We start from the raw sequence: 60,948 nt of genomic DNA, 5'->3' as shown, positions 1-60,948 counted from the left end.
TTGCAACTGACCTCCCGCCTTAATACTAGAACAGTATGCATCCATCTCCCATATCATGCCTTGAGGTAATAACACGGCTAAGATGGAACATGCTGAATGTCGATCTTCTAACCAAAAAAGATGCTATATGCAATACAATTCACATTCTGTGAAGTATCCTCCTCCATGTGAAGATCAATTATCTCACTTTTCCCTTGAAAAATAAACAAAAGAGATGTCAGCTTATTTCAAGTAAGTAAAACCTGAAGGAGTGGAACTGAAAATGACCTTCAAAACAAATTAAAGGAATTTGAAGAGATATTTACCTCACTGTATATAATTCCAGAAGAATGCAAAGTTAGAGTCTGCGCCGCCACGATATACTGTCACTCTCCACCAATCAGCACTTAATACCTAAACACGGCACGGCTGCTAAGTCAATACAAGTTGTATTACAATGAGAACCAGAAAGAACTACATGGAAAGTTAATACTATACCTGTCTTTGTGAGAATCAATGACAGCAAGAGGCCACTACAACAGAAAAACATACATATATTATACAGTATTAGAATATATTAATGAATACCTGAAGACAGGATGATACATACCGCAGTTTCAGATCCCAAAAAACTTTCCCATCATAGGATGCAGAAATTAAATGGAACGAGGATTTATTGTGCCACTTGCAAGCAGAAATCACAAGAACTGTGAGATGAGAACTGAAAACACAGGAGCAGATGTTCCTACAAAACAACAAAGAACATGTAAGATGCAAATTTATGAAGAGAGAGAGGAGAGAGAGAGAGAGAGAGAGAGAGGTGTAGAGAGAAAGAGAGAATCAGACCAGGTTTACGAGGATCCCAGATCCTAAGAATTGGGTCGGAAACACCAGCAGCAATGAGGGCAGACCTTCACTCCAACATCAATGCAATGAAGAACTTTCCACAGAACTGAGCAAGAAGGAGAATTTATCATTTAACTTGAAAGGATAACTCTAGCTCCATGTCTTGAATGGAAGCATGAAAAAAAAAAAAATCTTAACAGTTAAACCTTAATATGAGCTACTTGAACTCCATTCTCGAATGGAAGATAAAGAAGAAAACATGTGTTGTTGAAAAGGTGTATGTATCTCTATCCAATGATAAGGTTAAAAGGTAATTCTGACTTACATATCTGAAAGATCTTTGCCCGTCTCAACATCCCATCTCTAACAGAATGATCCCAAGATGCAGAATAGATGTTTCATGTTTGGCCAAACACAGATGTACACATTGTGTATGGGCCACAAGTGTTGACACAGCTTCTGCCTACTGAAATGAAATTTCATTTATATACAACAGAGATGACTAGGGAAAAAACATACAATAATTAAGCATCAACTTAAGGTCACAAAGACTTGAAAAAAAGATGTAAGAAGGAAATAAGCTCTCTAATTACAGAGCCAAAGATAAAAGGTTTAAAAAAGAGATGAAACTTAAAAAATCCTTACTAGCTCTTGAAATTGAAAATTTTAATTTATCAATTGTTACAGGGGCACTTGGCTTTCCCATAGAACAAGATGTTTAATTTCAGCTAGACATATCAATTGAAAAAGTGTCCATGTCTACACAGAATCCATGTTAAATTTCATTTTTTGTAAACATCATCAACTAATCCTCATGTAGCAGTAAGAGATTAAAGAAATTAATAAAAATGAAACTTTGAATTATCATTGGTTTTGTGCTACAACTTTAACCTGTTCTCAGTGAACCTTGCTAAAGGAGGATGTGCACATGGCCTTGAGAAACAACAAGGTAAAAACTTTTCAGAGACTTCAGAAATTCAAATGCACCCAAAGGGGAGTGAAAATGATGTATACCTCCAACTGAGATTATCAGCTTGATTATTCACTTTTTTTTCTTGATTGACACTTGATCACTTCGCATTGGACTTATTTGTCCGCATAAAGATTGTACAATCCAGGAGCCTGAACAAACCAAGCGTATGTAAACAAAGAGATGGAAGCAATCAGCTTAATGGCTATCAAAGCAACTACATCAATGGAAATACAATTCAGCAAAAACAGCCAGACCATGTCTCCTGAAGTCTTTGGAGCGATGCTCTGTAAAGATGCTTTAGCCCCCGCAAAATTTTGAATGCCTGTATCTTCTTAGGATGATTAAAACCTCCTCTGCATCAAACTTTTACAGGAAAGAGAATAATATAATCAGCCTGAGAACTGAATTTTCACTTAAAATCACTAGTTTCTTCCACTTACCTTCCACAATCTCGCAGTCCGATCTTTTGAAGAGTGGCAACAGTGACATCTGTCATACCTGCATTACAACACGTAAACTAACCAATATAGAAACAAAGATGAAGATAATTACATATGCACCTATAATACTGGACATGACCATAGACAGAATCAACAATAAAGCATGGACTAGGTAAGATGAAGAGGTATGTAATTTGGTCCTTTACAACTAAAACACCATTTTGAACATGGAAATTTTCTGGAATTTAGCTTAGCAGATCAAACATCTGTACAACATCTATACGATATGAATTACGAAGTGTGGGAATCTCAAAACTGCCCAACAAAATAAAATATATGACTAGGGAGAAAAGTCCAATTATTCCATAATACACTACGAAAATGTACATTTTACACCTCTCGACACCTTTGACAGGTTATATAAATTACTTTACTGTTCAACATCTGCCAAATACCTTTTGAGACTGGCAAAACATATTGAGGTTAAAAACATTAGGAAGAAAAAACAATAGCTGCTAACTTAGAATAAGATAAAAGGTCAAATATGAATAGCCATCATAAAGGTGCTTCAGGACTTAAAATAAATGATGTTTAAGTAGGCAGCAAGCATAGCTAAAAATCAAAAGCCCAATAGTGGTCATCTTTCAGGGTTAAAATAGCCAGACTATTAAACATAGGCATTAAGCATGTTAAAGATGGTCAATACTGTCATACCATCTGAATTAATGATTCTAATGGAAGATAATGCACCCTGTGTCCTTCCAGTATAGTGTACATGATCCAGTGTTTTCCATACCCTATAAAGAATTACAATTCAAAAATCAAATGGCTGAAATACCAGCAGGCATTGACTTCTTACAACTAAATAAGATACAATAAAGCATATTGAAGTGCGGATGTAGATAAAAGTTTTAGGCAAAAACTTCAAAAACATTTACCTTCCCAAACAATCATAAACCGGTCAAGATGAACCTGCAAAATGACAAATTTGTGCAGCTATCAGATACATATGTTTTATTGGTAAAATGAAGAAGCAAACAAAGGGAAATAATTAAAGTGTCTCAACAAAATCAATTTACGTGCCGTGAGATATAATAAAAACCATGGAACTACCTCTGTTCTCATAGAAAACTCCAATAAAACATTTGAAGTCAGACAACTCTGATAATTTGGGGTTCATTTTTTCAAGGAGGGCTCCATGAAACAAGACCAGAACAGGGTCCGTTTTGGTAGTTTGAACAGTAAAAATATAAATACCAAGCACAATGACTAAGACTATAACAAATTGTGATATTTTTGTAGTATTTCTCCTAAGAAATATGTTTAGCTAACACTAACATGGATTATATTGAGTTTGTAGAACCAAAATCATTAAATGAAAGAGATAAGAGTAAAAGCAAACATATTCATAGTTCCTCTAATTTCTATCCATCTATACAGTAACCCCAAAACTTTTTCAACTCTCAGCAAATATATTGCACAATGCACACATTCACATCATACCCAGGATTAGAGCCATCAACTGCACTAACCCAATCATCATGTAAAGAAGGCCCTTCCTCCTTCTGTGGAACACCGCCTTTATGTATTCAATTTCCAATATCTTCTCCTGTAGTTGGTCATAGATTCTAATTAATCATTCATCATAGAAAACACAGAAAGTCACATTCACTTCCTTCAAGTTTACTCTTCTTATCGACAAACCCTTCTAATTCCAAAAATAGAATACCTCCAGAAACTTTTGAAGATTTCAAAACCCTCAAGTTCTTGTAAGCTTTAATAAGAGTACTTAAAAAAATCGGTATTTAATAAGTAATTGACACAACAAACAAGTCAAAAAATTGAATAAAGAAGATCAAATTTAGTAGCACTTGAACATATTACGCCCCAGATTGCTTTGTTAGTCATAATTGTAACATGCTAAAACTTTAGCACTTTACAACATTAAAGGAGAATTGTTCGTTCAAATTTTAAAATGACACAGAAGTCCACACCCGTCTATTAATCATGTCAGACAATATGATTAATAACCATCTAAGCTCACTAAAAAAAATCTATTACCCAAACTAAAATTAAACATATATAATATCAAAAAGTACCGCAGAAATGCCCTTGGCCAGAAGAAACGGTCAAGCGACATGCGAAAGAGCTCGCCATGATCAAAAATCGAGGGCTGAGATTGCCACTCAGAATTCACTGAACAAGACATAAAAACAACAATTAGAAACTAAAAAAACTCGCTAAGTTTTTAAAGGATAGGAACACGAAAGTACCTGATTGAAGCAAGTTGTTACAACAGAGGAGAGGCCGAAGCGAGTGAGATTAGAAGGGATAGCAACGAAGTGGTAGGTACTTTCAGTGAGGTTTTAGCTTTGTTATGAAGCGAACTTGAACGCGCTCAAATTTTCTTCATTTGATCGTCTGTTGCCTGTTCAGCTCCATTGCTTTGCTAATTTTTTATTTTTTATTTTTTTCTTGTCGTGAATTGATGTGCAGAATAAGTACTAAAAACTGAGCTAGGGGTTTTACTACTAGGAAGGAGAAAAAATGTAGGGAAACTAGGGTTTTAGTTCGAAGCAAGGCCTGGCCCAGAAAATAGGCGTAATGGATCATCATTTTGGGCAGGCCTCAAAAATAAAAGATTTGAATATTAATAATAAAAAGTAATACTACACGTTACACATGATAACGTAGTTTACAACTAAACATACAAATAAAAATTTATAAAATAATATTTATCTTTTATTTTCGTTTAGTTATATATTCAATTAAAAATATAATATGTTCTACAGGTTATTTAAAACGCGATTTTCTTAACATATATCTATAAACATTATAAGACAAAAAATTATTTAATACATTAAAATTACTTTTTAAAAACTTTTCATACTAATATTATCTAAATAATAAATCTTTTGTATTTAGTATCTTTACCGTGTACCCATTAGCTAAAAACACTCTCTCTCAACTATACATTCTAAATTCAGTCTAATCCATTTAAGTTCATTATAATTCTGAATTGAATTACGGAAAGGGAGAATTTGAGAAGAGTTGAATATTTTCCCGAGAAAGTGTATGAGAGAGGAGAAACAGAAAAGTTGATTTCATATATGAACTTTATTTTTGTTAAGTAATCGTGGCGAGAGACCTAATTATAAAATAAATTACATTAATTGATAGTTGATAGAATCAGATACTCTAAACCCTGAGCGTTTATAACAGAGTCTACTGATCATTCTTTTACTCATTAGTAACAAGTTAACAACAACAGCATTTGATACACTATAATGGCCTGTTAGCACTTAGCAAGTTAGGAGCCTTAGGTTAGCACATCTGGGATGCTTTCTCTGTCAGCAAGAGTCGAATCACCTGGCAAAAGCTGCAATCAACTTTGCGACAGGTTTGGCTTTTCAACATGGGGGAGATGACCGCAATCTGGTTATTTCCGTATAATTGCATTCGGCAGCTCACTTTCCAGCCTCTACAGCATGTTTAAAGAAAAATCAGAAACTGTAACTAAATTATGTGTTTCAGCGTATCACACTCTAGCCAACGAAGACGTTTGATCAACTGCTCTAAACCAAGCTATAGCACAATCTAGAAAGGCAATGCATTATAGTTAAACTTTTAATGAGTATTTGTTGACTATGAGCCTCTACTTATCTTCACTTGGACATGAGATCAGTGAGAGGTCACATGACAAACCAGAATTGAAGTTTCCGCAAGTGATTATATATGCATATTCAACAAATAATATATTAGTATCGGTGCAAGTGAATAGAAGTGGGATCTTTTGTTTGGAAAATGAGCATGTTAGAACAGAATGATTGGGGTTTGTTGTATGGTTTTTTGTTCTGAAGAGTAATAGAAGTTAGAATAGAATGAGTAGGAAGCAAAAGCTTGAAACATACCATTGCGAGCTGTTTATCGACAATCAGATCTTGCTCTGATGCATGATAAGTACTTTCTGCCTTACCTGTAGAATCAAAAATAAAATACAGTAAAGACCCAAATACCACTCCGAAACATATTTTCTGTCAATATAATTTTGAGGCGGGTGTCTATCAAAATCCAAATTATACTGAAACATTGGCGGACTAGTGTTATAGAAATTTAGCCTCCATTGTCCAAATTGTCAAAAGAAAAAACTAGACCAGAATTTTTCATGGCTTCCAAAATGCATAACATCTCAGCTACTTGGATGTCCAACCTAAGAAGCTAAGAAGAGCACACCGCTGACCAATGATGATAAGTACCAAATGGAAGACACACTATCAAATACACAATGTCAAAAATAATCAACTGTCATGAATCCACATGTGAATTAAAGGGAATTGATGTTATATACTGCCTCTCGGGAGCGGGATTCCATCCTTGACATTTCAGTCTACATAGTTGGAAAAAAAAAATAGCATTTCCATACTGTTTAATTTGTGAAACTACGTTATAGCCTCCAATATCATGAAGTCAACAGTTGCATTTTCCACAAGGGAGGTGGCAATGTAGGCGACCTACCTAGAATTTCATACAAAGAGTAAAACATCTATTAGATTTCACCTCTGAAACCTTGCAGAAGACTTTCGATAACCAAAAAAAATCAAAAATCCGTAATCTTAAACCAAGTATCTATCCCAAGATTGGAGTTTAGTTTGATAAGAATTTGATTTGGTCTATCGTTCAACAGTGAACCAGACCCAATCTCAGGATTAGGCTCATCCAGTTTTTCAGCTTAAACTTCAAAGACTTAGAAGCTATCAGTCATTTAGTCACTAAGTTAAGAGTACTTATATCATAAAACAATTTATAATCATTATTATATGCATTATAAATACTTTACATGCAAGTTGATTTATGCATAAATGTGATAAATATTAATATAGTAAATTTATGTTATGAACCATAAAAAAGATCTTCTCAGTGAAAAATTTGAACAGAAACTATATATCATTGAAGCCCAAAGTTGAGCCCAAATTGACTCAAATACTTCAACAACCTAACATGAATGACCTTGAGCTTTCTTTTCAAGCTCAATCAAACTGAGCCAAGTTTAAAGCTAAGCAATCAGTTTGAGCCAACCTCAAAGTGTGCAAGTATTTGACTTAGCTCAACTTGTTGGCATTGAAATTCTCAGCACACCCTTAAAGAAAATCATCTGTCTTGACAAGAAAAATTGACTTACATAGTCCAATCTAACCCTTTAGATAATGGGATGATTGAAGGTTAATATATTAGCAAAAGGCGCAGTGGAATGCTCTTCAACAAAGAACCTGATTCATAAAGTTAATAAAACAGTAGGCGGCATAGTTAATAATAGTAATCTGGTAAATCACAAAAAAATGCTGGACATATGACAGAGCAACATATCTTCTGGTACAGAAGCATCCTTCTTGTCCTATAACTAGTGCCACCTTGGTTATGTAAAATGTGACAACAAAGTCTACCAAATTAAGATAGAACAGCAACATCCTGGTGTTAGTATAAATACAGTGTTTCCTAAAAGCATCCTGCATCACCATTATACATATTGATTCATGCAAGTGGACTATTAAATAAGGAAACGATAATGTAACAGTTTAATGGTTATTAGGAGGTACAATATTATTGTATTTGTTTAATTTTAAAGATCATGTTACTGTCAGGCCACTTGTATTAGGTGTTCCTTGCTTCAGTTTCTATAACCTCTTTCATTTTACTTTTTCTTATTCCTTTTTGAACATATGCTTTGCAATTAGGTGTTTTTTCTGACCCCCGCCGTTCTACATATAAACCAAAATGTCAAAGTTAATTGAATCACTAAATGTGGAGATTACCCAGCAGAGCCACTATCTTAGGTAATTTTGCAAGGTTACCCGTGCCTTCTGCATAAACACTGGGGTTAATCAAAACCATCTTTTCAACCTGTATTAGGAAATAACTTTTTACATAAACATTATTGACCAAGTACTCTGTACTTGAGGGTAAAAAGCGGAAGCAAAAGTGAGTACATAAGTTGGAATTAAAGCAGCAATTTTGAGAGATCAGAATGTCTAAAGTCTAAATCTTTTATGTACATAGGATGAAAATGAATTGAAAAGATGAAACGCTTACAGCTTCAGGATAGTTCACTGCAAAGTCAATTGCTACAGCAGCACCAAGACTGGGTCCAACTAGAACAATTGGCCTTTAATGTAGGACTTCCAGAGCTAAAATTTCATTAAGGAAAAATCAATCTCAATCTTAACAAAAGAAATCAAAACTGCCACCATTAATCATGAAAAGTTTAGTCTGGCATATTACATTGGCTAGTTGTTTTTGGCAAAATTAAAGCTGGGATAAAGAATCAACAAGATACCTGATAGAGGTGACAGCGCTTTGAAGCAGCATCACATGGTGGAAGCCTCTCTTGTTGGGGAAGAAAGGTAAAAATAAAGCACAAAGAAAAAAAAAATTAGCATCATTTCACACTTCCGACATAGACCTAAAAGATATTAACATAGTTGAATCCAGAAAAAGTCAAGACAGGTTGATGAACCTAAGTCAGAGAATCCATCCCAGACATCAAAAGCCCAAGCCTCAAACCAGCCTCCTCAAGCCAGGGGTATGCGCTTCTCCATTTAAACAAGAGCTGAGTGATACAACATATGAACCAGGTTCAGCTGGAAATAAGATGATTGTAATCATAGTATAGGTGTGTATATCACAAACCTGTCAAAAGAAGCAAGAGAATAACCGGACTGTTTCATTTTTATCCTTGGTTTCACGCAACTATATTAGCAACTTCCTGAAAATTCAGTCTGCTGTACACAAGCAGACATAAGTACCACATAGTAAGTAGACTAAGAGACTAATAATATACAGGGCAGCAAAATTAAAGACACACGTCAGAACCGAACTTCCATGTTTAAAGAACTGACCAAACTCACAAGATGTACAATCGTAATGGATTTTCTCATTCCTATTGTTTGTACTATCAAGGATCTTGAATGAACAATGTGTGACCTAAAATCCACCCTTGTTCATAGTACATCACACCACGTGTCATCTTCAAGTTTCTACACTTCAAGAAGGGCATCTCTAATTTCTTTCAACAAAAAATAGATTTAAAAAAGAATAAATACATTTCAAACGTTAAAAACTTAATTCCATCTCCCACATAAAGAAATTAATAAACAATAACATGCATTTCAAGCACAGTGAAATGCAGAAGCAAAAGAAGGAAAATTGAAGATTAGACTAGCAGTAAACCTACAGGGAGTCTTGAATCCTCTGAGCCAAACTTCTAGCAAAAGGTCTTTAATTTTCTCAACCTCTTTCGGGAAGAAACGACGGAAACCCACCAACACCCACGCAACCCCCACCGTCACTCACCACCACCTTCGTAAGACCAGCTTAAACTCCCAGATTTCTTTGCCATTGCAGTGGCATGATGAGCAGGAGGAGGAAAGCCCCACTGAGAGCCATCTAATTGTTCAAACAAGCTCTGAACAAAGAAAGACAGGAGAGAGTTGAGTTTGTGACTGTAGTTTAGTTTCTGACAATGTGACAATGTTCAAAGTTTAACGCTAATTATACATAAAAATGACAACTTGGTTAGTCTGTACTGTAATAATCTGTTTCCAATTTCTGAAATTGCATTTTTATGCTATTGGCACTTATTTCACTTATTTGGCATGCAAAACAGTTTCCCACAGTACAAATTAAAAGCTGGGGTGGTTTTCCCTGTCGTCATTTTACTTTATGGGAAGTTGATTGTTGGCTGATAGTTAACGCTCATTTCTTTAACAAATCACAACCGCGAGTTTGATTAGGCTAAGTGAAGGAGATAGGATTGAAGGATGATGAAGGGTCTTCTCTGTCTTTTCCTTTCGTACGTTCACAGAATCACAAGTTACAATCAGTACTAGGTCTATAATTTAATTAAACGTGGATGTGGGGTTATCGATAAACGTGGATGTGGGGTTCATCCACGTACATTATCTCCTATCAATTGAGGTTGTTTGTAGTTAAACAGTAAAATATTCTGCATGTTTGGTTTAATATTTTTATCCCTATTGGATCCTATCCTCCAAATATGGTAGTATATATTCTAAAAATATTATCTTTTTTTAATTACATTAACCATAAGGTTATTAATTTCACTAAATACCCCCTAAAAAAAGTTTAAAAATTAACAAAAACACCCATCAACCCAACTTGTCAGATTCCAGAAACCACCATCGTGTGATAGCCGAAATCTGTACCAAGCTAACTTCCGACCAGAAATGGCCAGAGTTCACCGCTGTGGCCTTTTGGCAGATCCGTGGTAGCCGAGATCTGGCCGTCAGCGACGGCCAAAGAAATGGCGCCGTTGACCGAAAAAGACGGCCACATCTTTGGTCGTCGTGACGGCCAAAGATGGCCCTCGTTTGGCCTTTTCGGCCGTCAACGGCATAACAAACTGTAGATGGCCTTTCGGCCAGATCCCCATGGATCTGGCCGGAAAAGGCCATAAGACGTGTTACGGCACAGATCCGACTAGTCTGTGCCGTAACGAAATTTTCGGCCAGATTCCGGCGGTGGTGGCTGGAATCTGACATTGCAGGTGGTGGGAGTGTTTTGTCATTTTATATGTTAGTGTCTTTAGTTAAATTAGTAAACATAGGGCTTTTTACAAATTTTTAAAATTTACCTCGTAATACTCCCCATCCATAACTCATACTATCCCTAAATCTATCCAAAATACTAAAACAAACGCACCCAATATTATTTTTAAAATTATTTCATACTTTTAATTTCTTTTAAACCTCTTAAATTTATTAATTTAATAAATACTTCAAATATTTTTTAGAAATTACAAAATCACTCCGATCATCCTGACAATGATGGGACTGTCCGTATTTAATAGGAGTTAGAAGTGTTTTTTAATTTTAATATTTATATAGGCATGTTTAGAAATAAACAAACATAGAGAATATTTTTATTATTTTTAAATTCTACATCGTAATACCCGCTCAATTTTACCTTTTTCAAAAGATTATTTTAAAAACTATATATAATGAACCAAAGGAGTCAGATTTTGTTACATTGTAATGCAATATCACACACATATAATTCTGAACAATAAAACATTTTATAGTCATTTTTATATAAGAATAATTATTATATAGTCAATGACAGATGCAGAGTTAGTGGGCTACCCTCAATTTTTTTTTCTTTTTGTGACAATTCGACTAAGAAATAGAATATGAATATTATATGCAATTAGTTTTTATTTTGGTCCATCCTAACAGAAATTTTTAGATCTGCTACTGTTAATTATAAAAATTATGATCCCAATTTAAGCCAATTATACATTATAATAAGTTATAATTTTTTTAAGTTCAGTTTTAAAGAAATTGTCTTTAATAGTAATAATTATCTATATCTACAAAAAATATTGCCTCCACATTCATATACGTACAAGTACAAAATAACTTATTAGCATTGACACTTTTTGTTGAAGTCAAAATATTTATAGGTTTTCAATCAATTTAGAGCTTGGATACAAAACTTTTTGTATTTCTGTGCATATTTTACCTCTATACCACTTACATTAAGGATAATTATGTCAAAAATAATTTTTGTAACTACACCTTTATTAAGTTATATCTTCTTATAATAATAAAATTAGTCTGATCCCACAGCATGGCTATAGAGAATTTTATTATATTCATTCAGATATTTGAGTCATTAATACATGTGATTTTATTTACGAGTTGTAGTATAAGTAAATGTACATCTACTTTAAAAAAATAATTAAAATGAAGGATATTTATGGAAGCATGCTTGTAATAAGTAAAAACTAAATAATTATAATTTTTAATGAGTGTTTGTGGAGCTTTATATAGTTTCAAAATGGGTTCTAATACAACTTACTTAAATTAAATCGATAATACCGAATAACCTTTTATTTATGCATATAAAAATTCTAAATCGAGAATAGAAGTTGGAAAGAGACAATCCCCTTTGAAAGAGATGTTTTCTCACATTAATAGATAATAGGTACTTGTGGGTAGGGGTGTTCAAAAAAACCAATCAGAACCGGAACCGAAGAGGACACGGAGTTTGGTTCTAGTTCCTTCGAAACAGATTGTCAATGGGTAGGTTCTAATTCAAAAAAACTAGAACCGATATTGTGCGGTTCCGGTTCTGGTTCTTGCAGGAACCAGAACTGAAGTCCGGAACAAAAACTGATATAAAATGAATTAAAGAGTGGAGAGTTATGTAATTTGCTGTCATATATAAAAACTTACAAAATTATAGGGAAAACAAATTTTCATCGTTTATCTTCATCTTTGTCGTTCTCTCTCAATTGAAAAACTTGAACAAGGCAACGGCTCACTCCATCTTTTTCTTTCACTAAGGTACAACGATATTTCTTCACTTGATTTTCTTCTGTCACTCGCCCTGTGTGTGTCATATATAAGATTTTATGCCTTGTTGTGTGTTGCATACTTGCCATTGATGCAGTTAGAAGAGTTTAAAGAGTTGAAGTTGTATGAATTATGAAAAAATAAATGAAGGGATTTAGATTTGTTTGTATGTGAAGTACTTTGAAAATATGAATCAGCATATAAAGTATTTGATAAATAACAAAAAATCAAATGCATTATTGATTAAGTGAAAAGATTCACATCCTTAATTGGGTTTGCCATTGAATTAATCTGTGGGCTACAGACTGGGATTGTAACTCAGGGGCCGAATCAATGTGAAATTTTGGATAGGTGGACTTTATCACGCCTTTTTGTACATTCATTGACAATTTGACATTATAATGTGTACATGTGTTACCCAGTCCATCCTATCCAATCTACTTCATGTTTGGCTTTTATTAGCTGCTCTATGAGTGATTGAATTTGTTGGCTGCTAAAGAAATTTTTATAGAATTGAAAGAGCACTTTATTGACAAAGACAAAAGAATGTGGACCAAGCCAATACTGCCTTTGCCGTGAAATCTAGAAATTATAATTGGCTACAGTTTTGTCTCTTGTGAATGCCCGGGAAGGTTTTGAAGGATGAAAGAATAGGGAAGAACTATGGTAAAGTTGTGCAAAGAAAATATGCAAGGAAGAAGTGAGAGATTGTTATAGAGAATAAAGCAAGAGAATATATAAGAGTTTTCACAATGCCCCCTCCTCCCTATGAGAAGGTAAAAGCATTTATTTACGAGAGAGAAGTATAATATATCAATAAAGTTACGGACACTAAAAATTTATACCGAAAATGTGTATCAGTCATGTGTACGGTGACTACACCAACAATAGACGCTTGATTTTTTTTTAAATATTTTTCTAGTGAATACCCATCCATGCATGGATGAACGTTATACAGGACTGCCGTCCATATTATATGGAAGGACGCTCCTATTTAAAGGACGCCCGTCAAAAATTAAAATACAATAAAAAAAATTAAACATTAGGGACGGCCATTCATCCGTTATGGACGGTCGTCCCTTTATTTGGACGGACGCCCGCAAATAAGGGACGCCCGTCCTAACCAAATATGAAAATAAAAACTTAAAAAAAAAATATTAAATTTGGACTAACGTCCATAATTTTAAAAAAAAAAAAAAAAAAAAAATTCAAACCTTTCTTCTTTAAAAAATATGAAAAGCGCGTTCAAGGAGAAGAAGAAAGAAGAAAGCAGAGCCCAAAATGCGCAGCTCCACGCTGCTGTTTCAGTGGCTGCAATGGCTACGCCATAGCAGTGTGTTACAGCAGACACGGCGGATTCTTCATAAGGTGAACAAAATGAGATTTTCAGACAAGAACCGAAGATAAAGGGATCGACTCACTGTCATAAAAGGAAATTATGTTTTGTTTTATTTTTATTTTCAACGAGTTTTTTTCAGAATTATAAAATAAATATAATATCAATAAAGTACTACTACCAAGCCTCAGGTTGGGAGTTAGCTCCGGATTTTGGTCCGGAAAGTGGGTAATGTTTTAGTGCTTCTCAAGTGTTGGTATGCCGTATATTGTAGAAACTACAACCGTCGATTCATATTATGTTTTAGAGGTATTTGTTAGATATTTTTGTGAAAAATTATTATTTTGTTAGAAAGTTTTTGGAAATATTTTTTTTATTAATATTTTTATGTATTTAATATTATTTATTTATGAGAAATATTTAAAGGGAAAAAAATTTTGAAAATGTTTTACCAATAAGTATTTTATAATACACAGTAAGTCAAAGTCTAAATGGACAGTTGGCATTTAAGGAGGATGTACACGTGAGTTGTTTTTTATCTTTGCTTGGTAACAAAAGTAGATGGGGGATATGCGGATTCCACGCGCTTTTGGTTACGCGTGGGGTTGTGCACACTTTAAATTTAAGTTACTTTTTGGAGGGGTTTTTTATATATATTTTGAGTTTTTTTGTCTTTTAACTGGATTTCTTTATATTTTTTTTAAATATTTTTGGGATTTTGATCTAAATAACTTTGTATTTTATTTGGTATTTTTTTACTTCACATAATAAAACAAGTACAGAGATAGAAATAGGAAGTTGTATATCCTACCTACTTTTTAAAGCAAGAAATATGTTTAAAAAATATATTTTCAAAAATATTAAATAATTCTAGTGAGCTTTTGTTTTAAAAAAAATTAATATAAAGTAAAAGAATGAAAAAAAAAATATTTAAAGTTGACACTACTTATTACTTTATTACAAAAGTTCTATAAGTAACTACTAGAGTTATGCAAAACCAAGTACTCAAAATGGTTTGGTGTTTTTCTAAATCAAACCAAAAATCCGATTCAAGCAATCAGTCGAACCGAAACTGAACCGTTTTGGTGGTTGAACTTATTTTGAACCAAACCGAAAATTCGGTCTGGTACAAGCAAATATCCAATTCTCTTTCATTCATTGTTTCTTTATTAGCCAGCTCTCTGCACACCCAAGTATTATTTCTCTTCTTTCATCAAATAGAGTTTTCAACTTTACAACTCTCTAAAGAAAATGGAACAAGGAGTTATTCATGATATAATCAATCGGTTATTAGAGGTTCAAGGCTAACCGGAAAACATGTCTAGTTATCATGCATGTTTTTAAATAACATCAATTATAATTAATCATTGACTTTTCTCTCATATTGTAATCTGAAACTGAACAATTGATTATAACTAAAGTTATTTAAAAACATGCATTAGCACATCCGAACCGAAAATCTGGTTTTCTCCCATATTGTAACCCAAAATTGAACTAGATTTCCAGGTAACTTGTTTTTTTCGATTTGGTCCGATTTCCAGTTCTGATTTGGGTATCGGGTATTTTTTAACACCCCTAGTAACTACTAACTACTACCTTACTACTTTTAATTTGACATATTATAGACTGTTTTGTTGAAAAAAAAAAAATGCTTCAACATATGTAATATCAATTAATTTTGATACTTTAGAAAGATTTAGGAGTCAAGTTCAAGATATCTTAGTTTATAATTTATTTTACATTCATATTTCCTCATGAAGCAATGTATGTAATTTACATAAAATTCTAACCCAATTAAAACTATTAGAAAATAGAGATCACTCTACCCTCCCATCTATATATATATATACACACATACATACACGCGGACGAATATATACACAAACATTGGATATCCTAAGGTTTTTAATTGCAAATTGACGATTAACAACTGATGTTGCCTTTGAGTTATATTTTTGTGAAGTTGTTGATAGATCGGTGATTTTTTATTCACATGTAAAAAATTTCAAAACTTCCACACTTGAGTGTGTGTGTGTATATATATATATATAGTATTTAGAATTATTCTGTAATATGTATTTGGTGGCAATGTTCATCATGGCCTTTCTATTTTTAATATCATATAAAAGTGAAATGAAAGGAAAAGAGAAAGGTAAAGTTAGAATTAAGTATAAGTTTGACAAAAAAGAAATAATTTGATTTTTATGACCTTTTCTTCTTCAGGGTGATTCTTTTTGTATTTTGATTTTTGGGTGACACCCTTCCCCCTTTTTATGGATATACCAAAAAAACCAGAGGCTCGCTCATTGGTATAATACTACAAAGGTGACATCAACTGCAAATTTCAGTTACTTTATATATATATAATATTCACAGAAACTAACACTAGATGACATGACACATTGAGAAAGAAAGCGAAGGAACTTTGGTGTTTGAGCCATAAAACTTTGACTCAAAAAGTCTTTTTGGAAAGTGACAAAAATAACGACCTGGGGAAGAGAATTTAGAAGGAAACCACATGCTTTTAAAGCCCCAAATCTTTTTCTACTCAGAAATGAATTCAGAAATGAAAGATATATGACAGATTGAAAGGGTTGAGGCTTTTTTCTCTTATTTGTGGCTCATATTAAATACAACAAAAAGACTTTGAGCCTAAATTTTGTTTCTTTAAATAAATGAGCTTTCATCACATTTATGACTTCATCATCATCATCAATGGAAACAGAATGAACAAAACCCCCTTTGACAAAAGCAATTTCCAAACACAAATTTGGAAGCAAATTGAACAAGGTATCCTGAAGCCAAAAGGGGTTCTAGTTCTTTTCTAGGAATCCTTAGGGTTCTGAAAAGACCAGTCATGTTTGGATGATTAGAAAAAAGTTGCTTCAATTTCACATCATTATCCCAATAATTTAATTGACCCTAAATTCTTTAATGAAAGGGAGATTTGTACTTTCACATAAAAGATGTACTCACTGCTTCATTTCTTTTTCAAACTCAACTTGAACTCTGCCCATATACATCATCATTCAAGTACATTTATCTTCCTGTTAAACCAAAAGAAAATTCTCCACACCATGTTCCAAATATTATTTATATGCAGATGCCATTTGTGAGCCCCACTTAGAAATTCCCACATAAATGAGAACAGAGACATCATGCTTTTAAGAAGAATGAATAATCTTTCCCACAATGGATCAGAATATCTCACCCCATCTAATAGTTGCTCCTCAAAAGAGGTAAGAACAAGAACTGATTCAAATACAGTAGTGTATTTTTGAACAGGGTAAACAGTTGATTACCCAAAGAAAACATCGAGGAGCTCGGACTAATTTTCGGAACTTTGTGATAGATATTGACATATCAAATCATGTAATAAAGTGAGGTATAAGTGTAAGATTTAAGCACAGTGATAATAGTTAAACAAATGGAAGAAAACTACATAAATTAAGGACAGTAGTTTGATGCTATTTTGGAAACTTGAAGCTCCTTGAACAAAATTGATACAACATAGACTTGCAACTGACCTCCCGCTTAATACATGAACAGTATGCATCCATCTCCATATCATGCCTTGAGGTAATAACACGGCTAAGATGGAACATGCTGAATGTCGATCTTCTTAACCAAAAAAGATGCTATATGCAATACCATTCACATTCTGTAGAAGTTATCCCTCCTCCATGTGAAGATCAATTATCTCACTTTTCCCTTGAAAACTAAAACAAAAGAGATGTCAACTTATTTCAAGCTAAGTAAACCTAGAAGGAGATGGAACTGAAATTGACCTTCAAAACAAATTTAAAGGAATTTGTTAAGAGATATTTTACCTCACTGTATATAAATTCCAGAAGAAATGCAAAGCTTAGAGTCTGCGCCGCCACTGACTATACTGTCACCTCTCCACCAATCAGCACTTAATACCTAAAACACGGCACGGCTGCTAAGTCAATACATGCTTGTATTAACATGAGAACCAGAAAGAACTACATGGAAAGTTAATACTATACCTTGTCTTTGTGAGAATCAATGACAGCAAGAGGCCACTACAACAGAAAAACATACATATATTATACAGTATTTAGAATATATTAATGAATACCTGAAGACAGGATGATACATACCGCAGTTCTCAGATCCCACAACATAACTTTCCCATCATAGGATGCAGAAATTAAATGGAACGAGGATTTATTGTGCCACTTGCAAGCAGAAATCCAAGAACTGTGAGATGAGAACTGAAACACAGGAGCAGATGTTCCTACAAAACAACAAAGAACATGTAAGATGCAAATTTATGAGAGAGAGAGAGAGAGAGAGAGAGAGAGAGAGAGAGAGTGTTAGAGAGAAAGAGAGAATCAGACCAGGTTTCCGAGGATCCCAGATCCTAAGAATTGGGTCGGAACCACCAGCAGCAATGAGGGCAGAACCTTCACCTCCAACATCAATGCAATGAAGAACTTTCCCACAGAACTGAGCAAGAAGGAGAATTTATCATTTAAACTTGAAAGGATAACTCTAGCTCCATGTCTTGAATGGAAGCATGAAAAAAAAAAAAATCTTAACAGTTAAACCTTAATATGAGCTACTTGAACTCCATTCTCGAATGGAAGATAAAGAAGAAAACATGTGTTGTTGAAAAGGTTGTATGTATTCTCTATCCAATGATAAGGTTAAAAGGTAATTCTGACTTACTATATCTGAAAGATCTTTGCCCGTCTCAACATCCCATCTCCTAACAGAATGATCCCAAGATGCAGAATAGATTGTTTCATGTTCTGGCCAAACCACAGATGATACACATTGTGTATGGCCCACAAGTGTTGACACAGCTTCTGCCTACATGAAATGAAATTTCATTTATATATCAACAGAGATGACTAGGGAAAAAACATACAATAATTAAGCATCAACTTAAGGTCACAAAGACTTGAAAAAAGCATGTAAGAAGAGAAATAAGCTCTCTAAATTACAGAGCCAAAAGATAAAAGGTTTAAAAAAGAGATGAAACTTAAAAAATCCTTACTAGCTCTTGAAATTGAAAATTTTAATTTATCAATTGTTACAGGGGCACTTGGCTTTCCCATAGAACAAGATGTTTAATTTCAGCTAGACATATCAATTGAAAAAGTGTCCATTGTCTTACACAGAATCCATGTTAAATTTCATTTTTTGTACAACATCATCAACTAATCCTCATGTAAGCAGTAAAAGATTAAAGAAATTAATAAAAATGAAACTTTGAATTTATCATTGGTTTTGTGCTACAACTTTAACCATGTTCTCAGTGAACCTTGCTAAAGGAGGATTGTGCACCATGAGCCTTGAGAAACAACAAGGTAAAAACTTTTCAGAGACTTCAGAAATTCAAATGCACCCAAAAGGGAGTGAAAATGATGTATACCTCCAACTGAGATTCATCAGCTTGATTATTCACTTTTCTTTTCTTGATTGACACTTGATCACCTTCCGCATTGGACTTATTTGTCCGCCATAAATTGATTGTACAATCCCAGGAGCCTGAACAAACCTAAGCGTATGTAAACAAAAGAGATGGAAGCAATCAGCTTAATGGCTATTCAACCATGCAACTTACATCAATGAAAATACAATTCAGCAAAAACAGCCAGACCATGTCTCCTGAAGTCTTTGGAGCGATGCTCTGTACAGATGCTTTATGCCCCCGCAAAATTTTGAATGCCTGTATCTTCTTAGGATGATTAATAACCTCCTCTGCATCAAACTTTGACAGGAAAGAGAATATAACAATCAGCCTGAGAACTGAATTTTCACTTAAAATCACTAGTTTCTTCCACTTACCTTCCACAATCTCGCAGTCCGATCTTTTGAAGCAGTGGCAACAGTGACATCTGTCATACCTGCATTTACAACCGTAAACTAACCAATATAGAAACAAAGATGAAGATAATTACATATGCACCTATAATACTTGGACATGACCATAGACAGAATCAACAATAAAGCATGGACTAGGTAAGATGAAGAGGTATGCTAATTTGGTCCTTTTACAACTAAAACACCATTTTGAACATTGGAAATTTTCTGGTAATTTAGCTTAGCAGATCAAACATCTGTACAACATCTATACGATATGAATTACGAAGTGTGGAATCTCAAAACTGCCCAACAAAATAAAATTATATGACTAGGGAGAAAAGTCCAATTATTCCATAATACCCTACGAAAATGTACTTTTCTACACCCTTCTTGACACCTTTGACAGGTTATATAAATTACTTTACTGTTCAACATCTGCCAAATACCTTTTTTGAGACTGGCAAAACATATTGAGGTTAAAAACATTTAGGAAGAAAAAACAATAGCTGCTAACTTAAGAATAAGATAAAAGGTCAAATATGAATAGCCATCATAAATGGGTGCTTCAGGACTTAAAAATAAATGATGTTTAAAGTAGGCAGCAAGCATAGCTAAAAATCAAAAGCCCAATAGTGGTCATCTTTCAGGGTAAAAATAGCCAGACTATTAAACAATAGGCATTAAGCATGTTAAAGATGGTCAATACTGTCATACCATCTGAATTAATGATTCTAATGGAAGATAATGCACCACTGTGTCCTTCCAGTATATGTGTACATGATCCAGTGTTTTTCCATACCCTATAAAGAATTACAATTCAAAAATCAAATGGCTGAAATACCAGCAGGCATTGACTTCCTTACAACTAAATAAGATACAATAAAGCATATTGAAGTGCGGATGTAGATAAAAGTTTTAGGCAAAAACTTCAAAAACATTTACCTTCCCAAACAATCATAGGAACCGGTCAAGATGAACCTGCAAAATGACAAATTTGTGCAGCTATCAGATACATATGTTTTATTGGTAAAATGAAGCAACACAAAGGGAAATAATTAAAGTGTCTCAACAAAATCTAATTTACGTGCCAAGTGAGATATAATAAAACCATGGAACTACCTCTGTTCTTCATAGAAACTCCAATAAAACATTTTGAAGTCAGACAACTCTTGATAATTTGGGTTTCATTTTTTCAAGGAGGGCTCCATGTAAACAAGACCAGAACAGGGTCCGTTTTGGTAGTTTGAACAGTAAACATATAAATACCAAGCACAATGACTAAGACTATAACAAATTCGTGATATTTTTGGTAGTATTTCTCCTAAGAAATATGTTTAGCTAACACTAACATGGATTATATTGAGTTTGTAGAACCAAAATCATTAAATGAAAGAGATAAGAGTAAAAGCAAACAATATTCATAGTTCCTCTAATTTCTATCCATCTATACAGTAACCCCAAAACTTTTTCAACTCTCAGCAAATATATTGCACAATGCACACATTCACATACATACCCAGGATTAGAGCCATCAACTGCACTAACCCAATCATCATGTAAAGAAGGCCCTTCCTCCTTCTGTGGAACCACCGCCTTTATGTATTCAATTTCCAATATCTTCTCCTGTAGTTGGTCATAGATTCTAATTAATCATTCATCATAGAAAACACAGAAAGTCACATTCACTTCCTTCAAGTTTACTCTTCTTATCGACAAACCCTTCTAATTCCAAAACTAGCAATACCTCCAAGAAACTTTTGAAGAATTTCAAAACCCTCAAGTTCTTGTAAGCTTTAATAAGAGTACTTAAAAAAATCGGTATTTTAATAAGTAACTTGACACAAACAACAAGTCTAAAAATTTGAATAAAGAAGATCAAATTTAGTAGCACTCTGAACATATTACGCCCCAGATTGCTTTGTTAGTCATAATTGTCTAACATGCTAAACCTTTAGCACTTTACAACATTAAAGGAGAATTGTTCGTCTAAATTTTAAAAATGACACAGAAGTCCACACCCGTCTATTAATCATGTCAGACAATTATGATTAATAAACCATCTAAGCATCAATAAAAAACATCTATTACCAAAACTAAAATTTAAACATATATATATATCAAAACGTACCGCAGAAATGCCCTTGGCCAGAAGAAACTGTTCAAGCGACATGCGAATGAGCTCGCCATTGATCAAAAAATCGAAGGGCTGAGATTGCCACTCAGAATTCACTGAACAAGACATAAAAACAACAATTAGAAACTAAAAAAACTCGCTAAGTTTTTAAAGGATAGGAACACGAAAGTACCTGATTGAAGCAAGTTGTTTACAACAGAGGAGAGGCCGAAGCGAGTGAGATTAGAAGGGATAGCAACTGAAGTGTTAGGTACTTTCAGTGGAGGTTTTAGCTTTGTTATGAAGCGAACTTGAACGCGCCTCAAATTTTCTTCATTTTGATCGTCTGTTGCCATGTTCAGCTCCATTGCTTTGCTAATTTTTTTTATTTTTTTATTTTTTTCTTGTCGTTGAATTGATGTGCAGAATAAGTACTAAAAACTGAGCTAGGGGTTTTACATACTAGGAAGGAGAAGAAAATGTAAGGGAAACTAGGGTTTTAGTTCGAAGCAAGGCCTGGCCCAGAAAATCAGGCGTAATGGATCATCATTTTGGGCAGGCCTCAAAAATAAAAGATTTAGAAATATTAATAATAAAAAGTAATACTACACGTTACACATGATAACGTTAGTTTACAACTAAATCATACAAATAAAAATTATATAAAATAATTATTTTATCTTTTATTTCTTGTTTAGTTATATAATTCAATTATAAATATAATATTGTTCTACAGGTTATTTAAAACGCGATTTTCTTTAACATATATCTTATAAACATTATAAGACAAAAAATTTATTTTAATACATTAAAATTACTTTTTTAAAAACTTTTCATACATAATATATATCTAAATAAATAAATCTTTTGTATTTTAGTATCTTTACCGTGTACCCATTAGCTTAAAAACACTCTCTCTCAACTATACATTCTAAATTCAGTCTAATCCATTTAAGTTCATTATAATCTTCTGAATTGAATTACGGAAAGGGGGAATTTGAGAAAGAGTTGAATATTTTCCCGAGAAAGTGTATGAGAGAGGAGAAACAAAAAAGTTGATTTCATATATCGTACTTTATTTTTGTTAAGTAATCGTGGCAGAGAGACCCTAATTATAAAATAAATTACATTGATTTGATAGTTGATAGAATCAGATCACTCTAAACCCTGAAGTGTTTATATATACAGAGTCTACTGATCATTTCTTTACTCATTAGTAGCAAGTTAACCACAACAGCATTTGATACCTATAATGGCCTGTTAGCACTTAGCAAGTTAGCAGCATTAGGCTTAGCACATCTGGGATGCTTTCTCTGTCAGCAAGAGTCGAATCACCTGGCGAAAGCCGCAATCAACTTCGCAACACGGTTTGGCTTCTCAACATGGGGGAGATGACCACAATCTGGTATTTTCCGCATAATTGCATTCGGCAGCTCACTTTCCAGCCTCTACAGCATGTTTAAAGAAACACATCAGAAACTGTAACTAAATTATGTGTTTCAGCGTATATACACGCCTAGCCAACGAAGGCGTTTGATCAACTGCTCAAACCAAGCTTATAGCACAATCTAGCAAGGGCAAATGCATTATAGTTAAACTTTTATAAATAGTATTTTTGTTGACTATGAGCCTGTACTTTAGCTTTCACTTGGACATGAGACCAGTGAGAGGTCACATGACAAACCAGAATTGAAGTTTCCGCAAGTTATTATATATGCATATTCAACAAATATATATTTAGTATCGGTGCAAGTGAATAGAAGTGTGATCTTTTGTTTGGAAAATGAGCATGTTAGAACAGAATGAATTGGGGTTTGTTGTATGGTCTTTTTGTCTTGAAGAGTATCATAGAAGTTAGAACAGAATGAGTAGGAAGCAAAAAGCTTGAAACATACCATTGCGAGCTGTTTATCGACAATCAGATCTTGCTCACTGCAGATGATAAGTACTTTCTGCCTTACCTGTAGAATCAAAATATAAATACCATGTAAAGACCCAAATACCACTCCAAAACATTTTTTCTGTCAATGCTAATTTTGAGAACCGGTGTCTATCAAAATCCAAATTATACTCAACATTGGCGGACTAGTGTTAACGAAATTTAGCCCTCCATTGTCCAAATTGTCAAAAGAAAAAACTAGATCAGAATTTTTCATGGCTTCCAAAATGCATAACATCTCAGCTACTTGGATGTCCAACCTAAGAAGCTAAGACTGAGCACACCGCTGACCAATGATGATAAGTACCAAATGGAAGACACACTATCAAATACACAATGTCAAATATAATCAACTGTCATGAATCCACATGTGACTATATTAAAGGGAATTGATGTTATATACTGCCTCTCGGGGAGCGGGATTCCATCCTTGACATTTCAGTCTACATAGTTGGAAAAAAAAAATAGCATTTCCATACCTGTTTAATTTGTGAAACTACGTTATAGCCTCCACTAATCATGAAGTCAACAGTTGCATCTTTCCACCAAGGGAGGTGGCAATGTAGGCGACCTACCTAGAATTTCATACAAGAATAAAACATCTATTAGATTTCACCTCATGAAACCTTGCAGAAAGACTTTCGATTAAACCAAAATAAATTCAAAAATGTGTAATCTTAAACCAAGTATCTATCCCAAGATTGGAGTTTAGTTTGATAAGAATTTGATTTGGTTCTATTCGTTCAACAGTTGAACCAGACCCAATCTCAGGATTAGGCTCATCCAGTTTTTCAGCTTAAACTTCAAAGACTCTAGAAGCTATCAGTCATTTAGCTCATAAGTTAAGAGTACTTTATATCATAAAACAAATTTATATCTACATATATTATATGCATTATAAATACTTTACATGCAAGTTGATTTATGTCATAAATTGTATAAATATTAATATAGTAAATTTATGTTATGAACCATAAAAAAGATCTTCTCAGTGAAAAATTTGAACAGAAACTATATATCATTGAAGCCCAAAGTTGAGCCCAAATTGACTCAAATACTTCACCAACCTAACATGAATTGACCTTGAGCTTTCTTTTTCAAGCTCAATCAAACTTGAGCCAAGTTTAAAGCTAAGCAATCAGTTTGAGCCAACCTCAAATGTGCCCAAGTATTTGACTTAGCTCAACTTGTTGGCATTGAAATTCTCAGCACAACCCTTAAAGAAAATCATCTGTCTTGACAAGAAAAAATTGACTTACATTAGTCCAATCTAACCCTTTAGATAATGGGATGCCATTGAAGGTTAATATATTAGCATAAAGGCGCAGTGGAATGCTCTTCAACAAAGAAACCTGATTCATAAAGTTTAATAAAACAGTTAGGCGGCATAAGTTCAATAATGAGTAAATCTGATAAATCACAAAAAAAATGCTGGACATATGACAGAGCAACATCATCTTCTGGTACAGAAGCATCCTTCTTTGTCCTATAACTAGTGCCACCTTGGTTATGTAAAATGTGACAACAAAGTCTACCAAATTTAAAGATAGAACAGCAACTCCTGGTGTTAGTATAAATACAGTGTTTCCTAAAAAGCATCCTGCATCACCATTATACATCTGATTCATGCAAGTGGACTATTAAATAAGGAAACGATAAATTGTAAACAGTTTAATGGTTATTAGGAGGTACAATATTCTATGTATTTGTTTAATTTTAAAGATCATGTTACTGTCAGGCCACTCTGTTAGTTAGGTGTTCCTTGCTTCAGTTTCTATAACCTCTTTCATTTTACTTTTTTCTTATTCCTTTTTGTAACATATGCTTTGCAATTAGGTGTTTTTTCTGACCCCGCCGTTCTACTATATAAACCAAAATGTCAAAGTTACTTGAATCACTAAATGTGGAGACTTACCCCAGCATAGGCCACTATCTTAGGTAATTTTGCAAGGTTACCCGTGCCTTCTGCATAAACACTGGGGTTGATCAAAACCATCTTTTCAACCTGTATTAGGAAATAACTTTTTAACATAAACATTATTGACCAAGTACTCTGTACTTGATGGTAAAAAGCTGGAAGCAAAAGTGAGTACATAAGTTGGAATTAAAGCAGCAATTTTGAGAGATCAGAATGTCTAAAGTCTAAATCTTTTTATGTACATAGGCATGAAAATGAATTGAAAAGATGAAACGCTTACAGCTTCAGGATAGTTCACTGCAAAGTCAATTGCTACAGCAGCACCAAGACTGGGTCCAACTAGAACAATTGGCCTTTTAATGTAGGACTTCCAGAGCTAAAATTTCATTGAGGAAAAATCAGTGTCCAATCTTAACGAAAGAAATCAAACTGCCACCATTAATCATGAAAAGTTTAGTCTGCCATATTACATTGGCTAGTTGTTTTTGGCAAACTTAAAGCTGGGATAAAGAATCAATCAAGATACCTGATAGAGGTGATAGCGCTTTGAAGCAGCATCACATGGTGGAAGCCTCTCTTGTTGGGGGAAGAAAGGAAAAAAAATAAAGCACAAAGAAAAAAAAATAAATTAGCATCATTTCACACTTCCGACATAGACCTAAGAGATATTAACATAGGTGAATCCAGAAACTAGTCAAGACAGGTTGATGAACCTAAGTCAGAGAATCCCCATCCCAGAACATCAACAGCCCAAGCCTCCAAACCAGCCTCCTCAAGCAAGGGGTATGCGCTTCTCCATTCTAAACAAGAACTAAGTGATACAACATATTGAACCAGGTTCAGCTGGAAATAAGATGATTGTAATCATAGTATAGGTTGTGTATATCACAAACCTGTCAAACGAATGCAAGAGAACAACCGGATTTGTTTCATTTTTTATCCTTGGTTTCACGCAACTACTCATTATGCAACTTCCTGAAAATTCAGTTTGCTGTACACAAGCAAGCCACATAAGTACCACATAGTAAGTAGACAAAGAGACTAATAATATTACAGGGCAGCAAAATTAAAGCACTCAGTCAGAACCAGAACTTCCATGTTTAAAGAACTGACCAAACTCACAAGCATGTACAATCGTAATGGATTTTCTCACTCCTATTGTTTGTACTATCAAAGGATCTTGAAATCACAATGTGCTTGACCTAAAATCCACCCTTGTTCATAGTATATCACTCCCACGTGTCATCTTCAAGTTCTACACCTTCAATTGAAGGGCATCTCTAATTTCTTTCAACAAAAAATAGATTTAAAAAAAGAATAAATCACATTCCAAACGGTAAAAACTTTAATTCCATCTCCCACATAAAGAAATTAAATAAACAATAACATGCATTTCAAGCACAGTGAAATGCAGAAGCAAAAGAAGGAAAATTGAAGAGTAGACTAGCAGTAAACCTGTACAGGGAGTCTCTGAATCCTCTGAGCCAAACTTCTAGCAAAAGGGTCTTTAATTTTCTCAACCTCTTTCGGAAGAAACGACGGAAACCCATCACCACCACCGCAACCCCCACCGTCACTCACCACCACCTTCGTAAGACCAGCCCTTAAACTCCCAGATTTCTTTGCCATTGCAGTGGCATGATGAGCAGGAGGAGGAAAGCCCCACTTGAGAGCCATCATAATTGTTCAAAACAAGCACTGAACAAAGCAAAGAGAGGAGAGAGTTGAGTTTGTCTGTAGTTTAGTTTCTGCCACAATGTGACGATGTTCAAATGTTTAACGCTAATTTATACATAAAAATGACAACTTGGTTAGTCCTGTACTGTAATAATCTGTTTCCAATTTCTGAAAGTTTGCATTTTTATGCTATTGGCACTTATTTCCACTTATTTGGCATGCAAAACAGTTTCCCACAGTACAAAATTAAAAGCTGGGGTGGTCTTCCCTGTCGTCATTTTACTTTATGGAGAAGTTGATTGTTGGTAATGATAGTTAAGGCTCATTTCTTTAACAAATCACAACCGCGAGTTTGATTGGGCTAAGTGAAGAAGATCCTCTCAGGATTGATGGATGATGAAGGGTCTTCTCTGTCTTTTCCTTTCGTACGTTCACAGAATCACAAGTTACAATCAGTACTAGGTCTATAATTTGGTTAAACGTGGATGTGGGGCTCATCGATAAACGTGGATGTGGGGTTCATCGACGTCACATTATCTACTATATTATCAATTTAGACTCAGTTTGTTTGCCGTAAAATGTCATTATTTTTAAAATATTATTTTATATTTTTTAATTTCTTTTAAATCTTTTAAATTTATTAATTTAATTAAACACTTTTAAATATTTTTTTAGAAATTGCAAAAACATTTCAGCCACCCTCTAACGGCGGTGGTCAACTGTCCGTATTTAATGGGTGGATTAGAGGTATTTTTATTAGTTTTTAATATTTTATTATAGGGGTGTTTAGTAAATAAACAAACATATGGATTATTTTTGTTAATTCTTTAGTCATACATCATAATACCTACCAAATTTAATTTTTTTAAAAAGATTATTCTAAAAACTATAGAATAATGAACCAAACGAAGTCAGATTTTGTAACATTGTAATGTAATATCGCAGACATATAATATCATGAACAATAAAACATTTTTATAGTCATAATCTATATAAAAATAATTATTATATAGTCAATGACGGATGCAGAGTCAGTGGTCTACCCTCAAATTTTTTTTTCTTTTTGTGACAATTTCAACTAGAAAAATAGAATATGAATATTAAATGCAATTAGTTTTTATTTTGGTCCATCCTAACAGAAATTTCTAAATCTACTACTGCATATAATCATAAAAAATTATGATCCCAATTTAGGCCAGTTATACATTATAATAAAGTTATAATTTTTTTAAGTCTAGTTTTAAAGAAATTGTCTCTATATAGTAATAATTATCTATATATTACAAAAAATATTGTCTCTACATTCATATACATACAGGTACAAAATAACTTATTAGTATTGACACTTTTTTGTTGAAGTCAAAATATTTATAGGTTTTCAATTAGAGCTTGTTGATACAAAACTTTTTGTATTTCTATGCATACTTTACCTCTATACCACTTACATTAAGGATAATTATGTCAAAATAATAATTTTTGTAACTACACCTTGATTAAGTTATAATATTCTTATAGTAATAAAATTAGTCTGATCCCACTAGTATAACTATAGAGAATTTTATCATATTATTCATTCAGATATTTGATGTCATTTAATACATCGTGATTTTATTTACGAGTTGTTTAGTATAAGTAAAGGTATATTTACTTTTAAAAAAATAATTAAAATGAAGGACATTTATGGAAAGTATGCTTGTAATAAGTATAAACTAAATAAATTTTATAATTTTTAAATGAAGTGTTTGTAGGCCTTTATATAGTTTCAAAATGGGTTCTAATACAACTTACTCTAAAAATTAATTGATAATATCGAATATACCTTTTTTTATGCATATAAAAATCCTAAATCAAGAATAGAAGTTGGAAAGAGACAATCCCCTTTGAAAGAGATTTTTTCTCACATTAATGGATAATAGGTGCTTGTGGGTAGGGGTGTTCAAAAGAACCGATTGGAACCCAAAGTTTGGTTTCAATTCCTACTCTGAACAAGTTGTGAATGGATATGTTCTAGTTCCAAAAATCTGGAACTGACATTGTGCGGTTCTGATTTTGGTTCCTGCAATCAGAAACTAAAATCGAAACCGAGAACCAAGACTGATATAAAATGACATTAAAAAGGAGAGAGTTTATGTAATTTTGCTGTCATATATAAAAACTTCAATCAAATTATAGGGAAAACGAATTTTCCATCATTTAACTTCATCTTTGTCGCTCTCTCTCAGTTGGAAAACTTGAACAAGGCAACAACTTCACTTGATCTTCTTCTTTCACTAAGGTACAACGTATATTTTTTTACTGGTTCTTCTATTTTTCACTCGCTCTCTTTGTGTCATATATAAGATTTTTATGCCTTGCTGTGTTGCGGTATGCTTGCCATTGATGTAGTTAGAAGAGTTTAGAGAGTTGAAATTTATATGAATTATGGATATAAATAAATAGTGAGATTTAGATATATGCTTTGTATGTGAAGTCTTTTGAAGATATGAATTAATATATAAAGTGTTTGATAAAATAACTAACAGATCAAATGCATTATTGATTAAGTGAAAAGATTTAACATCATTAAATTTGGGTTTGCCATTGAATTAATCTCGATGAGGGTACAAATTGGGATTGTAACTCTAGGGCTGAATCATATGTGACAAATTTGGACAGAGTGGACTTTTACCATCGCCGTTTTGTACATTCATTGATATTATCATGTGTTACATGTGTTACCCAGTCCATCCCATCCAATCTACTTCATGTTTTGGCTTTTATTACCTACTCTAGTGAGTGATTAATATTTGTGGTCTGCTATAGCTAATAGAAATTTTTATGGAAAATAATACAGCCATTGATAATAGGGCACTGAATTTGTGCACTAAATAACGTGATAAAATCCTGACCGTTTATTAATTTTAACTTAATATTAATCAACGGTCAATATTTTACCACGTTATTCGGTGCACTACCGTCGGTGGCTATAACATTACTCAATTTTTATAGAGTTGAAAGAAACACTTTATTGACTAAGACAAAAGAATGTGGACCAAGCCACTATTGCCTTTGCTCGTGAAATTATAGAAAGAATAATACTACACATACATCATTCTTATACAACATTTCTCATACAACATTAGGTGGCAAGATATGATTGGCTAATTTAAAGTTAAAATTAAACTTTCACCTAATCATATCTTGCCACCTAATGTTGTATGAGAAATGTTATATGAGAATGATGTATGTGTAGTATTGTTATAGAAATTATAATTGGCTACAGATTTGTCTCTTTTGAATGCCCCTTTGTTTTACCATCTTGTGACCAAACTCACATAGTCTTTTATATTTTATGAATTTTTTCCCGAAACTGGAACCGTTGTTACAAATTCTAATTCCAGTTCCAAATTTTAGGAATCGATCAGTTTTGGTTCCTTTAAAAAATGTAGGGTGCTTGGTAGGGATGTTGCAAAGAACCAGTTGCAACCAAAACCGGTGGGTACCCTGGGTTTGGTTCCGGTTCCTACCCAGAACCAATCGTCAATGGGTAGATTTTGGTTCCAAATTTTTGGAACCGTTACTGTGCGGTTCCGATTCCGGTTCCGGTTCCTATAGTTAGGAACCGAAACCAGAACCAGGAACCAAGAGCCGAGACTAATATAAAATAAAATTAAAGATTAGGGGAGTTAATAAAAAATTTTGTAGAAAAAGTAATGTGAATACATTTATATTTATATTTCATAACATTTAAAGTAAGTTGGTTTGACTTTTGAGAATCTACCTTTACAAAGTAATGGAGTTTGTAATTTTGAATTTATAATTTGTAATTTTATTTTTGTTACAAGTGCCAGGTGGGGGGTAATTTGTAAGTTTTTACGGGTTTTTTTGCCATTTTAAAAACTTTTGGGAGGCCATGAATTTTACAATTTACCCAGAACCAGAACTGAAACTGTTGTTACAAGTTCTGGTTCTTGGTACCTAGGAACCGGAACCGATGGTTCTGATTTTGGTTCCAAATTTCAAGGAATCGTTGGTTCCAGTTCCGATTCCGATTCCTTCAAAAAGTGTAGGGTACTAAAAACCGAACAGCCCTAGTGCTTGGAACTGATCACCCCTACTTTTGGGCATACATAACTAGGATTTGAAAATCTTCTTTAAATATACACTAGAAATTAATTTGACAAGTTTTTTTTTTTTTTTTTTTAATCAGGATGTTTATACCAACTTGTGTACACCTTAACTAACGTCCAAGACCCATTTAACACTCTATAAGCCTAATATTCTAAGATAAGTCACAAATGTGATAAGTGACTCTAAGATAGTTTGAACCCATGAAAAAGTTACTGATTACACGCATTAGAAAAATTCAATCATATTATATTATATATATATATATATAATAATATATTATAATATATATAATTATATATAATGAGTCATCTATTCATTGATTATATCGATGCAATTAACTTAAAATAAAAATGGCATTTTTCATTGTATTGAAACAGTTATTTTTGTCTTTATCACACGACTCATATTTCATAAATCCCTTTTAATAAACCATTAATAATATTAAGTATGGATGAAGTATGGAATAGTATATTATTAGGAGGTTATTTGATATGTTTAAGTTAAAATATTGGAATGGATATTGGATGGGAAATAGGAAAGTGAGCAATTTGTAAGAGTAAACCAATTATTTCCCACCAAAAGGTTAGTCTTAATGCCAACTATTTCCCACCAAAGGTTTGTCTTAATGACACTTTCTTACCTAAAAAGTTTCAAAATACCAAATTGTCACCCAAACGTCAAGTTCTGGTAATAAATTCTGTCAAATATGGTAATTATAACTGAAAAAATGGAAATACAATTAAGGAATTGTTTTTATTATTATTATTATTATATGTCATATCAATGCATTCAATTACCAGTATATCCATTTTTAATTATGTAACTACTAATATATCCCCAAATATGTATAAAATTTAAATTATCAATTTGTCCTTAATGCTAAAAAACAATAAATAACCATTGAGATTTTAAGGGTGCATTTGTTTAAGTATTTTTGCAGTATCCTACCCAAAATACATATTTGTTTCCCTATTTTGAAAATCATATTCTATTTTATTCAATTACTTTTAAACCCCCTAAGTTTGTTAATTTAACTAAACACCCCCTCTAAAAAAAAGTTTAGAAATTGACAAAAAAACCCCCATCCACCAACATTTGCCAAATTTTAACCGCCATAGCTGACAAGTGGCCGGAATCTAGTATAATAGCACATTACCAACTGGATCTGGTTGGTAGTACGCCAATTTAACCTTTTTCGGCCAGATCTACAACCAAAGATCTAGCTATTGACTACCATATCTTTGGCCGTGGCTAGTTGTCAACGACGGCTAAGATATGGCCGTCGTTGGCCATCAACGATGACCATATTTTTTGACGGTCATTGACTACCAAACGCAACCAAATCTGGCTGTCAACGGCCAGATCTACCGATAGATCTGACCTTTTTCGACTAGATACACGATAGATCTAACTAGAAAATGCCATATCGGTGTACGATCGGCTAGATCCAGTCGATCGTGAGTCGATACAACAACTCCGACCACCCTCCAACGGTGATGACTGACTGTCAGTATTTAATGAGTGGGTGAAGGTATTTTTGTTAATTTTTAATATTTTATTATAAGGTTGTTTAGTAAATTAACAAACCTAAGAGAACGTTTTTGTTAATTTTCAAATCCTATCTCATAATAACCACCCAACTCTTTACTTTTTCAAAAATCTTATCCAAAATAAATAAAACAAACTTACCAAAATTTTGAAGTAGTTCATATTTACCATCTTGTCCATGTGTTTGATGCAAAATAAACTGACTGAATTTTATAAATTAAAACCCAGCGAGAGTGCAGATTCCAAAATCATAATGCAATCACTTGAATTGAAACCGATAAAAAAAAAAAAAAAAAAAAGGGAATGCAATTAAAATGTGTTCAATCTGGGGAAATAAACCAACATGTTTTAAAGGGGGAGAACAAAAAATGGAGTTAAAATCACTTCATTGTCATTATCACAAATCTCATTCAAAAATATCAAAGTCCATTAATTTTCATTGTCACAATTCTCATTCAAAAATATCAAAGCCAATTTAGTCTCCCTAGAGCAAAAATATGAGGCTTTAATTTTGGTTATAAATCTATGATCAGTAATATATACATAGAGCCAAAACATGACCAGTATTCAATCTTCGGGTCTCCTATATTGCCATCTTCACCTGAAATTTAGAAAGTAAAACCTTAAATCTACTATCTACATGTTCAGGATTATCACATATTTTTAAACCATATGATGTGTGGGAGGGTTATTTTGACTCATCAAACATTCATAAGAATAGATTCCAGTTTCCAGATTCAACAAACCACCAATGTACAATTGTACATAAGATATGAAAAAGAAATAAAATAAACTAAAATAAAGAAAACAAAGGTACTCTACAGAATCATTACGCCCCTACAATAACACAAAAATGTACACAACAGCATCTCCATGCTCGACAATGACATTATACACTGAATGAAGTAACCAAACCACATTGCGACCATGAAGATGTATTTATCATAATAGAAGAGTTTGCATTAGAACCAGAAAATTGCCATCAATATAAATAACTAAAGCAATTGAAACTTGAAATTAAGATGTAATGAGTTGCTTCAAGGAAATTGATATACCATCAAAAGAAAAATTATATTATCTATGTATACTGCCTAGACAGCTGCAAATTCAAGAAATTCAATTGCAAACCATTATTTAAAATTTCAGAAATATCATGCAACTAGCAGTGAACAACTATTACCCCGAATTCATTCACATACATATGTAATAATCAACAGAAATTTCCAAGGCTCATAAAAGAGTTGAACATCAACAATACAATAAAACAAGGTTAAAATGCAATTCTATAGGAAACAATGACTGGCAATTGAACAATAGGACTGAGAGCTTAACAAAAATTCAAGAGTAATTACGAAAAAGTGAATTACCTTCTCCTTAATTGACTTTGCTGGTTCAAAGTTCCACTATTTAAAGAGGCTGTGACCTTGCAGATTAAATGATAAAATTAAGGTTAGATGTTTGGCCTAATGACAGCGTAAAACTTAATATACTTGCTGCCACCTATGCTGTGAAGTTGTGGAGCATTGTTTTGATTTGAAGAAGCTACATTTGTTGATGAAGCTTCAAATCTGGCTCTTGAGGTTGATTTAGTCATTGTTGCTACATATGTTCTCTACAACATCCAAAATGGGAAACAACATTAGTAAGCTAATCAGCAAAATTAAAATAAACAAAACGAAAAAATTACAAATACCTTCTGGTTTTTCCTTTTATCTGCAGTAGTTGGATTCTCCTCGTAGGATCCTTTGTTATGGCAAATTCCATTGCAAATACTACATCTAAGTATGGAGATCATTTTATTGTTGGGTTCCTCAGTTGGATCTCTCTTTCTTGCCTTTGTTGGTTTGCCCGACTTGGCGTGCTTGAATGGTGGCCATAATTTTCATCACTCACATCAGGCCAAGTGGACTTGTCTGCACAGGATGGATCATATGAGCGTATGTTATATACAAAAAAAAAATGAAGATAACTTTACAAGTTACAAAAACAGATAAATGCACAGACAAAGAATCATGGCAGATTTCCTTAATTTCATAAATATTTACTATGATCTAGACTGGTCAGAACCTTACCATTTACATATACCATATGAATTAATGATCAATAACATTACAACCATGTTAAAACATGAAGACAAAATTGAAACATGAGACACACAAAATTAACCAAACCAAACCTAAGCCTAATAAAAAATTGGTGTATTTTTTCTAAGACTTGCTTACAAGAATTGGTGTATTTTGTTTCATTATTTAATAATAACACATAGTGGGTCTTACCGTGAGCCAATAAGATTATTGAAACAGACAACACCCTCCTCTTTTTCATTTTTGTTCAGTCCTTTTATAATTTCTTTATTTAAAATGATTTTTTGTAAAATGTCAAATACTTGAATTAAAAAAAAAAAAAAAAAAAAAAAAAAAAAAAAAAAAAAAAAAAAAAAAACCTTCTTATCGTGAATCATAATTTTAAAAGGGTGAACAAAAATAAGATTCAATCAAACCTCCATTTGTTTCTTCAATCAAGACTTCATTTGTATCTTAGGTCAGCAGAATCAAACAAAGAATAACAGCAAAACTAAAAAATGCTTCGGTAAGCAGATCCTTTTGTGAAAGTTTGTCTCATTTGTTTACGTTAAACAATTAATTATGACTTGCCTCTATGTCTGACACTATTAAGCAATAAGTATGATATAAATATATAATCAAATTAATTCCTATAAGAATTTTATTTCCTCAACTCACTTTTATGCGATGTGACAAAACAATAAAGAACATCTCCTTCTCTATTCACTAATCCATTCACTGACAACAAAAAACAGGACAAACAAAAATGGGTATAACCTCCCAAGTGTGGATTGATTATACAGAATAAACCATGGGAACTAATGAAATACCACCTGCATGATTTGGAGGAACTTTCTAAGGGAAAAAATGATTGTCAAACCACCTCTAACTTCAACTTTTGGCACATTAAAATAACCTCAGTTTGTCCAGCTACACAATAACAAAACAAACACACAAAGGTTAAAACATTATAACTGTCATTGCATGAACTACAAACTTAAGCTAACAGCCACACAGTTGTGAACAGTGTAAATTCACAAAAATTACAACACTTGAACAGTGGTGAAGGCTTACTACTTCCAGACAGGAGAACCTTTTTTTTTTTCATTGCTCTAGGGAGCAATCCTCTCGATCTTGCTCTCAACAACAACCAAACGGTTTGTCCTTCCTCTTCCTAACAAACGCAGAAGCTTGCTTCCAGTAATGCTCTTGCACTTAGCATTACCATGAGAGTCCGGAAGAATAACACCGATTTCAGCAAGAGTCAGACCCGTCTTTCCAAACTTGTGACTCTTATCCTCGACCTAACTAATCAAAACAAAGTTTTTTTTTTTTTTAGCAAACAGTATCATCAAATCACCACAAAACAAACATATTCCTTTGTATTAAACACTATCGTAAACTAAAAGGATAAACATAATTTTACGCCATAAACCCTAAGGTACACAAAAACAATAAACATACTTCCTACCATTAACCAAATCGTAAACAAAACAGCAAAACGAAAAACACTTTTCTTTCCAACCCGACCTACAGTAAATGAAAACAAAAAAAGTATAAACAAACGTGATTACCTCCAAAAGTTCAAACACTCGCACCCTTAAACCCTATCGTTGACAACGTCAATGATTACGAACTTCAAAAGTTGCGACTCAGAAGACCAACTTGTCACTAGAAGTCACGGAAAACCTCATCGATCGCCGGAAAAAGTCGTTGTCAACAACCCTTAACTCCTACCGTTAACATTGTACACGAACGCAAAACGCTAAACTCGCCAACCGCTACTCCACTGCCAGTCTACCTCGCCGTTAACACTCACCGGTCGCCGTAAACAGTCACCAGAAGGCAATCGAAGACGTCAACAGAAAACCCAACAGTCGCCGCTTCCAGAACACGTAAATATCAAGAGGTTTTTGCGTTTTTCCTTTTCTTTCAAATGTAAAACTCTCATGGACACCTGTCAATGCCCCAACCGTACACTTCAATTTCAAATTTTAATTTTTTATTGCCCTTACTTTTATTAGTCAATGACCATTATATCCTTTTATATGAAGAAAACTACCAACGGAACTCTCATGGATAGCAATTTTGATATTTTGACACTTTTAAGGTGGGAAAGTGTCATTAAAGCAAACCTTGGGTGGGAAATAGTCGTTTACTCTAATCTGTAATGTCAAAACATTATGAGTAATACTACAGTTACACTACTCTCTTACATAATTTTTATTATATCATGATGAGACATATGTCACAATTAGACCTGACAAAACGGGTGGGTGGGTCGGGTACGGGTCAAACCAGTACATATCTATATATGGGTCCAAAATATTGGACTCGTGCCCTACCCTATACGAGTATGGGTGGACCTGTTTTTTCTCTCTCCAAATTTTGTTTTTACGTTTCACCCCTAATAGTTTTTAATTATGATAATTACACCCTCAAAATTCTTGCAATTTTATTTTTTTACATTTACACCCCGTAAATCAACTCTTTTAAGTTGACAGCTCCATTGCCTCAATACAAATATACAAATGTTGGCATGAGTTTGCCTCGCAGCCAAATGAATTACCAAGGTCATGAACAAAGCCATCAATGGTGCATGCCTTGCCTAGTACACAGTAATTTAATGCACTAAATTGTCAACTTTAGAGTAGAGAAACACGTTTTTTCAATACTAATCAGAGTCATCGGCATATAGACGCCTATGATTTACCACCAGTTACACAAAATAAGCAAACAGAAAATATTGTTGCATATGACAAAAACAATTGCATGAAGGATAAGTTTTCAACTCGTTTTATTAGGGTGAACAAGAAGATACGAGGCACTTTAATTTTCCCAAATAAAAAACACCTCTCTTCTAATTTCGGAGATTGCTTCAAAACAAAACTGTGTCTCACGTTTAAAGTTGAACAAGCTAGTTTAATCATCACACAATCTCAGGATGGTATATCATATCTCAGATCTTGGAATCTCAAATCTTGGAATCTCTTCAGTAGGCTTGACTTGAATTTCTCGATTTCAGTCTTAAAGGATTCTGGGGTGGACCCCAAAAATAATATTGCCCCATCAGAGGAACGTGGAGTGGATTTTATTACTGATATTGCCCCAGCACGGTGTAAAGCTCCAACTGCTTCATCTGTGTAACAGGGCAATGGGAAAACAAATATTTGCAATAATAGACATCACTTACTCCATTCCACATTTCAAACACAAAAGTCTTATGGATCTCTACATTCAATTTGCCCACTTCAGGGCATAATATAGCTTCTCATGGGTGATTACTCATGGTTCACTTACCCTACACAAGTTTGCCTCTCAACTATTGTTTGACAGATACAACATATTAGTAAATGTTATCATATTCTCTTTTATATCCATAGATTAGCTCATAAGAGCATCTGAAATGCAAAGATAACTAACCTGAGCCAGAAAGGGTAGCAAGAGCCTTCAGTGCTCCTATCCGTGTATCATAGTTTTTAGCATCCCCCAACATATATACAAGCTCTTGCGCACCACCAATCTCCACTATGTTCATCCTTATTTCATCTGTGACCAATAGCAAAACAAAATTACAATATCAGATGCAGTCTATAAACAATCTCCAATCTTAACAATAATGTCATTAAAGAAGAAAGAACAAACTTTTACCATCTGTTACAAAATGGGCTACTTTATGAGCTCCCACAGCTTTAACAAAGGGAAAATTGGATTCCAAAAGTAACATAGCATGTCGCATCTTCAAATTATCTCCTAAGTTTAGGAAATCATAGGATTAAGTTAAGAACCCTTCAAAGGCATAAAATTTCAATAACATAAGCTAGTCGAAAACCAAGGCAATTGTTTACCAGCCGACGACGTGAGAGAGAGGAGATGACCAGCCGACGAGGATGAGTGATGGCGACCGACGACTGTGGTACTGGGAATGGGAATGACGAACTGGATGACTAACAAGTGACGAACTGACGATTAATCAAAGAGGGAGACAGGGAGTTGAACTTGAGGTACGAAGAAGATGGCAAAGACTAAAGAGGGAGGTACTCAGTTGACTGATGAGAGATTGAGAGGCGGGAGAGAATTGAGTTTCTGAGAGTTTGAGAGATGAGATGCGGGCGAGTTACGGAGAGTGAGGGATGAGAGGCGTGATAAAATTAGGGGTTAGGGATTCTTTGCAAAAACGGGTACCCGCGGGTTCACCCATTTAACCCATCAGTTATACGGGCCGGGTCAGGTACGGGTCCCAAAAAAATGGGTTTAATATATTGGACCCGTACCCTATATTTTTTAACTGAGTATGGGCCGACCCATGGGTCTGAACCCGTTTTGCCAGGTCTAGTCACAATCATATAAAATTTTAATTATTTTGAATTTTTAATATTATAATAGAATTTGTGTGGTTGTGACATATATTACATCATGATGTAATAAAAATGATGTAAAAAAATAGTATAAATGTAGCATTACTCAAACATTATAGAGAGAAAGGAGATGGGATTTGGTCTCTTATATATGGGCATGTCATTTATTCAGATTGGCTTTTCATTTTTATAACAAACCGGCAGTTTAGACTGCATCATTCAAATACTTCCCACTAGGGCTTGGCAGAAGCCATAGGACCAGAGTCTCTCTCTTTTACCATGCACTTTCATTTCAGAGACTTTCTAGTAAATTTCTGTTCATAGTGACCATGCGGCGGGCATTTGGTCTAGTGGTATGATTCTCGCTTAGGGTGCGAGAGGTCCCGAGTTCAATTCTCGGAATGCCCCAAAGTCTGTGCTCTTTTTTCGGGTTTTTCCTTTACTTACTTCTGAAGAGTTGTGTATTCTTCCACACCCGAAAATTTTGAAAAGTATAGAAAACCACCCTAGCCGCTTATCCTTTTTTTTATAATGGTTAGGTGAATTACTTACCAAGGTTTGTAGTTGAGAGTTGTTTGGCTTCCTTATTGACTTCATGATTGATTTGTTGAGTGGATCTGTTGGATTTTATAGGCTTGTATTAAATGAGTGAATTTATATATCATTGATTTAGTTGGGAATTTGAGTATAGAAATTTTGAGACATCCTCCTTTTTGTCCCTAAAAAAAATTTTGAGTTATATAAAATTTGGCATGAAGTGCAAGTAGATCCATTTTATGAGAAGGTTAGCAATTAAATTAATTTATTATCGACTTGGGTCTTGGCTTGACCAAATCAAATGAAGTACCCAAGCTTCATTTAATAAAAAAACTCAATTGGTAATATATTTATGATTATTATTTTATATCATAAATGATTTTATTTCGTTAATAGAAATGATCTCCAATTGTTGATCAATCAAATGCGAAAGGGAATGAATATCAATATGTCAAATAGTTTGTAGAAGGCATGAAATAAATGAATTGATAAAAAAGTTTAGGAGGGGGTAATGAGTGAGAGAGAGGAAATATTAAGTAAAGTGAAAAGAATATAAAGTAATATATCATGATAAAATGATTAGGTTTGGGACCTGAACAAATTAAGAAAGAGCATTTTTTTAGACTGAGTAACAAATAATTTAGAGTAATACTACACATACAATATTTTTATACAATATTATGTGATAAAATATGATTGACTGATTTTAAATTAAAATTAAACTTTCACCCAATTATCTTTTGCCACATAATATTGCATGAGAATGTTGTATATGTTGTATTATGAAATAATTTAATTGGAACTGAATGGCTGGTTTGGTTGAAAATTTGGGGGTTTTGGGAAAAGTTTTTTGAAAAAAGTTAAAAAAAAGTTGAATTGGGCGGGTATTACGACGGTAAAATTTATAAATTAATAAATCTCCTTTAGTTTGTTTTTTTTACAAAATACCCCATAATAAACATTAAAAGTTAACAAAAATACCCTAACCTACCCTCAAACACCCCCAGCGCGCACCACCGGAGGTGGCCGAGTCACCGTATGGGCGCATGACGGTTGGATCTTGCCGGTCATGCGTCGCTATGGCCTTTTCCGGCCAGACCACGGTGGATCTGGCCGGAAAAGGCCAGATCTACGGTCAGATCGGCCGTCAACGGCCAGATCTGGCCGTATTTACTCGTCACGATGGCCAAAAACGGTCGTCGTTTATGGTCAACGACGACCGTTTGTTGGCCGTCGTGACCGAGTGTTACGGCCAAAGATCTGGCCGTCAACGGCCAGATCTTTGGCCTTAGATCTGGCCTTTTCCGGCCAGATCCACCGTGGATTGGCCGGAAAAGGCTAGATCGGCGCACTGCCGGCCAGATTCAGCCGGTGTGCGCCATTACCAGATTCCGGCCATTTTCCGGTGGTGGTGGCCGGAATCTGGTAAATTGGATTATTGGGGTGTTTTTGTAATTTAAAAAAAATATTTAGGGGTATTTAATTAAATTATCAAATTTAAAGGGTTTAAAAAAAGTTGAATAATTTTGGGAGTAGTATTCCCAAAAATCTGAAATTTTGGGAATTTACTGTTTAACTTTTTGGGAATACTAAAAGTAGTTCCCAAAAGTTTACCAAACGCAGCCAATAATTTTTTTCAATATTCTGGATGTGTTATACTTTTTAAAAAGATGGGTGCCCATAGATTTGAGCATTTCTCGGGGGGTGGGAAAAATTATTGAAAGAAATTAAAAAATGTTCGCTAGAAGGAGGGGTCGAACCTCCGACCTTATGGTTAACAGCCATACGCTCTAACCAACTGAGCTATTCCAGCTTCTTGTTCTTGAGCCCAAACCAAAACATCTAATAATAAATATCAGTCGTCATCCACGTGACTGGAGTAACGCGGGCGGGTAACCATTGGTTATCAATACCGGTTCGCGGTGATTCTCTTCAATTCCGCCAAATCAACCACCATCTCCACCTCCCAAGACCACCGCTTACAACAAACCTTAACTCTTAAACTCAACGAATCTTCATCACCACCCTGCCACAAGACTATTATCAGTTTTTCGCCCGTTTATTCAATTCTAACGCCAAACAAAACATGACAGAAGACAGCGCTCCTAGGGTTTCCTCCGACCACTCCGCCCTCTCGACGGACGCTTGCCAAATTAAGCAAAGGTAGTCAGCTTAAAATCCTAAAATCCGTTGTCCTTTTCTTCTCTCGTAATTACAAATTGAAAATTGTTTTATTTCGATGCATCTTTTTGAGGTTCTTGAATTACTCTCTTTATTTTAATAAAACCGTTCCTTATTGGTGAGTAATTGTTTAATTTTTTTTCCATTATGTTGAGACTGAAAATGAAAATATTCATCTGTTTTGCAATGCTTGTTTGTGAATAATTTTTTTTCCTACTAATTGTAGAAAATGGTTTCTAATTGGTGAGTGACTTGTTAATTCGTTAGGTTGTAGCTAGGTTGAGAATGATTTTATTTGAATTGACCTGTTTCGCAATGCTTTTGTTTGTTTGTAGGAAAAAGAGGAAGTGGGATCAGCCTGCGGAGTCGTTAGTTAACTACCCGTTGGGCAACATGGGATCCCTTGTTGGGGTTCTGCCGTCGGGCGTGGCTCCATCTGTCTCTGCTGCTGCCGCATTTTTGACAAATCCAATAGGGGCTAGTGGTGTGGCCATTCCACCTGTGGCGCTTCAGGGCCCTTCTGTGCCGAAATTAAGTCAGGTGACATATGTTGCTTTATGGGGTTCCTTAATTGTCTCAATTTTGTTGCATTTTTTGTGATAATTTTTTGTAATGTTACCGGACACATAATATGAATTGTACACGAAACTGTTTCAGTAATACATAGAGTGTGATTTGTAAGTGCTACTATTTTCATGTTGTGACTGATCTAGTAACATGAAGGCGAAAGTACCATAGTGCTTCTCACTAGGCAAATACACGGTTTATGCTCAGACCCATATGCGTTTGTGTTGTGTTCTTTAATACAAAGAATTTTGAGCTACATATTTTTGTGGACTGCTGATAAAATAAATGAATGAAAAATTTAATCTCCATTATGTTCAGATGCAATACAAGATAGAATCGGTTTCATAAGATTTAAAGTTCAAATCCCTTTGGTTTTTTAAGTAGCAGGCAAGATGTCTATTCAGATAGTCATTGGGAAGGTCTTGGTTTCTTATCCTGAGTTAAGAATCACTTGGATTGGCCTGTTCTGTATTTTTTGAACTTCTGGGTGTTCTGTGTGTTAAGTGTCCTATATATTGAAAGCTCTACTGTAACCTCCAGTGGGAAAATTCTATGGTCCTACCAGTATAGTTGGCTGAAAGGAGTTTTCTTTTTGGCCTCTTTGAAGTTGTGCCCTTCACATATTTTCTTCAAGCACCCAATGATAGGTGATTAGAGACCTCTATATTGCTGTGATATGGACCAGAAAGGAAAATTATATGGTCCATATTATTATTATGTTTGTACTCTCTTATAAGTTTTTGTTGAACCTTGGCATATATTTCAATTGATTTGGCATTGTAATTGTAAAGTTTGCAACTTACGTCATTTAAGGCTTATTTTACATTTCTTTTAAGGATTATGAATGGAATTTTTCATTGTTGTTTTCTTTTCAGCCTAAGATTCAAGATGAGTTAATAATTGCACGAGAAATTGTTATAAATGATGCCGAATCTTCTGTTCGCTACAAACTTACTAAACGCCAAACACAGGAGGAGGTGAGTTTGATTTTCTTATTTTTGTTTGACTGAAGGATAAGTAATCTATTGTTATTATAATTGAGGACTAGCCATTTATTTCTTGAGGACATTGATACATTTATTCTGTTCTTGCAGATTCAGAAATGCACTGGTGCTGTGGTAATAACTAGGTTTGTGGGCCTTTACAGGATTATAAGATGAAGTTTTCTGATGGCTTCTCTCTTTCTCTTAGATTTTTTATACATATGTGGCATTGCCTTTGCAGGGGTAAATATCGTCCACCAAATGCACCAACTGATGGAGAAAAGCCATTATATCTTCACATATCTTCTGGGGCTCATGTAAGTATGAGGGATTGATTTCTTATGGAGCATTTAACAATAGTTTGGTTGGGATTTGGAGTTCTAATCATGCTGTATGGATTTATATTATATAAACTTTTGATTATGTTGAGAAAATAAGTTTCCATTGCAATCTTGGACATGATATTTTAGAATCCATGCAAAATGCAAAATGATAAAAAAAAAAAAAAAAAGAAAAAAGTATCTGACCATTCAGACTTCTCTGATTGAGTTTGATGGTATTAATGAGCCAGTGAGAGCTAGTTTTCTGGTATTATCTTTCTCAAGAACCTAGGTAATTGGACTTTTGATGACGTGAATGTGTGAGATGTTTACATGGTAGCGGAGGTTTGTGATCACATATAGAATAAGATTGTTGAAGAATGTTCAAATATTTTTCGAACTTCTAAATAACTTGTTTTTAGACAACTTTTTATTCTGTGCCTCCAAAAAGCTAAACATTTTGTTCAGCAATCTTTGAGGTACTTATTCATACTTCGTCTTGCTTTGTGTTTCAAAAATAATGAAAATTCTAAGATCCAATTTTCCTCTCTAATATTTTAGAACTGATTTTATTTTATTTTATTGTTAAATTATGGATTACTTCTTCAGTTGAAAGAGACAGCAGAAAGGATTTTGGCGGTTGATCGTGCAGCTGCCATGGTTGAAGAAATGCTGAAGCAGGGTCAGAATGGTTTTCCCACTTTGCTAAGTATGAGCAACGGGGTGAAGGTATACCTGCATCACACCACTGGGTTTGTGAGTTATGACATATTTCAACATTTTAAATCTCTACTTAAATTTGGTTGCACAGGAACTCAGCACATGTGTGTTTTTAAGCTTTGAGCCTGATCCATCATTGAACATTGCTGCTCGTATTCGTGGACCAAATGTGAGATTTCTCTTTTCCTTCCATTGTTCACATCGTCTGCATATGTGTAATCTTCTTAAGAGATTTGGAGTTGTTTCTCTCTCTCTCTCTCTCTACATATATATATAACAGCTGCTTTTGCTGTTTTGACTCTGGAACTTTATGGTAATATCTGCTAGCTGTGTTATATAGTATTTTGCATTTTTTCCCGTCATTTATTGTTATTATTATTTTTTCGCTTTCATCTACTCATTTACTGGTTTGATCTGAACTGTTTAGTTTGTTCATTTTGAATTTTATGTTTACATGATGAAGACAAGAGATTCTAATGTTTTAAACTTTCTCTGACATCTCCATATGATTGGGAGAGATTGTTTTTGCGTTGCTGGTGGTTCCGTTTTGTACATGCAGGACCAGTATATAAATCACATTATGAATGAAACAGGAGCAACTGTCTTATTAAGAGGGCGTGGTTCGGGTAACTTTGAAGGCCTGCATGGCGAAGGTACTAGTTTGCTGTATCTGTTGTGATTTATTGCAAGTGTATTGATTTTTACCTCTGGGAGTTCTCTTAAAATGTATTTTAATATATCCTCCATTCTGGTTGCAGATGTGCATCAACCACTGCATTTATTCTTGTCCAGTAGCAATCCTAAAAGTCTGGAAGATGCAAAGCGTTTGGCTGAGAATCTTTTGGATACAATTAGTGTAGAGTGTGGTGCCTCCAGGTAATATGGTTTCATTTTGCGGTGGTATAAGGTGTTTGATGCGTACTGCTATGGGTTTATGTCTGTTCTAAATCTCCCAAAAAAGTGAGAGAATGAGATTTTTGCTTCCATCAATTGATAGCTTGGATTCGGAATTGGACAATGTAAAACTGACATTTACTTGAAAGTTCTGCAGTAATAGATTTCTGTGTCTTACTCTGTTGCATTTTGATCATTTCATAGTTTTGTTCTCTTTGGATGAGATCTTCTTTATGTTAACAGATGTTGATCATGATCACATTGGTCTGCTATGCATGGTAGTATGTAATTTTATATAAGGAATAATGCGGTTTTTTGTTTGCCTATATTAGGGTTTCATCATCCAAAGTCTATAATGCTGTTCCACCCCCACAACAGTTATTGTCTGGCATTCAGAGTAATGGGGATGAACAAAAACTAAATGCAACTTCTGGTTCTGGATTGACATCAACAGTGAGCATTGCACCAGTTCCTGCAGTTTCTTCTGTTACCGCCCCTGGGGTTGCTACTGTCTCTTCTCAAGGCACTCCGGTACAGTCTGGAGGAATGATGAACCGTGCACAGCCCCAACAAAATATGGTTGGTTACCCCCAGCCTATATTAACTGGAGGAACAAGCTATAGTGGATATGAAGGGATATATCCTCAGGCAACACCTTTACAGCAAGTTGCCCTAGCCCTCAGACATTCATCTGCTCCCATCACCTCATCAGTCACTCCAGCAACATCAGTCACTCCAGCAACAGCAGTCTCAAACCCAGGAACAAAATCAAATATTAGTTTCACGTCTGAGAAGGAGAAACGGCCTCCACAGAAGAGAAAGTTTCAGGAGTTACCAGTTGGTTCCAAGGGCCCTGCAAAACTCTATCAGGTATCAGTGCATTTTTTCCCTACTAGCTTGTTTTAAGACAAAGCTGTGATTTTATATTTTATTAACACTGAAGGAGGGAGGGGAAAAAATGAGGTCAAAGGTAGACAAGGCGTATACGTACAAATTCAACTTTCAAGAAATTATGGGGGGAGGAGAAAAAAAAAAAAAAGAAAAATGAGGTCAAAGATAGATAAGGTTTATACATTCAAAAAAAAAAAAAAAGAAAAATGAGGTCAAAGATAGATAAGGTTTATACATTCAAATTTAAATTTTAAGAAATTAGTGTCTTTGCTGTTAGTTTCCTGAAATATTTGGATACTATGTTATGCCAAGTTTTGCAAAAGCAAGCTGAACTGCTCTTGTTTCTTTCTTGCAAGCAATTGTCAGAGAATATGTATATTATTGTAAATAAACTTAGTGGATAAGTTATCCAGTACAAAAATAACCCATCTAAAGAGGGACTAAAGCTTTACAAAGTGTACCATGAACCTGTACAAAAAGAAACCCCCCCACCCCATTACCACGGCATGAGCGAATCCTGAATAACCAGAAAACTTGCTACAGCTAACCAATTAAGATATATAAAGAAAAAAGAGGTTTCCTTAAAAGTCTTTTGAGACAAGCCCAAAGAGAAGCTAAAAATTTAATCTTACTGTATAGCACCAGTTTCTTCTTCTCCAGTGTCTTGGTTCTTTTTTGGTGGCACATTAACAGAGATAGGTGGTGTGTCCATTGGTGAAAGTCTTAGGTTAGAGAAGCAAAGTAGCTCATGCAGAAGGTTTGGGATAAGATATTAGGACCCTGCATGAGCCTTTATTTTCCTTTTTCTTTTCAGTTGTTTGAGTGTTGTTGGTAGGGTGGATGGATTATAGTTGCCTATGGTAGGGGTAACCAGAAAAAAAAAAGGTTTGTTACATTCACCGGTAACAAACTTAGGTAGGGATTTCTGTTGGGGAAATAACATTCAACCAGGAAAAAACTGAGTTGAACTTTGGTGGTATTCATTCCTTTTGCCCAGTCTGAGTGTATTTCACTTTGTTGGTTCACGTGCAACTGAGTGTGAGAGGGAGAGGAAGTGGAAGATGGTGGATTTGGAAAGTAAAAAATGAAGCAAATAATAGTATTACATGATTGTTAAAAGAAAAAAAAATAGCTGTTAAAATTGTTATTTTGAGTGAGGAACAGGGAGGGAGAAACAGTTGGATCCAGAAAGGTAACTATATCAGCACCCTCTGCCACTATTACATGAGTAAAATTTTAGGTCGTGGTGTGGAGTTATGATTATGAATTATCTATGCACACTGTTTTTACCACTGGATGAAATTTGTTTATCAATTTTATGTATAAACTAATAGATGGATGCATTGGTTAGTGTAAGTGCACGTGTAAGTGCATATGTGCACGTGTAAGTGCATATGTTTTTGTGACTTCTTTACTCTTTTATCATCCTGAAAATATTAATCAAGAAAAACAACTACATTAGGGAATACCTTTGATGCAGTGCTGTTTTATATTTTTTTTCTTTTTCCTTAAATTGCATTCATGTTTTTTAGCTGACATTCTCTGCTTAATGTTCCAGGTATTTTCTTTGACCTTCTAAGAAGCTAACAGGCTGATTCCGTACCTCTGTTTGGGCCATTGGTTTGTATGTTTAACAGGGTTTACAGTTTTGGAGCCCGTACTTGGTGGGTCTTTGCTGCTTCAGAGCTAAGATGAGGGGCCAATTCAAGATTTTTATTCTGTTGATTGATTTATATTTGCTGCTGCCAGTTCCCTTGTTTTTTCCTTTCTTTTGAATGCTGGCATGTTGATGGTTGTGTACTTTGTTTGCAAGATTGCATGCTATTGCTTGTCAACCATCAGAAGTCATTGGATTGACCACACTGGAAACATTGGTTTTTGGAAAAACGTTTCACAAATACACACTGAAGTTAAATATATTTATCAATTTATGACTATGAGATATTGTCATATATTTCAACCTCAGATCTCAGAAATTGGGTTCTTCCCAACCTAATCCTTTTGGTATCCCAATATTTGATTTCAAAATGTGAAGCTTATACTCTGACCTATATGACCTAGAATCTTATATGCTAACTGAAAAATCAAGTTCAACAGCGTGCAGTAATTTGAATATTCTCCATATATGTAATACTTCTCTCTACATTTCATCCTAAATTACCCTTGTAATGTTTGTGTGGTAAATTTTAGGTTTTCATTGCTTTGTTGACATTTTATATATTCAAGTCCTATTGTGATTGAGAAATTAGGCTTGGGTTTTCTTTCTCTAACTTGTTGCAGGGAGCAGAACTATTAAACCCAAGTGAACTATCAGCTGATGTGGAGTTGAGAAATGTATCAAGTATGCCGGCTCCAAAGAGGTTGGTCCAGTCAGCAGTCAATGGAATGCCCCCTCCGCCTCTAAGAAGCATGCCCCCACCACCCCCACCAAAATTTATTTCATCAACACCTGCTCCTAAATTTCAGGACAAGGGCAGAAGTTTGAATAAAATGCAATCTGAAAATATCCCTGGTAAGGATGGACAATTGCTGTGCCTTATTTTCACCCTTTTTCAGGTGATTAATTTCATGGCATAACTTGAGGAATGCTATGATATTTATGATGCACATGGAAGAGGTTATTTTGCCTCTTATCTCCACGATAGAAGGTTTCTTTAGCTGATCACCTTTGTTGTCCTCCTAATTCTGTTCTATTTTGTTATCCAAATCATTAGTTGTTTCAGATACTCTGGTCAAGCTGATGGAATACGGAGAAGATGATGATGACCTGGAGGAAACCGGCGAAGAATCCCTTACCTCTGACTCCTCATTTAGTCTCAACTCAAATAAAGTAGCTGTTAGAAAACCATTTTGGGCTTTATGACTTATTCAGCTGGTGGATTATTGGAAGTGGAAGTGCTTCTTTTGGGCTTTGTTCTAATCATGTATGAGTGGAGCTTGTGAAGTTGTGTAGAATTTGGACGGGAGCGTGTAACGAAGTCATGTGTCGTATAATTCTCCTTCTTGCTGTACGACATTCCTAAGGTTTGAATGTTGTGGTGTTGGCTGTAATGCGGTTTAGGGAGGCGTGGAAGATTGTTGTATTTTCTTGGGCTTAGGTGTACATTAGTAGTTTTTCCATTGTCTTGCCGTTAGGAGTAGAGTTTTAATCATTTGCCAACTCATGTGGTAACAAAGCGTTGGCAGAAGACTCGGGAATAAAAAGTTAGCTGCCAAAATATCTGAAGCAAGATGTATGACACACCTTTGAAACTGCAAAATTAAAATAGTCTTTTCAACATTTTGAGTTTAATTCAATGCTGATGATTACTAATTATCTTCTTAATTTAGCATTTTGTGTTTACGCCTTCTGTTTGGGCACGTATACTTATCTCTGTCCTTTCCATAGAAGTCGTGATATCATGAGTCCATAAAAGGTGTGATCTTACGTTGAGATTTTCTTATTAATGTTTCAAGTCTTTCAACTTATCTTCCAAAAACCTTGAATATTTCTAAGCCAATAATGCTATGCTTACTTATGAAACTTACGAATGATATTATTCATCTTTGTTAAAATTACATATGGTATTTGTATTATGCTTATGATATCTTTATTATGCTTTATATTTACCAAGGTGAGTAAGGTGGTTAGTAAGTTCGTGAGTAAGCATAACATTATTGATTTCTAAGCTGGATTGTACATGTATTTTTCCTTTCAATCAATTACTGTTGGACTAAACAATTACTAGATAATTTGATGACAAAAGAGTAAAGAATGATTTAACATAATCTTTTAAATTCGAGTCTTCTTGATAGTCAAAAAGCAAGAGGAGGAATAGTTGTTATTTCATAAGAAATAATCATTCGTTATGAATAAACGGTTCTTTCAAGAAAACGATCGTTTATGTTTAGTCAAAATTATTTAATGTCTTTAGTGTAATAAAAATTGTAATAATAATTACTAACTCAACTGTCACGTTTGAATTGTNTTTCTTTAGCTGATCACCTTTGTTGTCCTCCTAATTCTGTTCTATTTTGTTATCCAAATCATTAGTTGTTTCAGATACTCTGGTCAAGCTGATGGAATACGGAGAAGATGATGATGACCTGGAGGAAACCGGCGAAGAATCCCTTACCTCTGACTCCTCATTTAGTCTCAACTCAAATAAAGTAGCTGTTAGAAAACCATTTTGGGCTTTATGACTTATTCAGCTGGTGGATTATTGGAAGTGGAAGTGCTTCTTTTGGGCTTTGTTCTAATCATGTATGAGTGGAGCTTGTGAAGTTGTGTAGAATTTGGACGGGAGCGTGTAACGAAGTCATGTGTCGTATAATTCTCCTTCTTGCTGTACGACATTCCTAAGGTTTGAATGTTGTGGTGTTGGCTGTAATGCGGTTTAGGGAGGCGTGGAAGATTGTTGTATTTTCTTGGGCTTAGGTGTACATTAGTAGTTTTTCCATTGTCTTGCCGTTAGGAGTAGAGTTTTAATCATTTGCCAACTCATGTGGTAACAAAGCGTTGGCAGAAGACTCGGGAATAAAAAGTTAGCTGCCAAAATATCTGAAGCAAGATGTATGACACACCTTTGAAACTGCAAAATTAAAATAGTCTTTTCAACATTTTGAGTTTAATTCAATGCTGATGATTACTAATTATCTTCTTAATTTAGCATTTTGTGTTTACGCCTTCTGTTTGGGCACGTATACTTATCTCTGTCCTTTCCATAGAAGTCGTGATATCATGAGTCCATAAAAGGTGTGATCTTACGTTGAGATTTTCTTATTAATGTTTCAAGTCTTTCAACTTATCTTCCAAAAACCTTGAATATTTCTAAGCCAATAATGCTATGCTTACTTATGAAACTTACGAATGATATTATTCATCTTTGTTAAAATTACATATGGTATTTGTATTATGCTTATGATATCTTTATTATGCTTTATATTTACCAAGGTGAGTAAGGTGGTTAGTAAGTTCGTGAGTAAGCATAACATTATTGATTTCTAAGCTGGATTGTACATGTATTTTTCCTTTCAATCAATTACTGTTGGACTAAACAATTACTAGATAATTTGATGACAAAAGAGTAAAGAATGATTTAACATAATCTTTTAAATTCGAGTCTTCTTGATAGTCAAAAAGCAAGAGGAGGAATAGTTGTTATTTCATAAGAAATAATCATTCGTTATGAATAAACGGTTCTTTCAAGAAAACGATCGTTTATGTTTAGTCAAAATTATTTAATGTCTTTAGTGTAATAAAAATTGTAATAATAATTACTAACTCAACTGTCACGTTTGAATTGTAAAAAAAAATTTTAACAATACGTATGTGGCCTAAGAATGAGCAAAGTGTCATTCAAGCTTAACTTGCAAGACTTGCACAATGATTTTCGAGGGTAGTGTAGAAAGTCAAGTTTTAGCATTTTGACTTGTTGACTAGCTCACACCCAGCAATTCCATTTAGGTTTAATATACTGAGCTCCAAGTCGTTTATGCTCGCTGTAAGCTTGATATAAAGAGTGTTTGTACTTGAAAGCGTTCAATTAATAAAAGTTTCCTCAATTTGAAGTTTTTTCCACTGGTATTAGAGCATTTTGACAACGTCTTTAGGGAAAATTTTCATTCATTTTCTCACCTTCCAAACACTGATGAGAAAATTTCTTCCGTTTTAAGAACTTGCAAATTTACAATCTGATAAATTGTTGTCATAACTCCTCCACAAATAACTTAACCATTGTCATTCCTCTTTCTATTAAACTGATTGTGACAATTATCGATATTGTATTCTCTTGTTCTTTCTACAACTCGCAACAATAAACTTGAGTCGTTCTACTTGTTTAATATAATGTCTAGATCCATTTGTGATAGTGAAGATCTCGAAGTCAGAAAAGATAGATGATTCTATCAAAAACCTAATCCTGACTATGTCATTGAATAAAACAAAGAATCGTTGTTCAGCTGGCTATGGCTTTTATCTCAGAGCTAAGTATAGCTATATTCTCGATGTCAAACTTCGTCTAAAATTTGGATTACTCTGTGAAATTTCATCGAATAGTTGTAAAGTCGATACAATTATTTTAAACATCATTATAAACTATGAAAAGGATCATTGTCATTATGAACTTTTATTTCTGATGATAACTGTTGGATTTTATCTTAGATGGATTGATTTTGAAGCTGTTTTATGAATCAACATCTCGAATGGTGTCAATTTCTTACGGTTGATTTGCATTCTGGAAATTCGGTACAATTTGCTGCTGTAAAGTAATCCAGTATCTCAAAACACACTCTTCCTCAAGCTCATCTAATTGCTGCGAAATAGTTTGGATTATTTTCTGGCGCTCAATTTAATCGAAATGTGAATAGAGGTGGCTACAGAATGCTTCAGAGGAAGAGATAGAGGAGGACGTTCTAATAATAACAAAGGGAAAATAATTTGTCGATTGTGTGGAAAGTCAAATCATGGTGCTTGGCAGTGCTATCACAGTATGATATAAGTTTTCAAGATCCTTCAAATGTTATCACTGGCCTAGTCAACAGACGCAGACTACTGTTTTTCTTCTCAAGAACATCAGTCATCGCAGCAAACGTTCTTCTATGCCTCAACAACACTACAATTGTCTCAATCACGATTTTTCCAGCCATCAATTGTGAACATAATGCACAATTTCCTTCACTTCTTATGCACAGTACCAAACACTCTGAATGCTCCGAATTTTAAGCTTCTCAGGCATGATTGCTAATCCTACTCACTTGTGGATCCTAATTGGTACATTGACAGTGAAGCCACCAATCATGTCACCTCAATTTAAGCAACTTAACATCAATTCAGCCTTCAAGGTCTAGATACATTGACTGTTGGAAATGGTAACACCTTACCTATAGTCCATAGTGGTCTATTAAATTGCGTACAACTGCTTCTTCAATTTTTGCTGTTACAACATTCTTCATGTGCCTGAAATTACCAAAAAATTGATTTGTGTACCTAAATTGCTTGAAGATAATTTTGTTCTCATAGAATTTATTGATGACACTTGTTTGATAGAGGACAAGGATATGGGGAATCTATTACTCAATGGAGTACTTAGCGGTGGCTTATATCAGCTGCAATTGTCAAGTCAATGTGTACCTGCTTTTGCGGCATTTTGTAGTCCTGTGGTCTGTTTAGTAGCTTTGACGCTGTCAAAGCTTTTCCTATGAAACCTGGCAAATAAAATGGATATTTGGCACCAAAGACTTGGACATCCAAATAAAAATGTCTATAGTACTGTTGTTAATCAGAATTTACAGTTGAATGATTCTCTTTCCAAGTAATCCTTTTGTAACTCTTGCCAATATGACAAAAACTGTCAATTGGCATTTCCTAGGTCTACTAATCAAACACATTGTCCTCTTGAGCTTATTCATACTGATGTTTGGGAACCAACTCTCCTTTGTTCTGATGAAGGATATAGGTTTTATGTTCATTTCTTGGATGATTTCAATAGATATACCTGACTTTAGCAAACTCTTGGTCTTGATTATCTAAAAACATTTAGTCATGTAGCTAAGGCTTCTATAATTAGTGTCTTTCTCTCTGTTACAGTTTCTAGAAATTGGGATATTCAGCAGATTGATATAAAAAAAGCTTTATTAAATGAAAAACTTTAAGTGGTGGTTTACATGCATCAACCTGAGGGCTTTCTAGACTCTTCGCATCCTGGTCATGTTTGCAAATTGGACAAGGCTCTTTGTGGCATTAAGCAAGCTCCTAGAGCTTGGTTTGATCAACTTAACAAGCTTTGCTTCAGTAGGGGTTTGTGCATTCTGTGGCTGATCATAGCTTGTATATTTACAATGCCAAAGAAATTTCTGTATTTTTACAGTTTATGTGGATGACATCTTGATCACCGAAAGCTCTTCTGAGGTTAATCATCAAGTCATTCAAGATCTGAATAAGTGTTTTTTCCCTGAACACAGCTGGCTCACTGAACTATTTCCTTGGATTTGAAAGTGTTCAGAACTTCGAGAGCTTTGTTTCTTACCCAACATAAGTATGCCATTGACTCGCTACAAAAGACTAATATGTTTAATGTCAAGGGCAGTCCTACTCCTATGCGTGCCAATTCTAAGCTTTCCCTGAAAGAAGGTGAACTTTTTAATAATCCAACTTTGTACAGAAGCATTGTGGGAGCTCTACAGTATTTGACTATGTCCAGGCCTGGTTTAACTTTTGCTGTGAATAAGCTAAGTCAGTTTCTACAAAATCCCATTAGAGTGCAGTGGCAAGCTTGTAAAAGGCTTCTAAGATGCCTTAAGGGTACTCTAGATCATGATTAATTTTTAGGCCTGCTGTTAATCTTACTTTGGAAGGCTACTGTGCTGCTGACTGGGGTAGCAGTGTTGATGATAGGAAATCAACCTCAGGGTACTGCATTTGTCTTGGTTAGAACCTGATCCAATGAAGCTCAAGAAAGCAGAAAGTTGTTGCTAAATCCTCTACTGAATCCGAGTATAGATCATTATCACAAGCAGCCACAAAATTTACTTGGCTACGAAGCTTGTTCAAGGGAATGCACATTAATTTCATTACCTGCCTGCCATATTATCTGGTGTGGTAACTTAGGTTCTGGTTCATTAGCAGCAAACTTAGTGTATCATTCAAGAACAAAACATATAGAGGTTGATGTTCACTATATCAGGGAAAGAATTGGTGCTAAAGAACTAGAAGTAAGGTATGTCTCAAGTGAGTTTCAAGTTGATGAGTTACTTACTAAACCTCTTGCAGAAGCCAGATTTGTGTTTCTAAGATACTGTTAGTAAAGCTTAACTTGTAAAAGACTTGCAATATGATTTTCGAGCTTACTGTAGAAATTCAAGTTTTATCATTTTGACTTGTTGACCATGCTTACTCAGCATTCCGTTTAGTATTCTAATAATGTTGAGCTGTCCAAGTTGTTATGCTCTGTTGTAAGCTTGATATAAAAGACTTCTTATACTTGAAAGCGTTCAGTTAATAAAAATTTCCTTTAATCTAAAGTTCATTCAACTCTAAGGCTCCGAGCTAGTTTTTATATTAGTTTGTTAAATTAGATTTGCCCTTAATCTAAGACTTCTCTATGTCTTGAACTTCATGAGAATCAACGGCGGTGACATTGTTTTTGGACTAGTTAAGATGAAGTCATAGTTATTAAGAAGTAAACACCAATATATTTCAAAGAATTTTCTGCTTCTAATTTTCATAATTGATCTAATATTTAGACTATGTTTTCATCATTCTTTTACTAAAAAATAAAACAAAAGAGGCAACCCAAAATAGTACATGTATTTATATTTGTCTACTTTAGATTACCATAATATGATTGCAGCATATATATCTGAATGATAAAATATGGTAACCGCACTTATCGATATTTTTGATTTCGAAACGTCTAACAATTGAACGTATAGATACAAAATCAAATCTAAAGAAAAATAAGAGAAAAAAAATTTAAAGGTGGCACAAATTCATTGGAGGATGGTATGGATGGTGCAAATGATGTGGTAGCACAACGGTGTTCTATATTTTCTTTATCCGTGAACTCAATGGACATGGGCGTCAACCTGAGAGGGGTCTCATCCTCGTAACGATGGGGCTGAATATGATGAGCTTCATCAATCTTATCATCCTTGTCTGCAGTCTCTTGAAGCTGAGATGCAAACTCAAGACCCCAGACAACATCATTCATCGATGGCCGTCTGATTCCATCATCATGTAGACAACTTATTGCTACCTCAACAAATTTCTTCAAGCACTGAAGCGTTATCTTACCCTTCAAAGAAACATCAACAATTTGATCAACTGTTCCATTAAGATAACATTCTTTGGCCCATGCTGCTAAACTCGCTTGCTTCTTATCCCCCGTACGGAGTATAGGTGGTCTACCGCATAATACTTCAAACAGCACTACACCAAACGAGTATACATCTGATTTCTCTGTTAGCTGTTGACGTCGAAAGTACTCAGGATCCAAATATCCAAAACTGCCCTTCACCCTTGTACTTATATGAGATATAGACATGGTAGTATGTCTCATTTTGGACAATCCAAAATCAGATAACTTGGCCACCCATTTCTCATCCAACAAAATGTTTGTTGTCTTCACATCACGATGAATGATAACGTGCTTCACGCCTGTATTAAGATAATGAAGGCCGCGGGCTACACCAATGCATATCTGGAGTCGTTGATTCCACGTTAAGAGGAGGATTCTTGCTGTTATAGAGATGATCACGAAGGGTTGCACGAGACATGTAATCGTATACAAGGATCATCTCTCCATGATCGTTGCAATAGCCAATGAGAGACACCAAATGAAGGTGTCTAAGCTGAGAGAGCATTTCAATCTCGGTGTTGAATTCATTGGCTCCCTGTTGTGACCCTAGGTTCAGCAGTTTGATTGCGACTGGTGTGGACCCATCGTTAACGTAGCCTTTGTACACATTACCGAACCCTCCAACGCCAATAATGAAAACATCATCGAAGTTGTTGGTAGCCGCTTTGATATCAGATAGTGAAAAGTGGGTACAAAGATTTGACGGTAGAGATGAGCCACGTAACTTGGTTGAGTTAATCGTTGAAGAAGAAAATAGGGCCCATAATGAAGCCCCAGTACTTGAACCTGAGTCCTTGAATTTCCTTACTCGCCGGAAAATGAATAAAAATAAAAGAGAAAGGACGGCAAAGCCAGCTGCTGCACCGGCAACATGGGTATTATAGTTGTACTATCATTCTTGGATTTCTTTGATTCTGTGTTTGTCTGCGGAACTGCAGATGGGGGGATGGGGTCAGGTTTAGGTCCGGCGAGATTTCCATGATTGTCCACTTTGAAGATTTCAACGCCATTCAAGGTAGCATCAGAATAGGTACTCATCCACTTGGCTGTTGGGTGCAGAGCAACAGAGAGATTCTGCTTCTTTTCGTTTCCTTTTCCTCCGATAATCACAGCGTAGTCTTTGTATATTGGAACACCACGACCATTACCCAAAGCAATCATGTCTAATTGATTTTCGGCAGTCTCATTTGCTATGTCGACCTGAAACACTCTATCACCAACTTTTGTTATCTCTATCTGAAACTCACAAAAATGAAGCCTGACAAAATAGGTAAACCCGGAATCCACTGCAAACTCCCAAGTGAGGATATAGTTTGCATTAATTTCCTGGTCCAGTCCCATCGTCATAGCGCTTTGATAGACTTCAGCTGGAGCAGTGTAATTAGCCATCCGGCTGAAATTGAGAGGCATACTAGAGTTATAGCCTGGTCTAGCATATGTCAAGTAATCCGCGGAACTGCCAAACCAGGTTCGAAACATGCCGGTGTCGAGGTGTGGGGAGATCAGCCTGCCGCCGATATTTACTCTGTATACGGTCTCCAGGGCTGCGCTGTTTTCGATACTGTATCTGTATGTAAGATCTGTAGGCCGGTCTAGAAATTTTAATGCCTTACTGGGTGCTTCGGTGTAATAAAGATTGGTAGGCATGGATACTATTTCAATTCCGTTGACGAATGCGTATGCCTGTTGATAGTCTGGACTCGGAGTAAAGGTTATGTTTAACTTTTCACCTTCTTCCACATTGAAGCACAATTCTTTGAAAAAGGTGTCTTGGTCTATGGCAGCAGCCGTAAGTGAAGCACTGAAGTTGCTTAGGAGGGTAAAAGAACCTGCTTTAACAGCAAGTGAAGCACTGAAGTTGCTTAGGAGGGTAAAAGAACCTGCTTTAACAGAGAAGAAAGCTTTCGAGTTCTCAAATTCTGGATACGAAGTTGGATAGAAATACAAGCGGATAAACTTTTGACCGGCCGTGAGGTTGAATATATATGTGAACGGCGAATGAGAGAGTCGTGCTTGCAAGTAGCATTTCTCGGGACTGCTACTTGGATTTTTAGGTGCCGCAGAGGCTATCGAAGCGTTATATTGGGTTTCAAACAGGGGGAAGTATTGAGAGCTATTATCTCCAAACCATGTCCGTGTTTGATCTGCAGAGGGGAAGCTGTAAGACGAGCCACAAGCGAGAAGTATGTTTTCTGTTGCATTATAAGAATAAGGTGAGTTACCATGAACGCCGTAGGCAAGGTGGCAGACGAAGAAGGAGAGGTGGAATAGAGTGAGAATTGCTCGGATTTTAGCATGGAGATACTTACTGTAGGTGTTCTCCATTGTGTGTTAAGAAGATGAAGCACTGGTAATTACAGCTTAGGCAGATGAGTCAAATATAAACGCAGGAATGATTGGAGAAATTGGGCACTACCAACGAAGACTTGGAAAAGTCTTGGAAGTCTTTGGCAGATACTTTACGAAAAGTGATGGCAACTTGTTGAGTCATTTTCTCCACGAAAAATTGTTACTTATATATATATATATATATATATATTTTTTTTTTTTTGTAGAAGTTTTTTTTTTTTTATCACTGGTTTATGGGCCAGTTTACACCTACCTCAATGAATACCTTGAAACGTTGAAGTTTAAGGCTGAATAAATTACTTTTATTAGTAATTCAGATATATCAAATTGGAAAGCTCTTGAATAATACACTTATAAATCCTAATGGATCAATACCTCTTATCCTCCAACTCGTTGAAGACTATTAACAAATATTTTTAAATCTTTCTCAATATAAAAAAGCGCAAATTGGTTTCCATATTATAGTCTTCACACATACTAGAATCATTGCCATATAAAAAATTTAGTAAAAAGCCATATAAAATCTCCAGCGAGATTTTAATGTTGGAAAAGGTTTATTTTATTTAGTTTTATGAAATTTAATATTAATCATTGTTACATGATAGCTAAAATAAACCCATAAAATGATAGTCAAATAACTGTTGCAACATAGTGGGTCCCCAATCTACAATAATATGGTGATTTCATCATCTTATGCAGCCAAAATAAGTGTCGAAATCCCCGAATTTCTGTTCATACAACAACTTTGATGATGTTCATTACTGGCATTGGAGGTTTGGTACTGTGTAGAAATGCTTCGTTAACGATGGGTCCACACCAATTGCAATCAAATGGCTAAACCCAAGGTCACAACAGAGAGCCAACGAATTCAAGACCGAGAAATCAAACGTATACTTGTTTGGTATAGTCTTGTTCGAAGTATTATGTGCTAGACCATCTATACACAGTAAAGGGATAAGAACCTAGCCTTACATGTCTAGCGTGAGAGAGAGAGTGTGTTAGAAATTGTATTTGTTTCATATATATATATATAATATCTTATATATATATATATATGTGATTAGACTCCTTTATTGAACTAACTTTAGAGAGAAAATTTTATCCAAACCTGTTATATTGAAGATCAAGAAAAATGTATAATTGATGAAACTTGTTTACAGTATTATGAGATGTTTGTTTGCATCTTTTTATCCGCTCTTTGTTATAATATTATTTCCCTTCAAACTAAAGTTAGATCGGAAGCAGCAGCATGTCAAAATTCTATCGAGAGGATCACGAAAAGACAATTGATAAATAGGCATAATGAACCTGCATCTTAAACATAGTTAATGCACCTTCATTAACTCTTAAAGAGAGACATTGTATATCAACTTTTAAGAATTCTTTGGGTAATACAGATGAAATATACAGGGTAATTAACAAGATAATTAATTTTGTTCTTTTAAGTAGTTGTCGTCTAGAAAAATCTGGATTAGCTAGAAGAGTATAATACATAATGGTTGTTTTGAAAAAAATACTGAGCTGTGCAAAAAGCTTGGCAGCCCAGCTGTTAAGTTAGATATATTGGCATAATATTGTCTTCACCTGAGTCTCTTTTCTTGGACCCCCAAATATATGGTCAGAATTCAACCCTCTTCCGTTTCCCAGAGGTTAGAAATTTCAATATGCTGAATTTTCAATAACGTTAGAACTTGAGTGATTTGGCTGCAAATCACATGGACCCTCTTTCAGCATTGCTTTTATATCTCTTCTTGACTCTTTGTCTTCTACCAAGACTGTGGAGTGGGACAAAGCTGGGCAGGCCGCCCCGCTGTAATTGAATTTATTTAGAGATTCACGATTGGCTGACGGTAGAGATGAGCCACGTGACAATGGGTATTATAGTTGTACTATCATTCTGGATTTCTTTGATTCTGTGTTTGTCTGCGCAACTGAGATGGGGGGATGGGTCAGGATTAGGTCCGCGAGATTTCCATGATTGTCATTTGAAGATTTCAACGCCATTCAAGTTAGCATCAGAGTAGGTACTCATCCACTTGGCTGTTGGGTGCAGAGCAACAGAGAGATTCTGCTTCTTTCATTTCCTTTTCCTCTGGATACACAGCGTGTCTTTTGAACACACTACCATTACCCAAAGCAATTATGTCTAAATGATTTTCGGC

At 34.6% G+C, this 60,948-nt stretch overlaps 5 protein-coding genes, 2 long non-coding RNA genes, 2 other non-coding genes and 1 pseudogene across 12 annotated transcripts; 2 read left to right on the top strand and 8 right to left on the bottom strand.

The window, feature by feature from the left end:
* Positions 1 to 306: 306 nt before the first annotated feature.
* Positions 307 to 8,960, bottom strand: LOC116126965 (annotated as a pseudogene).
* Positions 8,961 to 17,136: 8,176 nt separating this feature from the next.
* Positions 17,137 to 22,269, bottom strand: LOC116127012 (ribosome biogenesis protein WDR12 homolog). Its single transcript, XM_031412676.1, has 14 exons — positions 22,089 to 22,269; positions 21,911 to 22,011; positions 21,299 to 21,405; positions 20,725 to 20,760; positions 20,497 to 20,582; positions 19,765 to 19,823; positions 19,577 to 19,687; positions 19,349 to 19,474; positions 18,640 to 18,783; positions 18,309 to 18,417; positions 18,069 to 18,205; positions 17,955 to 17,990; positions 17,775 to 17,868; positions 17,137 to 17,663 (listed from the first exon to the last, which is right to left on the bottom strand). Exons 1-13 carry the CDS (start codon positions 22,261 to 22,263, stop codon positions 17,776 to 17,778), a joined length of 1,320 nt encoding a protein of 439 aa, XP_031268536.1. The 5' UTR covers positions 22,264 to 22,269; the 3' UTR covers positions 17,137 to 17,663; position 17,775.
* Positions 22,270 to 23,093: 824 nt separating this feature from the next.
* Positions 23,094 to 27,429, bottom strand: LOC116126964 (2-hydroxy-6-oxononadienedioate/2-hydroxy-6-oxononatrienedioate hydrolase-like). The gene is made up of 10 exons (XM_031412634.1): positions 27,208 to 27,429; positions 26,646 to 26,743; positions 26,466 to 26,563; positions 26,279 to 26,328; positions 26,033 to 26,128; positions 25,750 to 25,839; positions 25,094 to 25,186; positions 24,314 to 24,409; positions 23,791 to 23,856; positions 23,094 to 23,343 (listed from the first exon to the last, which is right to left on the bottom strand). Exons 1-10 carry the CDS (start codon positions 27,427 to 27,429, stop codon positions 23,227 to 23,229), a joined length of 1,026 nt encoding a protein of 341 aa, XP_031268494.1. The 3' UTR covers positions 23,094 to 23,226.
* A 7,043-nt stretch (positions 27,430 to 34,472) lies between these two features.
* On the bottom strand, positions 34,473 to 34,969 carry LOC116126926. The gene is made up of 3 exons (XR_004127557.1): positions 34,781 to 34,969; positions 34,588 to 34,699; positions 34,473 to 34,510 (listed from the first exon to the last, which is right to left on the bottom strand). It is a non-coding gene; the product is annotated as an uncharacterized LOC116126926 (long non-coding RNA).
* A 1,014-nt stretch (positions 34,970 to 35,983) lies between these two features.
* Positions 35,984 to 36,882, bottom strand: LOC116126925. The gene is made up of 3 exons (XR_004127556.1): positions 36,725 to 36,882; positions 36,225 to 36,454; positions 35,984 to 36,080 (listed from the first exon to the last, which is right to left on the bottom strand). It is a non-coding gene; the product is annotated as an uncharacterized LOC116126925 (long non-coding RNA).
* Positions 36,883 to 38,089: 1,207 nt separating this feature from the next.
* LOC116126963 lies at positions 38,090 to 38,889 on the bottom strand. The gene is made up of 3 exons (XM_031412633.1): positions 38,802 to 38,889; positions 38,574 to 38,699; positions 38,090 to 38,289 (listed from the first exon to the last, which is right to left on the bottom strand). Exons 1-3 carry the CDS (start codon positions 38,887 to 38,889, stop codon positions 38,090 to 38,092), a joined length of 414 nt encoding a protein of 137 aa, XP_031268493.1.
* Positions 38,890 to 39,844: 955 nt separating this feature from the next.
* TRNAP-AGG lies at positions 39,845 to 39,916 on the top strand. The gene has a single exon. It is a non-coding gene; the product is annotated as a tRNA-Pro (tRNA).
* A 1,868-nt stretch (positions 39,917 to 41,784) lies between these two features.
* Positions 41,785 to 41,858, bottom strand: TRNAN-GUU. The gene has a single exon. It is a non-coding gene; the product is annotated as a tRNA-Asn (tRNA).
* A 137-nt stretch (positions 41,859 to 41,995) lies between these two features.
* On the top strand, positions 41,996 to 49,926 carry LOC116126921 (protein RIK-like). Of its 4 annotated transcripts, none has more exons than XM_031412599.1 (12): positions 41,996 to 42,208; positions 42,562 to 42,766; positions 43,669 to 43,770; positions 43,888 to 43,922; positions 44,018 to 44,093; positions 44,706 to 44,825; positions 44,908 to 44,985; positions 45,376 to 45,469; positions 45,575 to 45,692; positions 46,043 to 46,580; positions 48,882 to 49,113; positions 49,325 to 49,926. In XM_031412599.1, the coding sequence occupies exons 1-12, from the start codon at positions 42,132 to 42,134 to the stop codon at positions 49,462 to 49,464; spliced, it is 1,815 nt and encodes a 604-aa protein (XP_031268459.1). In that variant the 5' UTR covers positions 41,996 to 42,131; the 3' UTR covers positions 49,465 to 49,926. The 4 variants fall into 4 exon arrangements, with proteins under 4 accessions (XP_031268459.1, XP_031268460.1, XP_031268461.1 ...); XM_031412598.1 differs by having other exon boundaries at positions 41,997 to 42,208; positions 49,316 to 49,926; XM_031412600.1 differs by lacking the exon at positions 49,325 to 49,926 and having other exon boundaries at positions 48,239 to 49,024.
* Positions 49,927 to 55,919: 5,993 nt separating this feature from the next.
* On the bottom strand, positions 55,920 to 58,805 carry LOC116127019 (receptor-like protein kinase FERONIA). Its single transcript, XM_031412685.1, is given in 4 exon segments — positions 55,920 to 56,803; positions 56,805 to 57,314; positions 57,317 to 58,266; positions 58,318 to 58,805. Coding segments are annotated over 4 exon segments (2,682 nt in total). The 5' UTR covers positions 58,763 to 58,805; the 3' UTR covers positions 55,920 to 56,026.
* Positions 58,806 to 60,948: the final 2,143 nt, after the last annotated feature.

This window comes from Pistacia vera, unplaced genomic scaffold (assembly GCF_008641045.1).
Source record: "Pistacia vera cultivar Batoury unplaced genomic scaffold, PisVer_v2 Contig188, whole genome shotgun sequence".
NCBI classification, from domain to species: Eukaryota; Viridiplantae; Streptophyta; class Magnoliopsida; order Sapindales; family Anacardiaceae; genus Pistacia; species Pistacia vera.
This window is presented reverse-complemented; position numbering and strand designations above follow the sequence as displayed.

Excerpts from the sequence above, each read along its gene's own strand:
- LOC116126921 (XM_031412598.1), top strand. The coding sequence starts at position 42,132 with ATGACAGAAGACAGCGCTCCTAGGGTTTCCTCCGACCACTCCGCCCTC. Across the intron at positions 44,826-44,907 it reads GTATGAGCAACGGGGTGAAG|GAACTCAGCACATGTGTGTT; the intron begins GTATACCTGCAT and ends TTGGTTGCACAG. Across the intron at positions 46,581-48,881 it reads GCCCTGCAAAACTCTATCAG|GGAGCAGAACTATTAAACCC; the intron begins GTATCAGTGCAT and ends AACTTGTTGCAG.
- LOC116127012 (XM_031412676.1), bottom strand. The coding sequence starts at position 22,263 with ATGGAGCTGAACATGGCAACAGACGATCAAAATGAAGAAAATTTGAGG. Across the intron at positions 20,761-21,298 it reads GTTGATGGCTCTAATCCTGG|GTTCATCTTGACCGGTTCCT; the intron begins GTATGTATGTGA and ends GTCATTTTGCAG. Across the intron at positions 18,418-18,639 it reads GCAAAGATCTTTCAGATATA|TTCTGTGGGAAAGTTCTTCA; the intron begins GTAAGTCAGAAT and ends CTTCTTGCTCAG.
- LOC116126964 (XM_031412634.1), bottom strand. The coding sequence starts at position 27,429 with ATGGCTCTCAAGTGGGGCTTTCCTCCTCCTGCTCATCATGCCACTGCA. Across the intron at positions 24,410-25,093 it reads AAGGGTTAGATTGGACTAAT|GTAGGTCGCCTACATTGCCA; the intron begins GTAAGTCAATTT and ends ATGAAATTCTAG. Across the intron at positions 23,344-23,790 it reads TCGATAAACAGCTCGCAATG|AGGCTGGAAAGTGAGCTGCC; the intron begins GTATGTTTCAAG and ends AACATGCTGTAG.
- LOC116126963 (XM_031412633.1), bottom strand. The coding sequence starts at position 38,889 with ATGCGACATGCTATGTTACTTTTGGAATCCAATTTTCCCTTTGTTAAA. Across the intron at positions 38,700-38,801 it reads AGCCCATTTTGTAACAGATG|ATGAAATAAGGATGAACATA; the intron begins GTAAAAGTTTGT and ends TATTGGTCACAG. Across the intron at positions 38,290-38,573 it reads TGCTACCCTTTCTGGCTCAG|ATGAAGCAGTTGGAGCTTTA; the intron begins GTTAGTTATCTT and ends CCTGTTACACAG.